The 69,877-nt window shown below is 51.1% G+C and overlaps 2 protein-coding genes across 5 annotated transcripts in view; both read left to right on the plus strand.

Annotated features, from left to right (window-relative positions):
* Window positions 1-11,559: 11,559 nt before the first annotated feature.
* On the plus strand, window positions 11,560-52,236 carry CRY2 (cryptochrome circadian regulator 2). Its single transcript, XM_049779645.1, has 12 exons — window positions 11,560-11,795; window positions 25,100-25,208; window positions 27,425-27,567; window positions 29,459-29,643; window positions 33,092-33,180; window positions 36,262-36,402; window positions 37,307-37,618; window positions 37,757-37,908; window positions 38,014-38,216; window positions 38,391-38,477; window positions 39,442-39,589; window positions 51,922-52,236. Exons 1-11 carry the CDS (start codon window positions 11,569-11,571, stop codon window positions 39,585-39,587), a joined length of 1,794 nt encoding a protein of 597 aa, XP_049635602.1. The 5' UTR covers window positions 11,560-11,568; the 3' UTR covers window positions 39,588-39,589; window positions 51,922-52,236.
* A 4,693-nt stretch (window positions 52,237-56,929) lies between these two features.
* Window positions 56,930-69,877, plus strand: part of MAPK8IP1 (mitogen-activated protein kinase 8 interacting protein 1) — a 15,414-nt gene continuing 2,466 nt past the window's right edge. Inside the window, exons 1-7 of one of the 4 annotated variants that reach the window (XM_049779621.1) lie at window positions 56,964-57,092; window positions 65,267-65,372; window positions 66,569-66,720; window positions 66,997-67,314; window positions 68,466-68,547; window positions 68,838-69,650; window positions 69,804-69,877. The exon at window positions 69,804-69,877 is cut by the window's right edge and continues 2 nt beyond it. In XM_049779621.1, coding sequence (XP_049635578.1) covers window positions 65,330-65,372; window positions 66,569-66,720; window positions 66,997-67,314; window positions 68,466-68,547; window positions 68,838-69,650; window positions 69,804-69,877 — 1,482 coding nt within the window. In that variant the 5' untranslated portion in view covers window positions 56,964-57,092; window positions 65,267-65,329. Of the gene's footprint in view, window positions 57,093-63,923; window positions 64,418-65,266; window positions 65,373-66,568; window positions 66,721-66,996; window positions 67,315-68,465; window positions 68,548-68,837; window positions 69,651-69,803 lie in introns of those variants that run through there. The other 3 variants (XM_049779619.1, XM_049779618.1, XM_049779622.1) reach the window with 3 other exon arrangements.

The following is a 69,877-nucleotide window of genomic DNA, read 5'->3' on the forward strand; positions in this document are numbered from 1 at the left end:
CCAATGTTCACATTAGTGTTTGTGACTTTGTCAGTCATTGTCAGGATGTCATTTTCTCTACATTGTAAGGCAAATTTTTATGGAATTTAATGTTATCGATAATTAATATCGTTCTAAAGTTTTTGTTTTATTAGTTGTGTTATTTGTATCCTCCTAACCTATGCGGATACTTGCATGCAGAATATTCTCAATAAAAACTTATTGAAACTAAAAACAGTGTACCATCCTATGTATTTTCAGTTTTAAAAATGTGGCTTTAAAAATAAATTTCAATCGTGATTTTGGCGAGATTTGGCTCAGTTGAAAGAAAGGTTGTTCACCACTGCTCTAGACTGCTCATTCTCTGCTTCTGGAAGCGTCTCATCAGCCTTTGTTTCTTTCTATCTCCAAGTCTCCTCACAAGCATCCTGGCTCTCTGGCTTCTCTGCTTTTTGCCACCTTTTCAGATTTTCCTCCAAAGCATGACCAGGTTGTTTCTTGGGGCCACCCTGCTCCAGGAGGACTCTGAACACTATGCTGTCTTCATGTCTAGGTCTAGGGAGGGACCTTGCCCTTGCAAGGTGGGTGTGTCCAGATGACAGGTGTCCTAAGTGAAGGAGTGATGGGGGTGTGTCAGGGGAGAAGTTTACAGCCAGTTGCAAATAGCTTCCATTTATAAGGCTTGTTGGAGGGTCAGACATGCCTGCTGAAGCCAGAGGAAGGCAGGGCTTCCTCTGGTTCCTCAGGACTCTCCTCTGGTTCTACTTTTTCATCCAGCTTTGACAGAGCTGTGTTTGTCATGCACAGCTGGAGTCAGGATCAGGCAGGGGTGGATCCTAGTATTTTAGCGATTTCCCAGGCTTTCCCCTGGCTCAGTCAGTCTGGTCCAGATGACCTGGCAGTGCCCAATGCCTTGCAGATCTCTGGGTAATAGGGCTCATCCATTCCAGTTCCAGTTCCAGAGCTGTGCGTAGAAAGAAGGGCGACATGGTCAATGGATGGACAGGCAGGGGGCTCATAGCTTCTTTTTCTTTTCTTTCTCCTTGTGCATAGCTGTGAAAATCAAACCATCAAAACTTCATGCAAGGGCCGGGCGGTGGCGCTGGAGGTAAGGTGCCTGCCTTGCCTGCGCTAGCCTAGGACGGACCGCGGTTCGATCCCCCGGTGTCCCATATGGTCCCCCAAGAAGCCAGGAGCAACTTCTGAGCGCATAGCCAGGAGTAACTCCTGAGCGGCACAGGGTGTGGCCCAAAAACCAAAAAAAAAAAAAAAAAAAAAAAAACTTCATGCAATCCCATGAAGACAGAATGTGGTAATGTAACAAGCCCAGAACTCGGTAAGGCACTGCCCTGCACCACAGGTCAACGGTCAACGGTCACTGTGGGGGGTCAGGCATAGTGGGTCTAACTCAGGGTGTCATTCCTGCAAGTCTTCTCTTGTCCCACCAAGCAGGAGCCATGGACAGTGATGGCCACGACCGTGGGACCAGGAAACCTGTGTACATGACAGTTTAGCACAGTGAGGCCACACAGACCTCGTCACCACCACCAGCTAGAGCCACAGGCAGCTTTGGCCAGGACCCTGGCAGCAGGACACCTCACCCTGAGAACATAACAGGCCACCACAGTGAGGCCACAGTGACCCATCTTCTGGGATCAGCTGGTGACCCCAGCCTGACTCCCCAAGGTGAATCCCGCCTGTTGGACATCACCTCCTGCTCCAACCAGGTCCCCCCTGGCTCTGCTTCCTCTGCCTTCCGGGCCCCTTGTATCACTGAAATTCAATCATGAACAAGTTTGAATCTGTGAAAAAATAACTATTATGAACATCTTTGTAGCCATAGAGTTTAAATAAAGTAATTTTTTTTGGTCTTTTGGGCCACACCCGGCAGTGCTCAGGGGTCACTCCTGGCTGTCTGCTCAGAAATAGCTCCTGGCAGGCACGGGGGACCATATGGGACACCGGGATTCGAACCAACCACCTTTGGTCCTAGATCGGCTGCTTGCAAGACAAACGCCGCTGTGCTATCTCTCCAGGCCCAAATAAAGTAATTTTTAATTGAGGTACTAGTTTGATCTATTTCCACTCTAGAAACCACCTTTACCCCCACTTCCTTTCAAATTAATCTTTGTCACAAATATACAAATAAGTGAGCCTGCAGGAAAGCTTGGAGCCCCTAGTGGTAGGCTTGGCTGAAAATAGTGGTGCTCTAGTCTCACCACGAGAGGGAGCAGGTGACTCGCCAGGAATGTCACGCCACCTGCCCTGGTTATCCTTGCAACCAATCATCAAATATTTACCCAAAGCTTCCTTCAATCTGAATGTAAAAAGTTACTTAATCCACTTTCTTTTCTTTTCTTTTTCCTTGCAGGATTCTAGCCAAAAGAGACAGATGTCTTCTCAAATATCTTCAGCATATAAAGAAATTGACTGATTTATCTTATTCCTAAACCCCTTTAGACTTCTTCTTTAAAGCTCTATGCTTCCTCCAGTCACCTGAATTCTTTTGTTCTACTCAGTGAAAACTGGAAGCGTTCTCATGGTCAAAAATCTGCAGAGGTGCTTTTAAACTATGACGTCTATAGCTATGGGATCAAACTTCACTTCGTATTTCCCTCAACGATATTATTGGACCTTTCACTTCCATAGCAAATTTACAGGTTTCTTTTGACCTCTCCAGTTTCTCTACATCCTTTTTGAAATGTAAAAATCCAAAAGTGAACTTCGCACTCTGGTTTTCTATTAAGTGCTGAATTTACTTCCTGATTCTTGAATATTACCCTGTTAATATACCCAAGCAATATGCAATACTTCAATAAAATAATTCACATTTATTATCTCAAGGAAAGATTATGAAGTTGTCAAAATAAAAACCAGAAAAACTATGACCAAAGTATGTAACCATGCTTAATAGTTTATTCAAAAATACAACCACGCCCACACCTTGGCTTTGATCAAAGCTGCAAAAAAGCTGCTTATGGATAATGTCTAGAAAACAACATGAAGATAAATATAATTCATTTGAGGAGTTGAATAGACACCTTGATGGCAGATGTGGGTCAGAGAGATGGTACAGTGGGTAGGTGTTTGCCTTGCATGAGGCTTACCTGGGTTTGATCCCCAGCACCCTATATAGGCCACCAAGACCTACCAGGAGTGATTCCAGAGTACAGGGCCAGGAGTAAGCCCTAAGAACTGCTGAGTATAGACCCTAAACAAATAAAAACATATTTGGACAGTGGACAGCCCAGTAGGTATGAAGAAGTATTCACTGTCTCTTATTATTAGGGAAATATAAATAAAAACAATGACATATTATGTTATACCAGTGAGAATGGCATATAGCAATAAGACAGGAAATAAGACAGTGAAAATGTGGGGGAAAGGAACCCACATCACTATTGGTGGAATATCATCTGCTTCAGTCTCTATGGACTATACAAAGATTTCTCAAAAAACTAAGAATGGAGCTTTTGGGACCAGAGAGACAGCACAAAGGCACTTGCTTTGCACACAGCTGACCTCAGTTCTATCCCCAGCACTGCATATGATCCCCCGAACCACACCAAGACTGAGCCCTAGAGCCAGAAGAAGACATTGAGTACTGTCAACTGTGATCCAAAATTGGAAAAAAAAAAAAGTAGTTTTCATATGACCCTGCAATTTCATTTGGCATCTATCCCAAGGACATAAAATCATTAGTTTAAAAAGACATGCACACATCTATATTCATTACAGTGCTAAGTACAACAAAGATATGGAAACCAAAATGTAATGTCCAATGACAGGTGAATGGACAAAGAAGCTGGTTATAATGAATGTGATAGGATCGAAGAGATAACATGGAGGTAGGGCGTTTGCCTTTCATGCAGAAGGTCATTGGTTTGAATCCCGGCATCCCATATGGTCCCCCAAGCCTGCCAGGAGTAAAACCTGAGTGCTGCCAGGTGTGTCCCAAAAACAAAACAAAACAAACACACGCAAAAAAAGAATGTGATAAAGAAGAAAGATAGTATAGTAGGCAAGGCACTTGTCTTGCAAGGAGTCAACCAGGATTCAATCCGTGACACTGTATATGGTTCTCCAGTCCCATAAAAATGTGTTCCTTGGGGGGCCAGAGAGATAGCGTGGAGGTAGCGCATTTGTCTTGCATGCAGAAGGACTGTGGTTCGAATCCCGGGATCCCATTTGGTCCCCCGAGCCTGCCAGGAGCAATTTCTGAGCATAGAACCTGGAGTAACTCCTGAGTGCTGCCAGGTGTGACCCTCCCCCCACAAAAAATGTGTTCCTTGTGGCCAGAGAGATGGCATGGAGGTAGAGCATTTGCCTTGCATGCAGGAGGACGGTAGTTCAAATCCTGGCATTCCATATAGTCCCCCGAGCCTCCCAGGAGCGATTTCTGAGCGTAGAGCCAGGAGTAATCCCTGAGCGCTGCCGGGTGTGACCCCGAAAACAAAACAAGACAAAACAAAAAAGTGATTCTTGAGTACAGCCAAATAGTGGCCCTCACACAATCAAAAGTCCTTGCATATAAACACAATGGATTATTACACAGCCATAAGGAAAAATTAAATCTTGCTATTTGCAACAACTTGGATGGAACTGAAGGGCATCATGTTAAGAGGAATAAATCGGATGAGGAATAGAGAGATAGTACAAAAAAAAAAATCTAATCCCATCAAAAAATGGGGAGAAGAATTGAACAGACACTTTGACAAAGAAGAAATACAAATGGCCAAAAGACACATGAAAAAATGCTTCACATCACTAATCATCAGGGAGATGCAAATCAAAACAACGATGAGATACCGCCTCACACCACAGAGAATGGCACACATCACAAAGAATGAGAATAAAGAGTGTTGGCGGGGATGTGGAGAGAAAGGAACTCTTATCCACTGCTGGTGGGAATGCCGTCTAGTTCAACCTTTATGGAAAGCGATATGGAGATTCCTCCAAAAACTGGAAATCGAGCTCCCATACGATCCAGCTATACCACTCCTAGGAATATACCCTAGGAACACAAAAATACAATACAAAAACCCCTTCCTTACACCTATATTCATTGCAGCACTATTTACCATAGCAAGACTCTGGAAACAACCAAGATGCCCTTCAACAGACGAATGGCTAAAGAAACTGTGGTACATATACACAATGGAATATTATGCAGCTGTCAGGAGAGATGAAGTCATGAAATTTTCCTATACATGGATGTACACGGAATCTATTATGCTGAGTGAAATAAGTCAGAGAGAGAAAAATGCAGAATGGTCTCACTCATCTATGGGTTTTAAGAAAAATGAAAGACATTCTTGCAATAATGATTTTCAGACACAAAAGAGAAAAGAGCTGGAAGTTCCAGCTCACCTCAGGAAGCTCACCACAAAGAGTGATGAGTTTAGTTGGAGAAATAACTACATTTTGAACTGTCCTAATAATGAGAATATATGAGGGAAATGGAGAGCCTGTTTAGAGTGCAGGCGGGGGTCGGGTGGGGAGGAGGGAGACTTGGGACATTGATGATGGGAATGTTGCACTGGTGATGGGTGGTGTTCTTTACATAACTGAAACCCAAACACAATCATGTATGTAATCAAGGTGTTTAAATAAAAAAAGAAAGGTTTGTCTGAAAATAGACTGCTGTATTTGAACATTATTTTCAAAAAAAAAAAAAAGAAAGAAAGAAACCTTTTCCAAGTTACTATTATCACCCCCCTATTGCATAGGCTAGAAAAAGAGGGACTAGAGGCCAAAATAAATACCCATAGAACAGAGGATAATACATTTGCCTTGCATATGGTCAATTTAGGTTTAATCCCCAGAATCCCATTTCGACCACCGAACCTGACAGGAATAATTTCTGAGCACAGAGCCAGGAATAACCCCTGAGCACCACTGGGTATGGCCTAAAAAACTAAAGCAATAACCAAAAAGAAAAAAATAAAAGGGAGGTTGACTACTTAACCCAAGGTCACACTGAGAAAAGGCAGATCCAGAATTCTGAACAGCCCTGAGCCTAATCACTATCTCAAATTGCTGCTCCCAAGAGTCAGATAAGAAGGGGAAAATGACATGCAGTCATTTCATAAATCTCAATTGTGCTTTTACTACTTAAATCTGCACTGATGCGCAAAATAGGGTGGTGCCACGAAGCATCACAGGAGACCAGAGAGAGGCAGAGTTTCATGTCCAGGGCTGAAGGGAAGATTAATTTCCTTACTTGGGTCATATTTTGAAAAGAACATCAACCTTGTGGAGAAATGGCAGGAGAGGCAAAGGGAGAACATCGCTTTCACCTCCCTCAAGTAATGAGAGGAAGTCTCTAGCCACCCATAAAGCACTGGGTGAGGGGATTTTAAATTAAAGACAGGAGCTTTATTAGAGAAAGGAGAGATAGCACAGTGGTAGGGCATGCAGTCAATCAGGATGAATGGTGGTTTGAATTCCAGCATCCTATATGGTCCCCTGAGCCTGCCAGGAGCGATTTCTGAGCACAGAACCAGGAGTAACCCCTGAGCAATGCTGGGTGTGACCCAACCCCCCCAAAATAAAATAAAATAAATAAAGACAAAACTGGGCAGGACTGGGCTTGTCCATCAAGGTTATTGTCCACCTGAGACTGGATCCTTAGCCAACATTCATTCACATGTTTCTCCAATATTATGCACCAAGCACTGAACTAGATCCTAGAAATGTATCTGTACATAAACCACAGGTGTTGTCCTTTAGGTGCTTCTAGTCAAATTCGACAGAGAGGTGATTGAGAAATTTCACTGCTCTGTGCAAAGGCCAGCAATAAGAAGCAGCGTGAAATGAGAAGGAGGAGACTGGAGGGTGGGGGAAGCAGAGGGCAAGAACATGACCAGGATGCTGAGCAGCAGCACAAGACCAACTGTAGGTAGAAAGGAGGTGGGGTAGGGAGTGGGACAAGCAGGAGGCTGGAGGGAAGAGCAAGCACAGAGCCTCTGGGAAGGAGAGATATCTGGAGGTGAGGTGAGTCCCCAAGATTCCGCTTCACAGATGAACAGGAACAAACATTTTCACTTTGTTCTCTTCTTATCATCATTCTCTCCCCTTTGGGCTTTCTTCTGTCGTCAGAAATTACGTTCACAATATTGCAAATCATAATGTCTAAAAGAAAAAGGGGAGAGAGACAGAAGAAAAATGTCTGCCATAGAGGAGGTGGGAGGAGAGGACAGGAAGGAGTAGGGAGGGAAACTGGGAACATTGGTGATGAGAAATAAGCACTAGTGAAGAGTGTTTACATTGTATGACTGAAACTCCATCATGAGCAACTGGGTATCTCATGGTAATTCAATTAAAGAATGTATTTATTTATAAAAGAAGGAGAAGAAGAAGAAGAAGAAGAAGAAGAAGAAGAAGAAGAAGAAGAAGAAGAAGAAGAAGAAGAAGAAGAAGAAGAAGAAGAAGAAGATACCCAGAGTACAGTGGGTAGGGTATTTGCCTTGCATGCGGCTAACCTGAATATGATCTCCAGCATCCCATATGGTCCCTCAAGCCAGTCCAGAGTAATTTCTGAATGCAGAGCCAGGAGTAACCCCTGAGCGTCACTAGATATGGCCCCAAACTCAACACACTCCCCCCCAGAAAGAAGAAATTCCTTTCAGAATATTCAACCAGGAGGAGAATGTGGTGCTAAAAGATTAGTAAAGTGTTATGTATGAAATCCTATCAGCAATAGTACTGAAAACCACAGTGCAAAAATTTATAATTAAAAAAAAAAAAGTGATTCTTGTAGATGCAACTTGATAGGAAGCAAAAGGGGTGCATTGGGGGGGGTGAAGTGGACACTGATAAAGAGATTAGTGTTGCAACATTGTATGCCTGAAATCCAGTCATAAATAACTTTGTTGTTTCATGATAACTATATAAATTTTTTTAAAATATAATGAAAGTGTTTCAAAAGAGAGAAAAGAAGTTGCTTTCAGGCTTCAGGTACTCGAGGTAGAACCAGATAAAGGGGAATTAAAGAAAAATAATAGAGTCCCTAAGAGCCCTCATTGAAACATAAATATTAGACATTCTGGAAGGACTCTTTAAGATTATAGTACAAATGCTGGAAAAGACCCATATGGTGGCATCAGGAACACCATCTTCCAAGGATCTTGTTCACCCTGGATGCCGGCCCCCACAGCCCCAGAACAGACTTTCCTCCTGCTCTAAAATCTTTTATCCTATTTCTTCAAACCAACCTATAAAATTCGTAACCCCAACTCAAAAGAAAAAATGTATATTTGGTGTGGGGCAAAATGAGATCCCCAAATCCCATGTCAACTCTGGGCAGTGAGCACTGGAACTTGGGTTTGATGACGTTAGAGCAGTACTAATGGATGCTGCTACATTGCCTAAGTTCCTCACTATTCTTTTTCCATGTGGGATGGGTTCCAGGCATGGCACAATCTTGGGTTCATTTGGAACAGATTCTTCTCCACCAAGTAATCCCACAGGTCCAACCTGACCAGACTCAACTCAATGCCAAAGCTTCCTGGCCAGACTAGGGATGCTTTGTTTCCTCTACTCAGTCTTGCCATTTACAAGTGCCCAATTAGAGGGAGGGTCAGGACAGGAATCTCCCACTTCTAACCTAAGAAGGCATCAGAATGTAGTAGTGATTTGTGAACAGAGGTATCACTCGGACTACTAAACAAAATGCTAAAAGAAAAGCATACTTGGGGTCGGAGAGATAGCATGGAGGTAAGGTGTTTGCCTTTCATGCAGAAGGTCAGTGGTTCGAATCCTGCCATCCCATATGGTCCCCTGTGCCTGACACGGGCGATTTCTGAGCATAAAGCCAGAAGTAACCCCTGAGTGCTGCCAGGTGTGAGCCAAAAACAAAACAAAACAAAACAAACAAGAAAAAAAAAACAAGGAAAAAAAAAAAGAAAAGCATACTTTCTCTCTCACTTCCTTTCCCCAACTCCATGCCCCACCCCTGTCCTGCTTCTCAGGTTCTGCCACTTGCAAATGCCTATGAACGCAACAGAGTTGGAAGTATCACTTTGTGGGTAATAGTAGACAGCCAGGGGAGAATGGTAAATTTAGCATGTGTAAAATGTCCTAAATCTCCAGCACTGCATGTTCCCCTTAAACCCCAACCAGCACCACCCAATATAGCTAGTCCACAGGATTGCTGAGAATGGAACCCAAGCACCCAAACCCCAGCTCTGTTGAATGTGGCATATATATATTAAAATAGAAGCTTCAGATTCAAGAATAATCTGGAGTCTGGAGCGATAACACAGAGGTAGGGCATTTTCCTTGCATGCAGAAGATCCAGGATGGACCTGGGTTCAATCCCTGGCATCCCATATAGTCCCCCAAGCCTACTAGGGGCAATTTCTGAGCACATAGCCAGGAGTAGCCCCTGAGTGCTGTGGGTGTGGCCCAAACCCTCCCCCTAAAAAAAAAGAATAATCTGGTTGGAATCATTTTGGTTTCAAGCTACTGAACCTGTGACAATTTATTTCTTCATTGCAGTGAGAATAAAAGCCACACTTTCACTAGGACATTTGAAGAAATGAGCTGAGCTGGAAGCAGTAAAGACACTGTCTAGATAGAAGACGTGTCTAGACTCATGTAGGCTGGCCTGCAGCCTGTTCTTAAGAAACTGGCATCCGTCGTAATAAAACCATGTACATGATGTCAGAGCGTGTGGTAAGATGATAAGGTGATTGCTGTAGAACAAGCAGGCCTGTTCTCCAAGTCACTGGCTCAGAGGAGTCAGTCCTAGCAGCCAGGGCCCAGCCAAGCAGTGTCTCTAGGGGCTTGGCTTCAGATCAGGGATGCAAGCTAAGAAAAAAAAATAAGTCAAAAGGAGAGATATTGGGGCCAGAGAGATAGCACAGCGGTGTTTGCCTTGCAAGCAGCCAATCCAGGACCAGGACCTAAGGTGGTTAGTTCGAATCCCGGTGTGTGTCCCATATGGTCCCCCATGCCTGCCAGGAGCTATTTCTGAGCAGATAGCAAGGAGTAATCCCTGAGCACCGCCAGGTGTGGCACAAAAATCAAAAAAAAAAAAAAAAAGGAGAGAGATAGGCACAGAATAGTCTCACTCATCTATGGGTTTTAAGAAAAATAAAAGACATTTTTGCAATAATTCTCAGAGACAAAAGAGAGAAGGGCTGGAAGGTCCAACTCACGACATGAAGCTCATCACAGAGTGGTGAGTGCAGTTAGAGAAATAACTACACTGAGAACTATCCTAACAATGTGAATGAATGAATGAATGAATGAATGAATGAGGGAAGTAGAAAGCCTGTCTAGAGTACAGGTGGAGGTGGGGCAGGGAGGAGGGAGATTTGGGACATTAGTGATGGGAATGTGGCACTGGGGAAGGGAGGTGTTCTTTACATGACTGAAACCCAACCACAATCATGTTTGTAATCAAAGTGTTTAAATAGGGCCCGGAGAGATAGCACAGCGGTGTTTGCCTTGCAAGCAGCCAATCCAGGACCAAAGTTGATTGGTTCGTATCCCGGTGTCCCATATGGTCCCCTGTGCCTGCCAGGAGCTATTTCTGAGCAGACAGCCAGGAGTAACCCCTGAGCAACGCCGGGTGTGGCCCAAACCCCCCCAAAAAAGTGTTTAAATAAAGATATTAATAAAAAATAAAAGAAGTAAGTCAGGAATATATAAAAGGAAAGAGAAAGAAAGAAAGAAAGAAAGAAAGAAAGAAAGAAAGAAAGAAAGAAAGAAAGAAAGAAAGAAAGAAAGAAAGAAAGAAAGAAAGAAAGAAAGAAAGAAAGGAAGGAAGAAAGGAAGGAAGGAAGGAAGAAAGGAAGGAAGGAAGGAAGGAAGAAAGAAAGAAAGAAAGAGAGAGAGAAAGAAGAAAGAAAGAGAGAGAAAGAAGAAAGAAAGAGACAGAAAGAAAGAAAGAAAGAAAGAAAGAAAGAAAGAAAGAAAGAAAGAAAGAAAGAAAGAAAGAAAGAAAGAAAGAAAGAAGGAAGGAAGGAAGGAAGGAAGGAAGGAAGGAAGGAAGGAAGGAAGGAAGGAAGGAAGGAAGGAAGGAAGGAAGGAAGGAAGGAAAGGAAGGAAGGAAGGAAGGAAGGAAGGAAGGAAGGAAGGAAGGAAGGAAGGAAGGAAGGAAGGAAAGAAAGAAAGAAAGAAAGAAAGAAAGAAAGAAAGAAAGAAAGAAAGAAAGAAAGAAAGAAAGAAAGAAAGAAAGAAAGAAAGAAAGAAAGAAAGAAAGAAAGAAAGAAAAAGAAAGAAGAAAGAAAGAGCCTGCTGTCTGTCCCTTGAGTCAACCAACCCACGCCCTGGCATGCAAGTAGTACCAGCAGCCTGCGTCACAGGTCCAGGCCCAGCCTAGGGAACCAGAGCTGACACATGGTGGGAACGTGAGAGGGCGGGGCCACACACCTCATCCCTGGGCCAATCGGCCAATTGGCGAGGATCCCAGCCAATCACAACAGAGCTCCCTAGCCATGGAGGCGTGGCCTTAGGGCGGAACGGCGACGTCATAGGTCACTGGGCGGGTTGGGGCGTGTCCAGGGGCGTGTCCCGAGACGCCGCTGCCGCCAGGAGTTGCCGGGCGGGGCGGCGGCCCAAGGAGTCGACGACGCAGAGATGGCGGCGACACCGGCGGCGGCTGCAGCTGCGGGAGCGGCCCCGACGACGACGGCCTCGGCGCGATCGGAAGGCGCCTCCTCGGTGCACTGGTTCCGCAAGGGACTGCGGCTCCACGACAACCCGGCGCTGCTGGCTGCCGTGCGCGGGGCGCGCTGTGTGCGCTGCGTTTACATCCTCGACCCCTGGTTCGCGGCTTCTTCTTCCGTGGGGATCAATCGGTGGAGGTGAGGACGCCGCCAGGCTTGGGGGGGGCGCAGCCTGGCTCTGGGGGTAACCGCTGATGCATGACACAGATGTCTCCTGGCCCCCCACAAGACGCCCCTGAAGATGCGGGTCTTAGGGAGATGGGTATGGGGAAACAAATGGAGCTCCAGCCTGGAATCTAGACGGGATTCGATCCTACATAGCTATGAATCGGGGAACCCTCCTCTCCCCTCTTGCTTTGGGGCCTGTAACCCAAATGCAACAGAGAAATTGGTTCCCCCATTGCGCTGATGCCAACGCAGGAGCTCTAAGCATGCAAAATTGACCTGCATTAGGACTTGCAGCCACTGAGTGGCAAGACAGGGACACCGTGTTCTTGGCAATGTGCAAGGAAGGGGGTATAGGAGGGCAGGGTTGGGGCCTAGCTGCAGCATTGCAACCCCAGCATTCCGGAGCTGGGTTCTTTCTGGGCCTCTCAGGCTTAATTTGGTTGGTCTGGCCTTTCCCTCCAGCCTGGCTTCTCCCCACTAAGATCTTTGGCCTTCGGGGTTCTAGACATCCTGACTTAGCAGTAGATATGGCCTGACGTTCTTCTGTCTCTCCTTTGTTCTAGAAAAAGGACCACAGGGCCGCTTGGTTAGTGTCCTATGAACTTTCTAGGGAAGGGGAGGAGGAAGCAGAACCAATATCTCTTCCTCCTCATGAGATCAAAATTTTTTGGGGGGGTAGGGAACTAGGGAATGTTATTGCACCCAGAACCAGCGGGTCTGGTTCTGCAATAATGAAAGTTCAGCAATGAATGAAGTTCAGCAATAATCAGAGAGTGCCTGGCACTGTCTGATTGCTTAGTTTGTTGCCACTATCTTTGTTGTTGTTGTTGTTGTTGTTATTATTATTTTGGTTTGTGGGTCACACCCAGCTGTGTGTGTTACTCCTGGCTCTGCACTCAGAAATCGCTCCTGGCAGGCTCGAGGGACCATGTGGAGTGCTGGGATTTGAACCACCGTACTTGTGCTTGCAAGGCCAGCACCCTCCTCCATGCTATCTCTCCGGCCACACCACTATTTTTTTTTTAATTTTTTTTTTTTTTGGTTTTTGGGTCACACGTGACAGTGCTCAGGGGTTACTCCTGGCTCCACACTCAGAAATCGCTCCTTACAGGCTCGGGGGACCATATGGGATGCCAGAATTCGAACCAATGACCTTCTGCATGAAAGGCAAACGCCTTACCTCCATGCGATCTCTCCGCTCCCGCCACCATTTTTTTAATGTTTATTTTTATTTATTTGGGGACTTGAGGACCACTACTAGAGATGCTCAGTGATTGTTTCTGACTCTGTACTCACTTCTTGTGGGCATGGGAAACCATATGGGAGATTGAGTTTCGAACCTGGGTCAGCCACGTGCAAGCTGTCCATGGCCCTATTGTCATTATTGATGGTGGTGTTTGGTTTTTTTTTTTTTTTTTTGGTGGGGGGGAACACCAACAGTAGCCCTGGATCATCTGGGGTGGTCCAGGGCTACTCCTGGTAGTGCTGGAGGGGACCATGAAGTGCTAACGACTTCACCCAGGTTCCCATCATGCAAACCATGTGCTCACTCATCTATCTGTCACTGATCCTTCTCAGATTACTTGGCTTGCTTTGCATTTTCTTCTTTATTTCTGTTTCTCTTTTTTACCAATTCGTCATCACAAGGTGAATTGTTATGGGTGCCTTGAGCTGCTGTAGAGTAACCCTGTGTCCCCTGAGGTGCTCAAGTGAATAGCCACTGAGCTGTGATGGGGAGCCCCCCCCCCACTCCTCCTGCTGACTCCCAGGAGCTATAGTGGCTAGGAGCGAGGGGGAAGGATTAACAAGTAGGTCATCGATGTTCTCATACTCAATGTTTCAAACCTCGGAGTGGAGACATGGTGTCCCCACCGGCTGTCAAGCACCCACAGCTGTCACAGACGTCGGGTTCTGTTTGTATTGTTCCGGAGGGTGTTTGTTTATGACCTTGTGGCAAGGATTATCAGGGCTGCTGCTAGGGTCAGTGAAGCTTGCACGCCTGATTCTTTCTTCTCCAGTGTGTAAGCCCTGCTGGAAAGGTGCCTGGGTACAGGGGCCTATTAAATGCAACCCCCCTCCTTTGCTCGTTGTATACAGAGCGAAGAGCTGAAGAGAGTCTTGCAGCGAGCATGCCCGCACGGTGTCCAGGCTGCTCCAGTTTCTATAGATAGAAGGTTGGGTTGGACATTCACAGTTTTACTGTTTTACCACCATGACAGTAAACAAAATCCCAGACCTGGCCCCTCTCCTGAGGGCACTGTGCAAGTCAAAGCACATAGAGTCCCACTGCTTGTATGTGGAAAGGAGATTCTTCCCTTTTGGGGGGCTTGGGGGTCTGGGACATAGGTGGGAAAAAGGATGTTGCCTGGCACCACCTCCTCTTTGGTGCTTGCAGAGATTAAGCAGTAGCAAAGAAAACGGTGTTGCTCATTAAAGACAGATTTGCTATGTGGCTTTTTGTGGGTCATCCTTTTGTGCTTGTGCTTCTGAGCAAGTAACAGAGAAAAGGAATTTGGGGGCTCCGTACCTCAAATGTTCCACCCTATGAACATTTAACGGGTTAGTATTCTGGGATCCCCTTCTGCCTGCCTGGCGCTAGACACTGTAAGGGATAAGCTGTGAGCAAGCAGGTAGTGTTCAAAGGTCCCAAATCTACATTGTCAGTGGCATATCTATGATACAGAAGAATTGGGTTCTATAAAAATAAAAATAGGACAGATTAGAGTGATGGTTCTTGATCTTGCTGAATAATCAAGTCACTTGAGGACTCTTAATAGAAGCCTAAAAACTAATTAACTCACAGTGGGTGGAATGAAGATGGGACCAGAGTGACGTAAGGATAGTGGTGAAAGGTCATGGGCACTTTGGTGGGTAGGGGTGCATTCTGTACAGCAGTACTACAAGCTTTTACAGTAGTATCACCATGTTCCCTAAGCTATAATGAAATGCATTTTCGGGGCCAGAGAGTCAGCTTGGAGGTATAGCATTTGCTTTGCATGTAAAAGAATGGTGGTTCGAATCCCGGCATCCCATATAGTCCCCCGAGCCTGCCAGGAGTGATTTCTGAGCATAGAGCCAGGAGGTAACCCCTGAGCACTGCTGGGTGTGACCCAAAAACAAAAACAAAAACAAAAAAAATGCATTTTCATCAAATAGAAAGAAGTAAGCAAATGCCTAGGCCTTTTCCTCCTCTGAAGCTGGTTCTATGGTTCTGGGTTCTGGTCCTAGGCAACACGGTGCTTCAAGTTCATGTGTACAGCCAAGCCCAGGACAGACCCAAACCCAGCCATGTGGGGATTCATGCAGGGCATTCATGGAGAAGAAAGATACAGAATGACACCACACTCCAAGGTCAGTCATGCCTCCAAATACTGGCCCTATGGAGAGCTGAGCTGTTGGGTGTAAATGAGACCGCCTAACTCCAGTCCGTGTTATATCCCATGGCTCTTTCTATTTGGTGATTGGCTTTTGGACCACACCCAATGGTGCTTGGGACTTACTCCTAACTCTGTGCTCAGGGATCACTTCTGATGAGGCTCAGGGGCTCTGTGAGGTGCCAGAAATGGAACCTGGGTCAGCTTTGTACAAAGCAAGCACCTTCCCACTTCCCACTGTCCTATTGTTCCAGCCTCATTTTTTCTTTCTTTCTTTTTTTTCTTTTTCTTCCCCCCCCCCCCTTTTTTTTTTTTTCAATGCTTCCTTTTTTTTTTTTTTTTTTTCTGGCGCAAGGAAAAGATGCTGCAGCAGCACATTCTGGCTCTGCAAATTCTTCTTTCACTGTCACCGAGAAGCTTCCACAGCAGGGTGGGCCCTGCGCCATCTGTGCCAGGTGGGGAAGAGACAGAAGCCCATGGCGATGATCCTCCAGCACTTCCTACACTGCCTCCCACGCAGGGATTTTTTGGCAGAGGAATCCGAAAATAACCCCTGCGAGGCGCTTTTCAGAGCTAATGAGGGCAGAGAGAGGCAGCCAGGGAACCTGCACCTTTGTTAGTGTCGCCAAAAAGGCTCCCCCCCCCTTGGTGGTCGTGGGAAGTGCCCCGGCTAATTGAGGTTCCAGGTCCTATGTGCCTTTTTTTGGTCAGGCACCGGTTAACTAAGCCCCTTGGCATTTTTCCCAGTCTGTTATCACTTTCCCCAAATTTGATGCATTCAGGAGGAGGTAATGCAGTAGGTAATAGAAGAAGAAAAGGGCAGGAGCAGCTCTTAGAATTTTGGTTTGAGATATTTTTGGTGGCGGTGTGTGTGTGTGTGTGTGTGTCAGTGTGTCAGGGCTGAAATCTGAAGCCTCCCACGCATGAAACAGGCCCCGCATCACTGAGTCACACCCGCAGCCCTGGTTTTTAGATTTCAAAGAAGGTACTAAGAATGGGCCTTTGCAGTTATCCATTACCAGATAAGTGGTGGCAACAATTTTAGGCCATTTTTGTCCTTTTATTTTTTATTTTTTTATTTTTTTTGGTTTTTCGGGTCACACCCAGCGGTGCTCAGGAGTTACTCCTGGCTGTCTGCTCAGAAATAGCTCCTGGCAGGCACAGGGGACCATATGGGACACCGGGATTCGAACCAATCACCTTTGGTCCTGAATCGGCTGCTTGCAAGGCAAACGCCGCTGTGCTATCTCTCCGGGCCCTTTTGTCCTTTTATTTATTTATTTATTTATTTATTTATTTATTTATTTATTTATTTATTTATTTATTGGTTTTTGGGCCACACCCGGCGGTGCTCAGGGGTTACTCCTGGCTGTCTGCTCAGAAGTAGCTCCTGGCAGGCACGGGGGACCATATGGGACACCGGGATTCGAACCAACCACCTTTGGTCCTGGATCGGCTGCTTGCAAGGCAAATGCCGATGTGCTATCTCTCCGGGCCCCCTTTTGTCCTTTTATTTAAGCCATTTTGTTCTCCCATGTTCAGGAGCTTCTGGGACCAATGGAGTTGGCAGAATAAGATATGGGCTCTCAGGCCCGGAGAGATAGCACAGTGGCGTTTGCCTTGCAAGCAGCCGATTCAGGACCTAAGGTGGTTGGTTCGAATCCCGGTGTCCCATATGGTCCCCCGTGCCTGCCAGGAGCTATTTCTGAGCAGACAGCCAGGAGTAACCCCTGAGCACCGCCGGGTGTGGCCCAAAAACAAAAACCAAAAAAAAAAAAAAAAAAAAAAGGGGCCGGAGAGATAGCATGGAGGTAAGGCGTTTGCCTTTCATGCAGGAGGTCATCGGTTCGAATCCTGGCGCCCCATATGGTCCCCTGTGCCTGCCAGGAGCAATTTCTGAGCCTGGAGCCAGGAATAACCCCTGAGCACTGCCAGGTGTGACCCAAAAACCAAAAAAAAAAAAAAAAAAAGATATGGGCTCTCTCCGTCCCCATTGCTCTGAATTAGCAGAGAAGGTGAACTGGGAACCCCCTGAGGTTCCTGGTGAGAACAAATGTACCTATCATCTCAAATGCCAAGAACTGAACACTCTTGGACTGGCAAGATGGGTGGTCATTCCTGAGGAATTAGTCAGTAATAAGGGGACTGAGGACTAGGGAATGCCAATTCAGGACTCCAAGTTTATCCCTGGCACTATATGGAATTTTCAAACACTGCCAAATGTAACCAAGGAAGCTCCTAAGTACTGCTGGGTGGCCCTGGCAGTCCCCAGTACCTACTAGACCTAGAATGTCCAGGCTAGAGAATTGAACCATTGGGTCTTACCAGTACCAATTGAACAATGGGTAAGACAAGAGTGACCTCTGAGTACAGATCCAGTAGTAAGCCTTAAGCACTATCAGCATGCGCCGCACCAAATCTTCGTTGTTGGATGTGTCCCCTAATGCACTGCTTGGGAGACTTCCTACTACTACCCCCAAGAAAGAGAAGGGAATTAGGCTGAGAAGTAGTACTGGGTGAAGATGTTTGCCTTGCATGCATCCAACACTAGTTTGATCTCCAGCACCACTTATGGTTCCCCGAGGACCACTGGGGTCCCTGAGCACAGAGCTCACTCCCAATCCTGAGCACTCCTGCCTTTGTCCAAGACAAAAATGAAGTGAATTGGGGCCAGAGTATAGTACAGTACAATGAGGAAGGCGCTTGCCTTGTATGTAGCTGACCCTGGTTCAATGCCTGATTTTTCCATATGATCTTCTGGGCATCACCAAGAGTAACTCCGGAGTGCAGAGACAGGAAAAATCCCTGAGCACTGCTGGGTGTGCCCCTCTCCCTCCTTCAAAAAAAAAAAAAAAAAGAAACTGAGAACTCTAATCTACATTAAAAAAAACTAGAATGCTTCTATTTTTGTTTGTTTTGGGGCCACACCTGGCAGTGCACAGGGGTTATCCTGGCTCTACGCTCAGAAATAGCTCTTGATAGGCTCAGGGTACCATATGGGATGCAGGGGATCAGACCTGGCTCCATCCTAGGTCATCTGCATGTGAGGCAAATGCTCTACCACTGTGCTATCATTCTGGCTCTCAAACTGGGATGCTTCTAATTGCTTACTCTGATACCCAAGTACATCCCTTTCCGCTGCTGCTGCTGCTGCTGCTGCTGCTGCTGCTGCTGCTGCTGAGAAATTGCTCCCACTTGCCTGAAAAGACAAAAGTCCTCTTCATCTTTCTCTTAGAAAGGAAAAATTAGGGGCTGGTGAGGTGGTGCTAGAGGTAAGGTGTCTGCCTTGCAAGCGCTAGCCAAGGAAGGACCGAGGTTCAATCCCCTGGCATCCCATATGGTTCCCCCAAGCCAGGGGCAATTTCTGAGCACTTAGCCAGGAGTAACCCCCGAGCATCAAATGGGTGTGGCCCAAAAAAACAAACAAAAAATAGAAAGGAAAGATTAAGAGGCCAGAGCGACACAGCTGACCCAGGAAGAACTGCAGTTTGATCCCCAAGCCTCCAATATGGTCCCCCAAGCCAGGAGTGATTTCTGAGCGCATAGCCAGGAGTAACCCCTTAACGTCACTGGGTGTGGCCCAAAATCCCCCCCAAAAGCAAAGATTAAATATATTCTTATTTAAGTAATGCTTAGATATTGAGTCCTGCCACACATTAAGCATTTGGGCTATCCTTTTCCATGAAGCTTAAGCTCTCTTCATTTACTAAGAAGAAATTAATATCTATTTATAGTTGCTGCAGCCAGTCCAGGCCAGCTTGACATCACGATTAGATAATCTTGGCTTTAAGCAGGGAAACTTGATCAAGGGCCATCTGCACCCAGAAAAGACTTTCCACTCTTCCACCTTCCTCTGGTTATCAGCACACAGGAGACCCTTTGCACAGAATCTGCCTCCTCCAGAGAAGGCCTTCCGACATAAAGGATTTTTTCATGGCAGGATCTGACCTTCTTATACTACAGAGCGACCCCTCTCAGAATCCCCCAAATAAAGAATTTGTTTTTCTGAAAACCCCAGTGTCCCAGCTGCCTGCCTTTGGCTCCAGAGCACGCTGCCGGATAATTGGGTTGTGCCTATGAGCACTCTCTGCTCTGAATTTGGGTCATGTTGCTAAGCTTAGCTGCTGGGGGTGACCTGCCATCCCCGATGCTCAGGCCCACTCTTCTCCAGAGTACTCCTTGCTGGGGTCAAGAGAAGCCGGTGGACAAAGAGAACTGGGTTCTCAGGGACCCTTGAAAGGCCTGGGCCTGTCCACATCAGAGTGTGCACATCAGAGTGATACCACCTGGGTATCATTTATTCAGGAGCACCGATGTTCTGTGTTCCTTTGGGGTTCTTTTATTTTGGTAAGGGGGATACACTTAACAGTACACAGGCATCACTTCTGGTGAGCTCAGAGAATCATTTAGGGTGCTAAGGATCAAACCTGACTTGATCCCTTGCAAAGTAAATGCCTTCCCCACTATACTATCTCTCTGCCCCCTTTGGGGAGGGGGGGGGTGGTCCTTGACACTGTTATGTAGCAGATCCGAGGCAGGTACCCTGGTCTGCTCTTCTATTTCTGGGGGTGGGTGGAGGCTGGGCTCGATATCTTCAGGCACCCCAGCTGAGTTTGACTGTAAGGGAAGTTGGAAGTACCAGGAGCATTTCTAGAGACCAAAGAGGGAACTAGTGCTGGATCAGAAAGAGAAAAGTTCAGTTCGAAGCAAACGAGAAATGAGAGGCCACTTGGAGACAGATGCTGGGCATGCGTCTCTGTAACTGGGGTGTGTAGTGGAGCCCTCAGCTGAATGACTGTGCAAACAGGCCAAATCAAACTCTGATCTCATCAGGGCCTGATGCTCCACCTTCTTCCCACAGGCTTCTGGGTCACTCACAGGCTCCCTGACTTCCTCTGAGGAGTGGGGACCTGGCAGCAGAGGGGATGATTTTTTTTTTTTTGGTTTCGTTTTTTGGGCACATCCGGTGACGCTCAGGGGTTACTCCTGGCTATGCACTCAGAAATCGCTACTGGCTTGGGGGATCATATAGGACACCTAGGTTAGTCATGTCCAAGGCAAACGCCCTACCACTTGCACCATTTGCACCACCACTCTGGCCCCATAGAAGGGATGATATTTTGAGGGGACTTTTTTTTTTTTTTGCTTTGGGGCCATACCCTGTGATGCTAGGAAGTGCAACTCAGCTCAGGGATTGCTCCTAGCATGTGGGAGGGTAAGGAAAGCTGGTTATGCGGTATCAGAGAAAAATCCTACATGTAAATCATGTGCTCTGACCCACTGAGCTCTTTCCCCAGACTGGAGAATATCCTTTGGAGGATTCTTTTTGGGGGGTGGGGTGGAGGTTGACCATATTCGGTGGTACTTAAGGATGATCTTGGCTGGCTCTGCACTCAAAAATTACTCCTGGAAGCCTTGGAGAATCATATGAGGTATTGAGATTGAACCTAAGCTGGCTGTGTGCAAGGCAAGCACCCTCCCCACTGTGCTATGGCTCCAGCCCCAGCAGGGGATGTCCTGTGAATTGGTCTGTTGAGCCCTAGTTCATTTGAGCCTCAGTGCTAAGCCCTGTTGAGAGGCAGTGTGTCAATGTTAGGAAAATACAGGTGAGCTGCACATCCCTACTTGGGTTCCATGCCTGCATCATATGGCCTCTCAAGTATAGGCATATAGTATAATCCTTGGAGGCTCCTGAGCACTGTAGGTCCCTTGGTGCTTTTGACATGTAAAAAATCTACCTAGACTAGATTAGCTTTATATGGATACTTTTGTCTTACTGACTCTCCCTGTCCTGGTTGAATTTGAACTAGTAAATAGAGGTTTTATTTTTGTTTTTAAACTTTGATTGATTGGTTGGTCTTTGGGTCACACGCAGTAGTGCTCAGGGGCCACTCCTGACTCTGCATTCAGAAATCGCTCCTGGCAGGCTCGGGGACCATATGGGATGCCAGGAATAAAACCGGGTCCCTCCCAGGTTGGCCACATGCAAGGCAAAATGCCCTACTGCTGTGCTATCCCTCTAGCCTCATAAAGAGAGATTTTGGTTTGACGGGCCCAGAGAGACCACAGGTGGAAAGCCACCCAATTCCACGATTTTCTCCCCTATGCCTGGTTTGGTTTATTAATTCATGCAGTGACCCTGTCAGACGAGCTCACCTGGGGTTAGAAATACAGCATGTAGATTTATTTTACATGGGGCAATGATTTACAGTGTAAACATTTTTTTCACTTTAATTTTAAACCATGTTAACAGTTTTCTGTGACTAAGGTATGCATTTTGTTGCATTTTGGAAATGAAACACTGAAAGCATTCTGCAATGTTTATTTTTTTTTCTTGGTCTTTTTATTTTGGGAGGTGGCATACTTGGCGGTACACAGGTGCTACTCCTGGCTCTGTGCCGGAGACCAACCAGGGTTGGCCGCACTGCAAGGCTAGCAGCATAACCCTTGTTCTATCTCTCTGTTCCTTTCAGTAGAGATCTGACTTTCTGGCTGGTTCTTGACTATCCCCCTTGAATAGTCAGTCCCCTTCCACTTTACACAGTACCTGTGTCTCTTGTCTCAATTTGTTTTTTGGAGGGGACACACCCTGCAGTGCTCAGTGGTTACTCCTGGCTCTGCATTCAGAAATTGCTCCTGGCAGGCTCTGGGGACTGTTAGTTTTAGTAGGAGCAGTAGGAGACAGACATAGCAAAAGGCAGCAGGGGCTGGGAGTCCAAGAAACAGTTTCTCCAGCATTTTGGCAGCGACCTTCAAGCTGAATCAGGAAGAGGCAGTAGTAACAGAGTCTCCTGAACTCCCCCTCACCCAACACACACACAGCACTCCAGCCAGGGGCTTAGTATACCCTTTAGCCAACTGTTAACTGATTTCTTCACCCCTAAAGGTACAGTATCTGCTTATGGCTGACAGGGACCCTAGAGTCTATTTCCTCATATCTCCTCCCTTTTCCACAGGAAAAAAAAATTGGGGACTAGGTATAAATTAACAGTATCCAAGTATTGTACCGCCAATCAAGTTTCCTGTAGGTCAAATTGGAAGGATTTCAGGTGCTAATGTAAAGTATTGGCACAGGGCAGTCAGGAAGTCAATAGTCCCCTGCAAGAGCCAAGTCCTCAAACCAGGACTCCATTTTGATGAAGCAAATTCAAGTGAAGAAGCAGATTCAGGTCGATGGTGGTTGGTGGTGGTGGACTGGTTACAAGCTGCAGTTCTTTTACTCCTAGTAGGCGGATTTGGTGCTCCATTACCAAGGGCCCAGAAAAAATAAAAGAAAAATGTTTAGGAATAGTAAAAATAGCAACATGTTGTAAGAGGCATAGAACAAAAAGGAAAAAAAAATTTTTTTTGGTTTTTGGGCCACACCCAGCGGTGCTCAGGGGTTGCTCCTGGCAGGCACAGGGGACCATATGGGACACTGGGATTCGAACCAACCACCTTAGGTCCTGGGTCAGCTGCTTGCAAGGCAAACGCCATTGTGCTATCTCTCTGGCCCCTAAACTAATATTTTTTTTTGTGTGTGTGTGGTTTTTGAGTCACACCCGGCAGTGCTCAGGGGTTATTCCTGGCTCCATGCTCAGAAATTGCTCCTGGCAGGCACGGGGGACACCGGGATTCGAACTGATGACCTCCTGCATGAAAGGCAAACGCCTTACCTCCATGCTATCTCTCTGGCCCCATAACTGTTATCTTTTAAAACTGGAGCTCCATGGGACTGGAGCAATAGCACAGTGGCAGGATGTTTGCCTTGCACGCAGCTGACCCGGGATGGACCTGGGTTTGGTTCCCTGCATTTCATATGGTCCCCTGAGCTTGCCAGGAGTGATTTTGAGCATAGAGTGTGGAGTAAGCCCTGAGCGCCACCAAGTATGGCCCAAAAAGCAAAATAAAATAAAATAAATCGCTCCTGGCTTGGGGGAGCATATGGGATGCCAGGGGATCAAACCGCAGTCCATCCTAGGTTAGCAGCATGCAAGACCAATGCCCTACCACTTGCGGCACTGCTCTAGCCCCAGTAATATTTTTTTTATCATTATTTGAAGATAATATATTCCAGCATGTCATCACCCCTAATAACATGAATCACAGTTGATCTTTGAAAGACAAGGAATCAGGTAAAAGACTTTTATTAAATATCCAGGAGGGCAACATAGATTTCATCCACTACGAGATTAGGACCTTGATCCACGAAGGGATCGTAGCTTTGATCGATCCACAGGATCACAATTCTTATTCCCCAGAGAATTCATACTCACCCTGTTCCAAGTACCAACTATTAGTGTTAAACCTAGAGCAGTAGAAAAGAGAAGTAGCCAAAGGTAGCAGGAGTTGGGAGTCTTGTAATCAGCTTCTCCAGCAATCAGGCAGGGACCCTTCAGCAGGAACAATCTGACTGAGACAACTCCTCACCCCCCAGCACTCCAGCTTTATATACCCCCAGGCCAACTGTCATCCTGGCAGCAGTTACTGGGAGCAGGCTTCTGGTAACTGACTTCTTGTCTTCATCCTTAAAGGGACAATACCTACTTATGGTTTACATAAGTTTCCTCATAGGGGACCATTTGGGATGCCGGGATCAAACCTGGGTCAGTTAAATGCAAGACATGCTCTCACTCCAGCCCCCCCCCCCCCAAATCTTTTTGTTTTATTTTTGAGTCACACCCAGTGGTGCTCAGGGCTTACTTCTGGCTTTGAACTCATGAATTATGCTTGGGGGCCATAGGGCATGCCAGAAGTCAAACCGTAGTCAGCCACATGCCAGGCAAATGCCCTCCTCCCTACAGTACCTGCCTTTGAAAGCATGTAAAGTACATTCTAGCTACCTCCCATTGGGGATGAGTACCTGATGAACAGAACTTGGTGTTGTCAGGAGAAGGTGTACCCACCCTCTAAAGAGATCTGAAGCCTTGGTACTTAGCCCTGGCCATGGGGGTATGGCTGAGGACCTGTGCACGGCCCTCAGCATGGATGCAGAAATGCAAGGCATTGGGGGCCCCCAGGGAGGGTGATGTCCCTGACCAGGGCTGCACTTGGTATGCTTCGGCCTGGAATCTCTTCTCCCATCTCACTCCTATCTGACTTTGTGATGCAGGAGATTGACCCTTTGGCCTGAGGTCCCCAACAACCCAATTTCATTCCAGTTTCTCTGCCTGCCAGGCACTACCTGTTCTAATTGTTTTCATTTATCACTTAATTTCCCTTTTTCTTAGCAACTCAGCTAGGTAGGTTTAATGCCACTTATATATTGCAGATTCAGAAAGCAAAAAAGGGCCAGAGTGATAGCACAGCAGTAGGGCGTCTGCCTCACATGCAGCTAACCCAAGATGGACCTGGGCTTGATTCCTGGCATCCCATATGGTCCTCCAAGCCTGCCAGAGCGATTTCTGAGCACAGAGCCAGAAGTAACCCCTGAGTGTTGCCGGGTGTGACCCCCCCCCCCAAATAAGGGCCAGAGCAATAGCACAGCAGTAGTGTGCGTTTGCCTTGCACGCAGCCAACCATGGACGGATCTCAGTTTGATTCCCCGCATCTGATATGGTCCCCCAAGCCTGCCAGGAGTGATTTTAGGAATAACCCAAGTGCAGCTGAATGTGACCTAAAAATGAAAAATAAATAAACATAAAATAAAATAAAAAAAACCCACACAGCTAATGGGGCTCAGTAATGTGCCTAAAGTCCTGGTGCCAGTAAGAGGAAAATGAGGGTTTCCTCTGTGGGGTACTGACTAAATGGTACCTGCACTGCTGAGAGGGAAGCACCAAGTCCTAGAACCCTTCCACCATGCTGTGACTGCCACTGCTACCAAAGCAAGTACTAGGCCACCTGCTCCCACTGTGCTGGGGGAAAGGGAGCCTTTGCTCTATCCTGACTCACCTCCCACCCCCTGTGTCTGTTCTGCAGGTTCCTGCTCCAGTCGCTGGAAGATTTGGACACGAGCTTAAGGAAACTCAACTCTCGCCTGTTTGTGGTCCGGGGCCAGCCGGCTGATGTGTTCCCCAGGCTATTCAAGGTCAGTGTGCAGAGAAGATGTCAAGGCCTCCACACAGCGGTCTTCTTGCAGCTCACAGGAGTTGAAATTAGGGCCAGGGAAGCTGCAGGCCAAATCTGACCCTCTTCTCCAAGAAGCTGGAGGCAACTAGAACAGCCAGATAGGGCCAAACAACAGGAGCCAGAGCAAACCTGCCTCTCCTTGCCAATTTGGTTCAACTTAGACCGAGTGTGGCCGGTCATTTCACCCTGAAGCGACTGGTTTCCTGAGGTGTTTTCTTGGCTCAAGTTAGCCCTAATTATTAGGTTGGTTGGTTGGTTGGTTTTTCTTTCTGCCAGGAATTTGAGGGTGAGGTTTTCTGTCTTGCTTCATGGGGGCCCACACCCAGCAGTGCTCAGAGTTTACTGCCAGCTCTGTGTTCAGAGGTCACTCACTCCTACTGCTCAGAGGACTGTATATGGTGCCAGGAATCAAATCCAGGTCAGAGACACATCCAAGAAGGGACCTGAGCAACAACCTTGCACATAGCTGACCCAGATTCAATCCCTGGTACTACATATGGTTCTCAGATCCCCACCAGGTGTGCTCCCTGAATGCAGAACCAGGATTAATCCCTAAACACTGCTGGGCATGGCCCTCAAATAAATAAACTAACAAAAGCACACTTGCATGGTGACTGCTTGCATTCCTACACTGTCTCTTCAGCCCTGCCTTATAATTTTGGGGATCAGGGGACCAAAGCCAGCAGTGCTCAGGGCTAAACTCTTAGCAGTGTCTGGGGGGCCACGTTGGATGCCAGGAATAGAACCTGGGTTGCTGCTTGCAAGGCAAACACCCTACCCTTCTGTACTATTACTCTGCCTCCCTGCACATTCACCTACTTGATTTATTGAGGAAAAAAACCCCACTGAGGGAGCTTCCTGTTTCCCCTGGGACATGATTCTAAAACCTTCATTTGGATGCTGGGTGCCTCCATTTGTGCTGCTTCTTCCTCCTCCATCCCAGCTTCACATGTTTTCAAAAAGAAACAAAAGCTGTTATGGGAAAAAAAAAAAAGCCGTATGGACACAGGGCTCTGGCCAGTCTCCCCTCCTCTTCTGAGGTCCAGGATTGCTGTTAGTCTCCCGCCTCCATTGCTTCCTTCCTGACACAAGAACAGTGACTTTGGTTGGAATGTGCTTTTCCTCTTGTTAATTTGCATGTCCTAGAACTTTCTGTGCTTTCCAAGCTCTGTAGCCTATCCCGAAGCCCGCTTTCTCCCAAACTTCTCTAGGAAATCTCTTAATTTCTGTCAGAAAATACTAGATCGGAAGAGGATTCTCTCCCCTTTTAACCACTTAGTCCCTCCTCTTTGATATCTCCAACCTCTGGAATAACCATTTCTCCTCCTTCCCCAACTCTTGAGAGCTGTGGCCGCCCCTTTAGCTCCATTTGTTGCTGGTCTCACGGTTGCCGTAGAAACCACCAAGACACTTCACTTAGCAAAATGCTGCCAAGAAAAGTAGGGCAAAGATTGCAGGGCCCCAGGCGCTCCAGGAAAAGCTTGCTGTGAAGCAGGAGGCTGTGATCCTGTCTCCTGCATGCTCAGCTAGTGGGTGCCTCTGTGGGTATCGGACCCTCCTGAAGGCTCTGTGTATCACAGCAAACTGCTGCCTGCTTCTGGCTCAGGGCCACAGCAATTCACCTGAGGCTTACTCACAGGGAGCCCCCTGCCTTGCCCATCACTGCAGGTTGCCGGCGTCCTCACCTCCCTTTCCCACCCTCCAATCTCCCAAACTTCAGGCCAGTTAGTTCCTCAGACCTTCCCTTACCTCACTGGGCTATGCAGCCTCTTCTGACCCATCTTTGACCCTCTGTTCCTTCACAACACCCCCCACGCCCCATATTGAGCATAACAGCTCTCTCCTTGGCCTTACTGGGAAGGACCTACGTTCAATCTTCGGCATCCCGTATGGTCCTCCCAGCTTGGCAGGAGCGATTTTTTTTTTTCTTTTGGTTTTTGGGTCACACCCAGCAGCGCTCAGGGGTTACTTCTGGCTCCACACTCAGAAATCGCTCTTGGCAGGCTCGAGGGACCATATGGGATGCTGGGATTTGAACCAATGACCTTCTGCATGAAAGGCAAACGCCTTACCTCCATGCTATCTCTCCAGCCCTTGGGAGCGATTTTTGAGCGCTAATGGGTATGACCTAAAAATACAAACAAACAAAACCAACAACTCTCTCTCTCCTCACAGGAATGGGGAGTGACCCGCTTGACCTTTGAGTATGACTCTGAGCCCTTTGGGAAAGAACGGGATGCGGCCATCATGAAGATGGCCAAGGAGGCTGGTGTGGAGGTGGTGACCGAGAACTCTCATACGCTCTACGACCTGGACAGGTGTGACTGGGGACCCCAGGGATACCCAGCATTGGTGGGAGAGGGTGGGCTGGGGCCACCAACAGAGCAGAACTTGAGAGGTTCAGTGGGCATTTTCTCGAAACTGAAAGAATCAGGACTTGAGAGCAAAGAGGCTTTTTTTTGTTTGTTTACTCTGGGGCCCCATCTGATGATGTGCAGGGTTTCTCCTGGCTCTGTGATCAGGGCTCACAACTGGCAGTGCTCAGAGTGCTAGGGGATTAATCGAACCTTGATCAGCCATATACAAAGCAAGCACTCTCCCTGATGGACTATCTCTCTGTCCCCAGAGAGATTTTTTTGGGCCAAAGGAATGGATGGAGGATCCACCCCTGGGTCCTTAAGGGTCTGCTCCTAATCTGCTGCTGCTTACCCTGTTCTCACATCCTCTAGCTTTCACTCTGTTGCTTCCAGATGCCTCTACCTCCATGGGCCTGTTTGTTTTTTTCTGGAGGTTGAACTCCCTGGTTCTGTGTTTTTAGTCTGTGTGTGTTTGTTAGATGCTGCCCCGGAGGTTCAGGAAATTCCCAGAAGTAGCTGATGATCATGGAGCAGCTGCCCCCACTCCCAAGCTTTGCCTCTCCTCTGTGCTTCCATAGTCTAAAGAAACCTTCCCTCCCTTTTCCTGTCAGGGCTGACTCCCTCCTGCTGCTACTACTGCTGCCAACCTCAGCAGTCTTCTCGGCCCTTTGCTATGGTGGCTGCCAGGAGGAGACTTCCCAGACAGAGCCTCTGTCCTGCCACATACCAGCCTTAGGGCTCTGTGCCCAGAGAGGGAGGAGTGGGACAAGGGGACCACTGAGAAATGTACTTGCCCCCACCTCCACGGTGGCTGAAGCTGTTTAGCTAGGATCTTGGGAATCCGACTCCAAACCATTCCAGTTCATTCATAGAAGAAGCTTCAGGGCCAGAGAGATAGAACAGTGGGTAGGACACTTGTTTGGCTGTGATCCCTGAGCATGGAGCCAGGAGTAAGCAGAGTGTGACTCCAGATAGGACAGGACAGGGCAGGCAAGGAAAAAGGAAAGGAAAAGATAGGGAAAAAAAAATGAAAGAATCGGTAGAAGAAAGAAAGATCTAAAGAAAGAAAAGCAAAAAAAGGAAGGAAAGGAAAGGAAAGAAACTTCTCCCAGCCAGGCTCCTTCCCAGAATGAAATACACCTTTGTAAACTGTAGCACCTCCATTTTAGTTGCTGCTCTTGGCCCCACTCCCAACCTCTGGCTTGGGCCTGGGAGACTGACTCTTCCCCCACTTCTGGTTCTCTCTGTAAATAGGAATCGGAAAATTATACGTGTCCAAGAGAGGAGCTTGTACCCTTATCAGAGCACTTTCTCAAGGCTTGCCCTGGGATAGAGCAGGATCCACAAGGCTTTCTGAGGCTGGGCAGACAAGCCCAGGTACCTAGCAGGGGTAGATCCATGACTATGAGACAGGTTGGTCTTCAGGCCACTTCAGGAGGTACCAAGGAAGCTGGGATCAGGTTTTCTTGGGTGGGGGACATTTGTTTTGTTTGAGGACAACACCCAGCAGTACTCAGGGCTTACTCCTGGCTCTGCACTCAGGGATCATTCATGATGGGACTCAGGGGACCATATGGGATGCTGGGGATTGAACCCGAGTTGGCCACATGCAAGGCAAGTGCCCTACCCACTGCACTATCTCCGTAGCGCCTGGGATTATGTCCTGCTGTGGCCCTGGTCCCTGCCACTTCTAGAGAAAATAGAGGGGTGCCTTATTCCCTCTCCCACTCCTTTGTGTGGGGAGTCCCGAGAAGCTGGGTAAGCCTGGGTTGTCTTTGGGCAGGGCAGGTCCTGAGCCAGACCACAGGGCCTGGGAAAGTGAGGGACACTGGCTGTGCTTTTGGTTCCCCAGGATCATTGAGCTGAATGGGCAGAAGCCACCGCTCACCTACAAGCGCTTTCAGGCCATCATCGGCCGCATGGAGCTGCCCAGGAAGCCCGTGGGCTCCGTGAGCCGCCAGCAGATGGAGAACTGCCGTGCTGAGATCCAGGAGAACCATGATGAGACCTACGGTGTGCCCTCCCTCGAGGAGCTGGGTATGTGGCATATTTAGGCTCCCCTCTGACAGGAACAAGGCAGGGAAATGGAGACAGAAATGAGTCAGAGATGGCCTTAGGCTCTGTCCTCCAACTTGTCATCTGTGCAAGATGTCCGAGAGATTTCTCCCCCCTCACCACCACCACCATTTCATGCTTCTTTCCATTCTTTCCCTTTCTGCATGTGGGCACTGTCTGGTGCTGGCACCTCTCTCTTAGCAGGAGAACCAGCATTTCTGCTTTAGTCAACCACACTGATCATGGACTGCCCACCCCCCATTCTGTTTCCCCTCGCCCAACCGTTACCCCAGGGGTCTCAAACTCGCGGCCTGCGGGCCATTTGCAGCCCTCCATACAACATTTTGTGGCCCACGGCCGGCCTTCAAATATCGCAGTATTCCCGATTATTCACTTACCGAATAATCGCAATAAAAATCGCATTAGTGGGCCCGGAGAGATAGCACAGCGGTGTTTGCCTTGCAAGCAGCTGATCCAGGACCAAAGGTGGTTGGTTCAAATCCCGGTGTCCCTTATCGTCCCTTGTGCCTGCCAGGAGCTATTTCTGAGCAGACAGCCAGGAGTAACCCCTGAGCACCGCCGGGTGTGGTCCAAAAACCAAAAAAAAAAAAAAAAAAAAATAGCATTAATAAAAAAAAAACTTGCATTAAACATTCGCATACCCCGAGCAGTTCTATTCAGGGTATGCAAATGTTTAATGCGATTTTTTTTTACTAATGTGATCTTTTTATTGCAAATATTCGGTATGCGAATAATTGCAAGTACTTTGCGCCTAGTGCAGACGTCATTTCCGCTGCTCCTGCCCTCTGTCCCTTGCATTATCAGAGGCCTAAGGGAGAGAAGTTTATTACAGAATTAGATTTTGTCATACCCTCATCATGACTTCATCAAAGCCTGCAATGAACACGAGAAAGATTGATGACGAGCACAGACAATTTCAGGAAAAGTGGGAGCAGCAGTATTTGTTGAGCACAGGGCATCCCCACATGTCTTATTTGTTCAGAGAAAGTTGCAGTGCACAAGGAATACAACTTGAAACGCCATTATTCAACTAAACATGCTGAGGAATGTGCAAAATATCAAGGAAATGAGAGAGCCAAGCGGGTTGCCAGTCTTAAAACATGTCTAATGAGGCAACAAGATTTCTTCAAGAAAGCAACCCAAAAGAATGTTGCAGCAGTCGAAGCTAGTGACATGGTTAGTGAGATGATTGCTAAGGCAGGGAAACCATTCACAGAAGGAGAGTTTGTTAAAAAAAAAAATGCATGTTACAGGCTGCAAGTATTATCTGTCTGGAAGAGAAAGGTCAGTTTAGCAAAATCAGCCTTTTTGCCAATACTGTGGCAGAGCGCATTTCTGACATGTCAAGTGACATTTATCATCAACTGTGTGAGAAAGTATGTTTTGATGCATACTCAGTTGCTCTTGACGAGGGCACAGATATAACAGACACTGCGCAGCTCACAATTTATGTCTGTGGTGTTGATTGCAATTTTGAATTGACAGAGGAGCTGCTCACAATAATTCCAATGCATGGCCAGACCACCACTAAATGAGCTATTTCGGCAACTGTGTGATGCCATTGAGAATGCTGGTTTGCCATGCAAGAGGTTTGTTGGAATAATAACCAATGGAGCACCATCGATGACAGGGAGGAAAAATGGACTGCTGGCACTTGTTCAAAAAAAAAAAAAACATGAAGAGGAGGGTGTAGAGGGCATTGCTCTTCACTGCATTATCCATCAGCAGGCCCTTTGTAGTAAATGCCTGTTGTGTGACAATGTGATGTCTGTTGTTGTGAAATGCATCAACCAAATTAGATCCAGGGGCTTAAAGCACAGGAGGTTCCGTGTTATTTTTATAGGAAATGGAGTCAGAATATGGAGATGTGCTCTATTTCACCGAGGTACGTTGGCTCAGCAGGGGAAATGTCCTGAAAAGATTTTTTGAGTTGCGAGAAGAAGTGAAAGCCTTCATGGAGAAGGATGGGAATGCTGTTTCTGCAGAGATTGTGATAAAAAATGGCTCATGGACTTAGCTTTTCTTGTTGACATCACACATAAGTTGAATGTACTAAACAAGATGTTACAAGGCCCAGGGCAGCTTATCAGTGCTGCCTATTACAACGTGAGAGCATTCTCCACAAAACTTGTGTTATGGTGGGCCCGGAGATAGCACAGCGGCGTTTGCCTTGCAAGCAGCCAACCCAGGACCAAAGGTGGTTGGTTCGAATCCCGGTGTCCCATATGGTCCCCCGTGCCTGCCAGGAGCTATTTCTGAGCAGACAGCCAGGAGTAACCCCTGAGCAACGCCAGGTGTGTCCCAAAAACCAAAAAAACAAACAAACAGACAAAAAAAAAAAACACTTGTGTTATGGAAATCCCAGCTCTCTCAGACAAACCTTTGCCATTTCCCAGCATGCAAGGAGCTTGTGGATGCAGGCATGCCTTTCAGTGGTGAGAAATATTTTTAAGCTAGAGAAGGAATTTGATCACAGATTTGCAGACTTCAAAAAGCACAGAGCCACTTTCCAAATTTTTGTGGACCCCTTTTCCTTTGATGTGCAAGATGTCCCTCCTGTGCTTCAAATGGAGCTCATTGACCTGCAATGCAACTCTGATCTCAAAGCCAAGTTCAGGGAGATTAGTGGAAAAGCAGACATGCATGGGCAATTTTTGAGAGAATTGCCCCACAGCTTCCCTGAGCTTTCCCAAATGTTCAAGCACACCATGTGCCTTTTTGGGAGCACATATTTGTGTGAAAAGTTATTCTCTACATTGAACTTCAATAAGTCAAAGTACAGGTCTAGACTGAATGATGATCATCATCAAGCCATACTGAGGGTCTCAACTGCTTCCTCTCTAAAGCCAAATGTGGTTCAGATTTGTGAGAAGTGGTGCTATCAAGTTTCTGGCAGCAAGGAATAGGCAAAAGATGCCATGTTCTGAAGAACTGTTCATGATCTTCACTCAATGTTCTATTCATGTTCAGAAAAAATAATTAAAACTGTTAATAATGACATTTGAGGACTTTTTTTTGTGAAATCCCTTATGCGGCCCTGCCTCACCCCAACTTTGCCTCCTGCGGCCCCTAGATAAATTGAGTTTGAGACCCCTGCTTTACCCCATCATGATCCCACACTGGGGGACCTTTTTGTTTCTGAACAAAGAGTGGGCCTTTCTCACCTAAAAAACAGTCACCAGGTGTCCAGGCCAGCCTTCCCCTGCCTGGAAGTCAAGAGAAAAGATAGGAGGAAAGTCACAGTTGGGAGAGCAAGCTCAGCTCACCCAGACATTCACAGACCCCAGGCTCTAGTCCTGCCCCAGCTGCTCCACGCAAAGTGCCCAGAGGGACAGCAGTGAGGGGTGTTTGTCCACCTGGCTGTGGCCCACTTTCCAGGCCTGTCTGTGACTCACTCCATCTTTTGCAGGCTTCCCCACCGAAGGGCTCGGCCCCGCTGTCTGGCAAGGAGGGGAAACAGAGGCACTGGCCCGCCTGGACAAGCACTTGGAACGGAAGGTAGGTACCAAGTCTCTCTGAGTTACTGACCCTCAGGCCAAGGGTACAGGGCTGGGGACTGGCCACAGTCACACTATGTCGATTTAGTGCCTCTTTCCTCATGCCTGTTGGAGAATGAAAACTGCCTGGTGGCAGCGACAGGCCAGTCACTGCAGCCACCCTGCAGGATGAGTTTGTTGCACTGGTCATTGTAGTATGAGTCAGACCACCATTGACTTTGTGGCCTGCAGACTCGGGGCAGAGCAATAGTACATCGGGGAGGGCACGACTTGCAAATGGCCCATCTGGTTTCCATTCCTGGCTCTCCCTATGGTTCCCAGAGTCCTCTCAGAGTGAACCCTGAGAGCAGAGCCAGGGCTAAGCCTAGAGCACCATCAGGTGTGACTCCAAAGCAAAGCCAACAGTAACAACAGCAACAACCAAACCAGCCTCCCTACCCAATAGACACTAATCTCTCCCCATGGGGCAGGTAGGGGCCACATCTGATTGTGTTCAGGGGCTTACTCCTGGTTCTGCACTCAGGGATCACTCCTGGAGAAACTCGGGGGACCCTCCCGGGGATTACACTGTGACTCTGAACCCAACCAGCCCCCTCAGTCATCTGCCTGAGGTCACACAGTGAGTGAGTCAGAGAAAGCTCTGGTGTTGAATGGTGGGTTGTACATTCCACAATACTCCAAGAGGGAAAGGGATTTCCATGTTCCCTGTCTGGGTAGAACAAGAGACGCAGGTCCGGCAGCAATTCTGACACTGGAAATAATCTACACATAGTTGGGAAGGAATAACAGGCCAGAAACTCACATTGCCAGCTGTTCACCCTCAAGCAGTTGTTCCACCACATGGAACCACCAGCCTAGATGACAGCTTCCCCTCTAGGCCTCCCGAATAGCCTTTATTGAGAAAAACAAAGCCCACACCAAGAGAGGGGAAAAGCCAGATGAGGAGGCAATAGGGAAACATATATATTTTTTTCTTTTTTTGGTTTTTGGGTCACACCCAGCAATGCTCAAGGGTTACTCCTGGCTCTACACTCAGAAATCGCTCCTGGCAGGCCCTGGGGACCATATGGGATGCCAGGATTTGAACTACCGACCTTCTGCATGCAAGGCGAATGAATGCCTTACCTCCATGCTATCTCTCCGGCCCCAGGAAACATCTTTTAACAAGAAAACCAAAGGAACCAATTGAGAGACATCTAAATAGAAGGCAATATGAGAACCAATCCAAAGGCCTCTACCAACTCTCTGGTTCTGTGGTTATCAAACTTATGCTTCCTAAGAGGTCATCAGGTTATTGGATTAGTAGAGTCGGTTGGTGTCCTGTGTGCCTGCAGCACACCCAGCTGGCCTCCTTTCAGGCACTGGTTGCTGCCGTGGCTTCAACCAAGAGAACAAATGGCCCATGTGGGTAAAGTAGGAGTTGATGGGGAAGACCGGAAGCCGCATTCCATAGTGCCACAGGGACCCAATACCCTGGCAGGGCTGGGCAGAGGGAGATGGGTCCCAGAGATCCGAGATTACAATTTTTGTTTTGTTTGTTCTTAAAAAAGGTACTTCATTAGAGAGCCTTGGTTGACAAAGTTATTGATGGTCGAGCTTTAGGCAAATAGTATTTCAACACCAATCCCCCCTATCATATCAACTTTCATCACTAGTGCTCCCATACTTTATCATCCCCCACCCCACATTCCCTTTGTCCAACTCCTTTACCCCGCCAGCCAGCTTGGCAGGCACTTGACAAAGTTCAGTGGTTGCAGCTTAGATGAGGTCACATTTTCTCTGTTCCTGCCGGATGCTGTGGCATTTGGCTCAAAGCCCAAGCCAGGTGATAACAGAATGAGGAAGGGAGGGGAGACCTGCAGGGAAGCACAGCTTTCCAGCCCCAAGGGGTTCCTGCAGCAGTGGGGGAGGCCCCAGCCTGGGCTCCATATCCAGGTGCATTCCCAGCCAGACCTCACTCATGACCTCTCAACCCCTCGAGGGAAGGCTGGGTCACCACCAGAAAAATGAGTGTTGTTTGCAAAAGGGGCATGTGTGGGGTGGGCTGGGATGTGAGGAAAAGTTCACCTGGCTGAGTGTTAGAGTAACGTGTTTTTACCGTATTCAGCAGCATTGGGCAACTCTGGTCTGGAAGCAAATGCCAACACAACAAAATAATCCATATAAGGTTGTAGAAGTAGAATAGGTTCAGGAAAACGTCCACCACGAGCTTTGCTTGCTGGCAAATGATACCAGTAGGCAGACAGGCTAGCTGTAGAACCAAAAGCTGCAGTTTCTCTAACCCGAGGTCTTTTTTGGGAAGAAGAGAAGGACCCATCCCCAAGGTTGGAAAATGGGTAGGGCTAAAAAAAAAAAAAAAAAGAGGAAAACAAGTAGGGCTAAGGGACCAATCCAGAGGTACTTTTGAGTCCAAGAATGAGCAGCAGAAGCAAAGAAGAATTATCCTGAATAGGGGCCAGAGCGATTAGCACAGCAGTAGGGCATTTGCCTTGCACACAGCCAACCTGGAACGGACCTGGGTTCTATTCCCGGCATCCCATATGATCTTCCAATCTTGCCAGAGACGATTTCTGAGCACAGAGCCAGAAGCAACTTCTGAACCACTGCTGGGTCTGCCCAAGAAAAAAAATTATGCTGAAAAGGGTAAAAACTGGTTATTCCAACAGCTGAGCATGCATTTGGCATGCAGGCCAGGTTGGAACCCCAGAACTGCTGAGTGTGGCTGAAAGAAAAAGAAGCATTGGTGTGAATGGAACACAAACTGTGACCCCCAACCTTCTGCCATTGAACATTTGCTCCAGGAGGTGGGAAGTTGTTTAGTTCTCCTTTAACAGAGAAGGAGCTCAGGGGAGCAAAGACCTTGCTAGCAGGTGAAATAACAGCCTTGGGATGAGCACAGTGACCTGGTAGTTTGGTTGGGAAGGGGTTCCCTGGGACATCCTGTGACCCGGGTTGCTGGTGCAGCCTTGAGCCTGTCTCCCAAGCTGGTACCATGTGTGGTCCTGACCAGACCCCTGCCTGCCTCAGCTTCTTGTCCCTGACAGCCAGGCTTCTCTTCTCTTCCCCACTCCTGCCCCTGCAGGCCTGGGTTGCCAACTATGAGAAGCCCCGCATGAATGCCAACTCCTTGTTGGCCAGCCCCACGGGCCTCAGCCCCTACCTGCGCTTCGGCTGCCTCTCCTGCCGCCTCTTCTACTACCGCCTGTGGGAACTGTATGAGAAGGTGAGGACGGCGGAGGAAGGCCAGGGAAGGGGCCGCCAACATCCCCATCCCAAGTCACTGCTAGTGAACGGCACAGTGAGCCACTGTGAGAAGACTTTTTCTCTGAGCTGGATAGTGGGGGCCAAGGCTGTGGAGCCCGGCAGTGTCTGTCTGGGAGTGAGTCTGGACCCAGAATGGGTGCTGGGGAGTGCCCATCTCTCATGGCAAGAGATGAGAGCACCACTCATGCTCCCAGGCTGTGAATATGAATCCAGTGCAGGTTATCTGGGAGAGCCAAACGGGCTGAAAAGCAACCCAAGTGATGGCAGAGTTGCTGAGAGCTAGTTGATAGGCCTGTCCTAGGTGGGAGGAAGAGGGTGATGGCCAGGCCTGAAGTGGAGACACAGCAGCTCTGGCTGGGTGGGGGTAGATGTACAAAGGGGAAGCTGGGAAGAAGAAAGGCCCCTGCCACAGCCACATTCAGGGGAAGGAGCCACTCTGCACACGGCCACATGCATTCACTGACGCCTGGTGTTTTCATGCTGTCTTCACAGCCAGCTCATGGCATGAGGCTCTGGATGCTGCTTCTGGGGAAAATGCCCTTTGCCTTTCTAGATCAGTGTTCTTTAGCCTTGCACATCAGCCCACAGTCCACCAGCTTGGGCCTTTCTCCCACTGTGGCCTGTCACATGCCATTGGCCAGAGAGCGCTGCCGTAAGAAGCAGAGCCAGTCAGGGCTGCATTACCGGCCTCACACTGACCCCCTGTGGCCTGCCAGGTCCTGAGCTTCTAAACTGCACATATGGTGCCCTCTATTTCTAGGGACTACTGTGCCACAGGCCCAGGGCCACTGGGGAGGGACATATTCCAGGTAGTGATCACAGCCAGCCTCTCCCAGAAGTCCCTGAAACCATCCCACCCACAGGTGAAGCAGAGCACCAGCCCACCACTGTCCCTGTTCGGCCAACTCCTGTGGCGCGAGTTCTTCTACACGGCGGCTACCAACAACCCTCGTTTCGACCGCATGGAGGGGAACCCCATCTGCATCCAGATCCCCTGGGATTGCAACCCTGAGGCCCTGGCCAAGTGGGCCGAGGGCAAGACGGGCTTCCCTTGGATCGATGCCATCATGACGCAGCTGAGGCAGGAGGGCTGGATCCACCACCTGGCCCGACACGCCGTGGCCTGCTTCCTCACGCGTGGTGACCTCTGGGTCAGCTGGGAGAGCGGAGTCCGAGTGAGTGCAGCCCCTTCTGGGCGGGGTGCAAGGGGAGCCAGGCTTGGGTTGTCTCCTCCACCGGGCACAGCAGCAGGAGGCAGGTACCATGTGCCCCCCAGGTGTTCAGGGCCCACATACGTCCCTCTTTCCTCAAAGGTGTTTGATGAGCTGCTTCTGGATGCCGACTTCAGCGTGAACGCGGGCAGCTGGATGTGGCTGTCCTGCAGCGCTTTCTTCCAGCAGTTTTTCCACTGCTACTGCCCTGTGGGCTTCGGCCGTCGCACGGACCCCAGCGGGGACTACATCAGGTGATGACTACCCCCAGGGTCACCTCCTATCTCCCGGCACCCCTGACCCCCTGAAGAAGGGTCCTCACAGGCACTGATGGCCAGTTTCCCCTGTGCATCTTGCAGGCGGTACCTGCCCAAGTTGAAAGGTTTCCCCTCACGCTACATCTATGAGCCCTGGAACGCACCCGAGTCAGTGCAGAAAGCGGCCAAGTGCGTGGTGGGCATAGATTATCCGCGGCCCATCGTTAACCATGCAGAAACCAGCCGACTCAACATTGAGCGCATGAAGCAGATCTACCAGCAACTTTCCCGCTACCGAGGACTCTGTAAGCAGCCGGGGAGGTGGAGAGGCCGCACAGCATTGCTCTTGGCTGGCTTCTGGGCCACAGTGTGGTTCCAGCTTACCAGGGTTCTGGGATGAATGAGGTGGCTGCTCTGGGTGCTTTGTGCCCCGTGGTCCAGAATCAGCCCAGTCCCACCAGAGTCTCTCTGTCTCCCAGGTCTGCTGGCCTCGGTTCCATCCTGCATTGAAGAACTCAGCAATCCCGTGGCAGAACCCAGCTCCAGCCAGGCGGGAGGCAGTTCAGGTGAGGAGTTCTCAGGCAGTGAGAACCCCGGGTACCACCACCTCCTGCTCTGAGTAGCTTGGGTCCCTATGGGAATGGGCGTGCAAAGAGACCATAGAGCATTACAACAGGGCATTACAGACAGCAGGCTGCACTAGGGACATGGGGAAGAATCTGGAAGAGAGACATAGGGAGCATTTATTGGGGTTCCTTGGAATGGGGTAGGCGTGAGTGTCTCTCAAGCAGGGTCCACCTTTTCCATAACTGGAGGATGAGCATGTAGGCTGAAGGAAGAGCCAGAAAAGGCCCAGAGGGGGAGAGCAGAGCCCAGGTGGGGACCACACAACCCTAGGGAATTGTAAGGAGAGAGAGGGCCTGACCTGGATATTTTTGTTTGTTTTTGTTTTGGGGCCACATCCGGCATTGCTCAGAGTTTACTCCTGGCTCTGTGATCAGAAGTTGCTCCTGCCAGGCTCAGGAGGCCATATGAGATGCCAGGATTCGTACCGGGGTTCATCCTGTAGTGGCCTTGTGCAAGGCAAATGCCTTGCCACTGTGCTATCACTCCGGCCTCAGTCCTGGATTTTTTTTGGCTCACCTTGTATGCTCTGGGGGCCACTAGAAGGGTAGACAAGTATGCAGATAGGGTTCTCTGGGTAAGGACAACTGCAACTCAGGGAATCCCATTTACCCTCCTGGACTGCATGCTGGGGCCTGTCTCTGGCCCTCAGAGGGAATGGCCTCTCCCTCGGGCAGGGACTTCGGCCAGGCCAGAGCTCCCTGGGGTTGACTCCCCTGGTCCTTTGGGGAAGGGGGGCCTTGAGCGGATTGGATCTGACCCTGCTCTCTGGGCCACTACAAATAATGGGGTCCCTGCTGAGGGTCAGATCAAGGGAGTGCCTCAGCGGCAGCACACTGGGTAGCTGCAAGGTGCGGTTTCAGGTCATCTTGGCACCCACATGACCTGTGACCTGCTTCTCTGTAGGCCCAAGAGCACTCCCTGCGGCACCCACATCCCCCAAACGTAAGCTGGAAGCAGCCGAGGAGCTCCCTGGAGAAGAGTTGAGCAAACGGGCCAGGGTGGCCGAGTTGCCAGTCCTGGAGCTACCGAGCTCAAGCTCGGCCGTTTGAGAGTGAGTAAGGGAGGCTGGGAACTTGCTGGAAGGTGGGGGCCTGGTGGGGGCCAGGTGGGATTCACACCTCACCTCTCTGCCGCCGGAGTTTGAGAGCAGACACCCCGAGTAAATGCCTATAGGGGCCGCGTGCTTATTGCAAGGTTTTAGCTCAGAGACACTGTCCTCTGCTCTTCCTCTTCTTCCCAGATTTAATTCATTCTATTTTATTCATTTTATTCTATTTTATTCATGTGAAGCGCTGTGCTTTTAAGACTAAAAGAAAAATTTTTAAGTCAAGCCCTCCTCTTTCTTTGCCAGCTACAGGGATGGTGTGGAGCTAGCTCAAGTAGTAGAGTGCCCACCTAGCACTCGAGAAGTCAGGGTCCGATCCCCAGCATGGCACATACCTCCATGCCACGTACAGCCACCCCACCCCTGAACTCCACCAAGCTCAAACACTGGGCCATGAATTATTAAACAGTATTTATTACTAATTAAACTGTAATTAAATAGTATTAATGTTTGGCCCCTTTAAAAAATAAATCATTTTTATTTCAGTTACCGTAACTTAGAATAGTCAGTAATGGTTCCATGCATACAGTGTCCTGGCTCCATAGCCCCCGACAGGAGGACCCCTTCCCTGCACTGTTATTTCAGGGTCCCCCCACCCACATCAGAGTCCTGCCCCCGCCTTCTCCTGTCACAGTAAATTGAGTTTTGTAGGCCAGTTCTGGCACCCTTTGAACATTTGTCACTCCCTTCTCCCTTCTTGTGCCACTTCACATCCCACCTATGAGCAAGACTGTTCTCGATGTGTCCTACTTTACTCAGCACGAGCACAGCAGACTGCAGGATTTATTTTTGTTTGTTTGTTTTTAATGTATTTTTGGGTCACACTTGGTGGTGCTGAGGGGTTACTCTTGCTCTACGCTCAGAAATCACTCCTGGCAGGCTCAGGGAACCATATGGGATGCCGGGAATCGAACCACCATCTGTCCTGGGTAGATCATGTACAAGGTAAATGCCCGACCACTGTGCTATCGTTCCGGCCCCAGACTGCAGGATTTCATCTTGCCTTAGAGCCTGGGAATATTCCCTTGTCTTTATACACTGTGCCTGGCTTTTCCACCTTTCTTTTTTTTTTTTTTTTTTGGTTTTTGGGCCACACCCGGTGACGCTCAGGGGTTACTCCTGGCTATGTGCTCAGAAATCGCCCCTGGCTTGGGGGGACCATATGGGACGCCGGGGGATCGAACCGCGGTCCTTCCTTGGCTAGCGCTTGCAAGGCAGACACCTTACCTCCAGCGCCACCTACCCGGCCCCTTTTCCACCTTTCAAAGAGAATCACAGAGAAAGCAGTGGGCCTGGTTGTGCCACTGTGGGAGAAATGGCTCTGGACCAAGATGGTGCCTGAGGGGGTGGTCGTGCTCTGTGGTAGCCAGTGGAGGGCAGCACTACCTTTCCAAAGCCCAGCCCAGCCCAGCCTAGTCTAGTCTAGCCCTGCCAAGTGCAGCCCAGTTCAGCCTAGTTCAGTCCAACTATCCCAGCACATCCTAGTGTAGCACAGCTCAGCTGAGCTCAGCCTAGTCCAGCCCAATTCAGCCTAGTTCAGCCTACCTCAGCCCAGCTCAGCCTAGTCCACCACTGCTCAGTCTAGTTCACTGCAGCTGAGCCCAACTCAGCCTAATCCAGTCCGGCTCAGCCCAGCACAACCAAGTCCAGCCAGGCTTAGCTCAGTTCAGCCTAGTCAGGTTCAGCCCAGCTCAGTCAGCCTAGTCAACCCATATCAGCCCAGCTTAGCCTCGTCCAGTCCAGCTAAGCCTGGCTCCACCCAGTTCAGCCTATTTCAGCCCAGCTAAGCCTAGTCCTGCCCAACTCAGCCCAGCTCAACCTAGTCCCACCCAGCTCAGCCCAGCTCAGCCTAGTCCACCCTAGCTCAGCTCTGCCTTGTCCAGCCCAGCTCAACCCAGCTCAGTCTAGTTCAGCCCAGCTCAGCCTAGTCCAGCCCAGCTCAGCCCTGTCTAACCCAGCTCAGCCCAGCTAGCCCAGTTCAGCCCAACTCAGCAAGGCACAGCTCTGCACAGAACAGCCTAGTCCAGCCCAGGCAAGCACAGCTCAGCTTTGTCAGCCCAGCACAGCCCAACCTCGCGTACTATACACCTCAGGCACCCAGACCCTGGCTGCCTTCTTCCTCTTTCCCTGTTATAGCTTCTCTTGCCTGACTCTACCCCTTACTGTCTACTTGCTTCTCTCCAACCATAATTGCCCTTTGGGGACAGATGCAGAGGACTGTCTGCATAACCCCTTGAGACCTTATTCCAGGCTGTCCCGTCTGAGCCCTGTCTGTGCCATAATTGTCATCAAAGAGCCAACAGATTCTTTTCCACTTCAGGGGCCAGTGGGGTCGCCTTGTTTTAGTGTTTGGGCTTGATGGCTTGGAGGTAGCAAGTCTTGGATGCCCTTCCGCTAGCCCCTTGGGTTTTCTGTCGTCGACACCCTGACCTAGCTTGGTTTGATCCATTCTGGGAGTCCCGGTAACCTGATCTCTTAGGTTGTGCCTGTGCCAAGTTCTTTCTGTCTTACAAATCCAGAACTGGTCAGGTTAATCCTCTGACTCTTAGCTGAGAAGGCCAAAGAATGGAGAAACTAAGAGTCAGGGCTGTGCAGTAAGTTTTTTATTTATTTTATATATTTAGTCATCAGGATCTTCATGGTGGTTTCCAGTGGATTTTCAAGCATCCATTATTTCTACCTCTACTCCCACCACTCATGTTCCCTTCCTTCTACCCATGACCTGGATAGACCTTTGACTGTTTTTAAGTTTTAGTTCTTATAGTGTGGGCCCAAGGCTTACCATCCAGTAAGCCAGTAGCCAACTCAGCATGAAGTTGTTATCTACACACACACACAAAAAAAGAAGAAATTATTGTCCATGAGGGAGACATATAGGGACAGAGAGATAGCATAGAGGGTAGGGCCAATTCCAGTCCAATCCCTATTACTGTGTATGATCCCCAGCACTACTGGATGTAATCCTATAAAACAAACTTTCTTCCCTACCCTACTCTCTCCATCATTCCTGCTATTTATCTCCACCTCCACTCTCCCCATGGCTGCCCAGATAAGCAATGTGATCTGGTGCCCTGCCATTGGGGATTTAACAGCCAGTTCAGAAAGCAGAGGACAAATAGCCTCTAATCCCCAGGCATTCTGCAGGCTGTTCTCAGACAGCTGCTGGTGAGCTAGAGTGATCCGGAAACACAATACAGAAGATTACACTTGGGGCCTGAAAGATGAGTTGGACTCAAGCGCCAAGGTCTTCTGGTCTGTTGTGGACCATAAAACCAGCTCGACAGTGATGCAATCTGGCACAAATGAGTGAGCTGCTCCCGGCTTCCTCCCCTGCAATGATGGAGGTTGTGAGTCAGGAACACATGTGACCACCAGGGCCATCTCTATGTCTTCCCGCTCCACAGACACAGACTTTCTCCCCTAGGAAACCCGTAACTGAGAGTCTTTGGCTTCCTGGCCTCACACTGGCTGCTACAGATCCAGCCATTCTTTCTTTATTCAAAGCAGCAGGGAGAGGGACTGAGAAGTCACCTCACTCACTCGATCCTCAATGTGGATTGAACAATTTGCCAGGTACTATTTATATACCAAGCTCTGTGGGCCTGGCGATTGGGCGGGAACTGTGCCACGTAGCAAGAGAGAGAGAGATGGTACCCAGGGAGACCACTGATATAGCTAGGCCCTCTGCAAGGACAGCCATTATGGGTGGGCCTGGTGAGGTTGAATATCATAATCTGAGGTTGTCAGGGCTACGCCTCTTTGCCTGTGTCAGGAAAGCAGGCTGCCCCAGAGCACCCCCACAGCAGCTCACCCCTTTCGCATGAGCCAGAACTGGGACACAAAGCAATCCCATGGGGCACATGGAAGAGTAAGAATCCGATTGTCTGCTGGGGTGTAGGTGATTCCTGGCTCGTGTGCGCGGTGGAATTCTGTCGATTTGCTGAGCTGCAGCTCTCTCAGCCCCATCCCTGGGGGAGGGTGTGTGTGTGTGCTAAGATCCTGCATTTCTAACAAGCTCATCTTCCCAGCTCATGCACAGTGCAAGGTCTGTCCTTTGAGAATCACTAATTTCATCATTGTCTGAGTCAGGGACCCGTCCACCCCCACCCCCACCCCTCTCTGGTTCCTAGAGCCAGAGCAGTGGTTCAATAGATAAGGCACTTGCTTTGGATTCTATCCCCAGCACCCCAGATGGTCCCCTGAGTCCTTCAGGAATGAATCCTGAGTGCAAAGCCAGGAGGGAGCCCTGAACAGCTGTACCCCTCCCCCCCCCAGGAAATGTGGGCTAACAAAGCACCTAGTAACTAGGAGTGATTAGTATTGTTATTAGTAGTAATATTTTTAAATTCATGATCTTTTTTTTTTTCTAATTTTTGGGTTTTGGGTCGGAGTAATAACACAGCAGTAGGATATTTACCTTGCACATGGCTGGCCCGGATTCAATTACTGACATCCCACATGGTCCCCTAACTTGCCAAGAGCACAGAGCCAGGAATAACCCCTGAGTGCTGCCGGGTGTGGCTCAGAAACCTAAATAAATAAATGTTTTTAAAAATTAAAAAATAAATAAAATTTTGGGGTTGGGGGGAGGTCATACCCACAGTGCTCGTGGGATCATATTCCTGTCTCAGTGCTCAGGAACCACATGGTGCCAGGGATTGCACCTGGGCCTGTGCTCAGCTATTTCCCCAAGGCCTTAAAGAACTTCTGCTTCTAGGTGAGTCCTTTGGTGCCTTTGTGGGGCATTAGGAGGTGGAAGAGTGGGATGATTGAGCAGGCTTAGAAACCCCCACTCATTTCCTCAAATCAGGGAGGATGGGGTTCAGTGTCCCCATGTGCTGTCTCTAGCACCCTCATCCTCTGTGTTTGGAGGATGAGGTGTGGAGAACGAGCCCAGGAGGCTACAGCAGAGGATCCAGGGCCAGCGGCTGCCTCTTGCCTTGTTCTGGAGTTCTGTCCTCTAGCACATGTGCTCCGAAGGCCTGGGCCTCCATCAGAGTGCTGGACAGATGCAGACCCCTTCATGGCAGACACAGGGGGCACTGTGTTCTCTGGAGGCTGGCTGGTTAGGAAGGCGCCTGCCTTTCACTCTGAGCTGACTAGAGCTCCTGGGCCTACGGGTGCTCAGAGCCTCATCTGAGCTCTAGCTGTGCCTCTCCTGCCTTCATCTTAGCGTTCTGTCAAGGAAAGAAGATGAAACCCACTCTGAACTGGCTCTGTTAAAAATGCAGGGGCTTATGGAGAGATGGCATGGAGGTAAGGCATTTGCCTTTCATGCAGAAGGTCATCGGTTCAAATCCCGGCGTCCCATATGGTCCCCTGTGCCTGCCAGGAGCAATTTCTGAGCATGGAGCCAGGAATAACCCCTGAGCACTGCCGGGTGGACCCAAAAACCAAAAAAAAAAAATGCAGGGGCTGGAGCGATAAAACAGCAATAAGGCATTTGCCTTGCACGCGGCCAACACAGAACAGACCCCATTTGGAATCCCGACATCCCATATGGTCCCCATGGCTGCCAGGAGTGACTTCTGAGTGCAGAGCCACGAGTAATTCCTGAACGCTGCCGGGTGTGACCCAAAAACAAAAAAAAACAAAAAACAAAAAAAAAAACACAACACTGCACATGAGCCACAGTGACAGCACTGTTTGCCTTGTACAAGGCCAACCCCCGTACAGACCCGGGTTTGATCCCTAGCGTCACATATGGTTCCCCAAGTCTGCAGATGAGGTCACATGACCTCTTACCCCTGCTGCTCAGGGCCTGTGGGAATGACTGATGCCAGAGCCGACACACTGGGCTGGATGGGAGGCCTCAGCCCAGATAGTATCTGATGAGAGGCCGGACAGGCTCCTTTCCCTCCCTCTGCCAGCTCACTGTAGTGGTTTGATCTGGGCCAGCACAAACAACTTGCCTGGGGTGCGCCAGCCTTATGGATATACATGAGACACTCATTCCTCTTTGTTTTGTTTTGTTTTGTTTTGTCGTGGTTTGGGATCACACCCAGTGATGCTCAGGAGTTAGCCCTGGCTCTGCAGTCAGCAGTTACTCTTGGCAGGACTCGGGGAACCACATGGCGTAGCTGGGATCCAACCTAGGTCGGTTATGTGCAAAGCAAGTGCCCTCTCCTCCTCACTGTTGCTCCAGCCTTACATGTGACACTCGCTCTTTAATGGTCAATGCTCCAGTGTTGGACTTTGGTGCCTCAGCCAGCACTGAGCTCTGTGGCTCTTTCTACTGGTAGGTCAAGGGGCAGATGCTGACCACCCAGGTTAAGGAGATCCAGTGGGTTGACACTCCCTGGTCTCTATCCCTTCTTATCTCCTCCTGTCCTCTGACATTTGCTGGTTTTTACTGGCCAGTCCCCAAACTGCTCTTGTCCCATCCACTCCCCACAATCCCCAGAGTTGCTGACAGCTCAGGATTCCCTTAGCTGGATTGTGTACGTATGGAGTTTTTTCCTCTTTGGTCCAATTGTTTTGCCCTAGGGGGTGGGGTGGAGGCTTATGTTCCACTTGCCCTTCTGTCAGTACATAGTGCTCTGTGGAGAAAGCCAGAGGTCACCTTCCAGTTCAGAGTGGGGGGTGGTGACTGGGGGCCTTCCCTGAGATTCCTGACTTCTGGAATCTCTTCTCCTTGCCCTGTGATACCATGACACCAACTGTAAATGCACCTGCAGGCCAGTCTGGGAATAGCCGGACGGAGAAGATCCTGCGACTCACTCATGAAATCTGGACTTCCACAGAGAGTCTAGTGTTGCTTTAGAGGCAACCAAGTCAGGTTTGATCCCTGAACATGACTAGGTGCAGTTCTGGGGGCCCCTAGCACCCCAGGGTGGCCCAGGTGATCCCTGGCACCACAGGGCCTGAGCAGTACCATGTCCTCAGCCCTGCAAATGAACTTCCTGCCCAGATGGCCAGGAATCAGCAGGAGAGCCTTCTGAACACCGCTTAGAAATCCCCCACTCATCCTCCCCAAATCTGGGAGGATGGGATTCGGTGTCCCCATGTGCTGTCTGTCTCTGGTACTTGCTAAACAGCTCTTAGCTAGCCGGTGTCCCCACTTTTTTCTGTGCAATTGTTGGATGAGACGACAAGGGTGGCACTGTCCAGGAAGGTGGCTCCAAGCCCAGAGATTTGCCCGTTTGCCTCCCCACCACACTCCACCTCCCTACATACTCAATAGACTGCACCTTCGTGCTTGCCTGCTGCTAACTGAGGAGCTTCCGGTGAAGCCTCTGCCCCTCTGCAGACACTCTGTGGTGGGGAAGGGTGACAGCTGAGACTTGTCACAGGACTCAGGTTTGCTCCAGACCTACGGCCCTGATGTCCCACATGTCCCCCGACCTGGCACCCCTGCAAGGGTGACATCTAGAGCTGGGCTACTATTACAGCTAAGGGATGGGGTGTGAGGGCATAGGGACCTCGGCACGTGGAGAGTCAGTCATCACCTGCTAGACAGCTGACATTCCAGCTGCTTCTCTGTCTGTCGGATTAACTACAGGCCCAGAGAGTGGGACACCCGAGATTGATTTCCAGTGCATGTTTGATGAGATTATTTCCCCCTTGGAACCTCGCCCCGGTCGCTGTTCCTTTTCCTTCCCTGCTGCTGTCATCACTTTCCTGCAAGGCCTCATTTGATTTCCCCAGGCCCCTCTTCCTGCAGACTGATGCCCTAGCTGGAGAATAAGCCCCGCTCCTTATCTGCTGATCGAGCAGCTTGAACTGCTCGTGGAACAGTCCTTTGATTCACCTTGTAGACAAGGACAAACAGATTCTTCAAAGCCATGGTTGCTTGTGGTCGCCACCCTGATTCCTAGAGACTCGGATCATGGGGCTTCATGGAGACCAGATAATGCCACTTCCGTCACTAGCCTACTACTTGGCACTGCCTGGCGAGTTCACCTCACCTTGGGCTGACATGTTGGCAGTAGACATTGACACCATTGTGTGTGTGTGTGTGTGTGTGTGTGTGTGTGTGTGTGTGTGCCCCTTACTTTCTAGAATCAGGCTTGGATTTCAGTTTTCATATGCCCTTACCCCATACATGCCAGGCATTTACCACTGAGCTAACAGGCATTGGTTTTTCTCTCTGTTGTTTGGTTTTAGGTCACACTTGCTGTGCTCAGGGCTTAATCCAGGCTTAATCTCTGCTCAGGGATCATTTCTGGGATCAAAAGGGGTGCTGGTGGTTGACCCTGGATTGACCATGTGCAAGGCCAGCACCTTTCCCAATATGCTTTCTTTGACATCGGTTCTTTTTTTTTTTTTTTTGGTTTTTGGTTTTTGGGCCACACCCGGCAGTGCTCAGGGGTTACTCCTGACTGTCTGCTTAGAAATAGCTCCTGGCAGGCACGGGGGACCATATGGGACACCGGGATTCGAACCAACCACCTTTGGTCCTGGATGGGCTGCTTGAAAGGCAAACGCCGCTGTGCTATCTCTCCGGGCCCTGACATAGGTTCTTAAACCCTTTTGCAGTTACCTGCATTATGGAGAGTCTGATCTCTCCCTTGAAAATGACACCTATTTATACACATGGAAAAAGGCATAGAAACTCAGCATATCTGCAGTGTCTCTCCTTGGACCCTCTTAAAGTTAAGAACCCTTATGGGTTTTTTTCTTTAAAATATTTTCCGTTTCCAGGGCCAGAGTGATAGCATGGAGGTAAGGTATTTGCCTTACATGCAGAAGAATGGTGGTTTGAATCCTGGCATCTCATATGGTCCCCTGAGCTTGCCAGGAGCGATTTCTGAGCATAGAGCCAGGAGTAACCCCTGAACGCTGCCGGGTCTGACCCCTCCTCCCCCAAAAATATATATTCCATTTCCCTCCTGCTCACCCCACCACCACTCCAATTTGCCATTGTGACAGATACTTTTCCTCTCTCTCTTTTCCCCACCACTCCTGGAATATACCCTAGGGGCCCAGAAACAGTGCAGAAAAGGCATTTGCGGCCCTATGCTCATTGTAGCACTATTCACAGAGCCATTGTTCTGAGAATTCCCATCTTCCCCCATCCCCGAGAGAGGGAGGGAAGGAAAAGGAGGTGTCTGGTGACCGGATTCTTCCCCACTTGCCAGTTTGTTGAGAAGAATAATCTCTTTGGCTTAATCCCAGGGTCCTGCTTCGAGATCCATGTACCAAATGTCTCTCAGTCAGCACGGGGCAATAAATACAGACTTTCAGACCAGGTTGATGAATGTGCAATGAATCTCACTTCTTAAACTTGCTCTTTGTTTTACTCTGCTTCTAGATAAAGGTTCATCTGAAACCTTTCGATTCCACAGAGTTGCAGGTGCTGAGATGATTTTGGATTTTGTTTTGTTTTGTTTTGTTTTTTTTGTTTTGGGGCCATACCTGGTGGTGCTCAGGAGTTACTCCTGGCTATCTGCTCAGAAATAGCTCCTGGCAGGCAGGGGAGACCATATGGGACGCCGGGATTCACACCTTAGGTCCTGGATTGACTGCTTGCAAAGCAAACGCCGCTGTGCTATCTCTTCGGTCCCGGATTTTTTTTTTTTTAATAACTTCTGGCTCTGCACTCAGGAATCACTCCTGGCATTGTTCATGGGACCATCTAGGATGCTGGGGATCAAACCTGGTTTGGCTTCGTACAAAACTAATGTCCCACCCTCTGTGCCTTCTCTTCGGCCCAAACTGTGAGAGGACTGATCCCCCTTCTCTGAACTCTTGGGCTTGAATATGTTCCTTTTCTGTTGGCGTCTGTATTCCCAAGGTTGTGGCTCCATGTCCCCACATCACCATGTTCACATCTTCTCTCTGGCTTTTGTGGAATCCTGCAGGAGCAGTGCTTTCCAGAGGACTAGTGTAGCTGGTAAGAAGGCAGGTTTGGGTTTCCTATTGGTCCCAGGCAGACCCACTTCTAACCTCAGCTCTCTGGGGCCACACCCAGCAGAGCTCAGGACCTATTTCTGGCTCTGTGCTTAGGGGTCACTTCTAGGACCATACGGAATGCCAGGGATCAAGCCCAAGTGCCCTGCCTGCTGTACTATCTCTTCGAATCCAATCCCCCCTCCTCCTTTTTTTTTTTCCACACCTGGAGATATTCAGGCATTACTCCTGGCTCTGTACTCAGATATCACTTTTGTTGGGCTTGGGAGACCATAGGGAGGGATGCCAAGAATTCAACCCAGAAAAAAAAAAAAAAAGAATTCAACCCAGGTTGGCTTCGTGCAAAGCAAACACCCTCTCCACTGTGCCTTGGTCCCATCTTTCTCCCTTTGTATAACTTCTTCTTTTGTTTGTGCCACTCCCAGCTGTATTCAGAGCTTACTTCTGGCTCTGTGCTCAGAATTACTCCTAGCAGGGATTGGGGGATCATATGGGGACATTGGGGATAAAAATGAGTCAGCCACATGTAAAGCAAATGCCCTCATTGCTGCACTGTTTCTCTGTTTCTCACCCCCCCACACACTTTAATTATCTCCTTAAAGTCTCCTTTTCCAGGGTTGGAGCTATTGTCCAGTGGGTAGGGCACTTGCCTTGCACATGGCCAACCCAGGTTTGATTTCTCAGCATCCCATATAGTCCTCTGAGCCTACCAAGAGTAATTCCTGAGTGTAGAACCAGGAGTAACCCCTGAGCACTGCCAGGAATAGTCCCTGAGTAGCCCAAACCACTCCCCGCAAAAGCCCCATTTTCAAAGGTAGTCATAGGGGCCAGAGAGATAGCATGGAGGTAGGGTGTTTGCCTTGCATGCAGAAGGATGGTGGTTCGAATCCTGGCGTCCCATATGGTCCCCCAAGCCTGCTAGAAGTGATTTCTGAGCATAGATCCAGGAGTAACCCCTGAGCACTGCCAGGAATGACCACCACCCCCCAAAGTCAAAAGCAGTCATATTATTCTGAGGTACTACTAAGTGTCAGAACTTCAACATGGGGCTTTTGGGAGTGGGGGAACCACATTCAGACCTAACACAAGTATCTGGCCTAAGTAAGTGAGTCAGCTGCACCTTATGTGTAGTGGAGGGAGGTTGATTGGTTTGTTTTTTGTTTTGGTTTTTTTTTTCTGGTGATGCTCAGGGGTTACTCCCAGCTATGCACTCAGAAATCCCTCCTAGCTTGGGGAACCATATGGGATGCCAGGGGATAGAACCAAGGTCCGTCCTAGGTCAACATATGAAAGGCAAACGCCCTACTGCTTATGCCACCCTTCTGACTCTGGGGTGATTGGTTTTTTGAGGTTTTTTTGTTTTGCCACACTCAGTAGTATTGGGGGTTACTCACATCTCTGCACTCAGGAATCACTCCCAGAGGTATGCAGGGGACCACATGTGGTGCCAGAAATTGAACCAGGGTCTGCCACTTGCAAGGCCAGTGCCATACCCCTTGTTGTAGCTCTCCGGTTTTCTACTATGGCGTCTGTCTCCCCAACACTGACTCTGCAAATGGGTCACAGACCTCACATCTCTTTTTTCTCTCAGACATGCCGGACCCCTATCGACAGACTCGGTGTGAGGATGGGCTTCCCCATCCTCCGCAGAAACGAGGCCATTTCTTTCCTCTGACCCAGATTCAGGATCGTGAATCCTTTGAGCTACGTCATCCTTGTGTGTCGTCCCCCGTCTCCCAAAGTTCTGCTCTCAGCATGTGAACCTGTGCTATCTCTAAACATCACCTCTGTCTTCCGAATCACGCCACCCACTGGCAGCTTCTCCTGTGACTATTTCTGTCGTGTCTGCCTCACGGGCAGCAGCCACTGAGCACTGACTGGGACAGCATCAACCTCCTGCAGCCCCAGCCCAACTCTTAGAGGGGTTCACACACTGCAGAGTTTGTCCGAAGCCAGCGCCTGTGAAGAGTTTAGGCACCTAGGCCATCCCAGCCCTCAGCAGCCCCAAGTCCTTCTTAGACTAGTCAATCCCCAGGCTCAGCCTCCCCCGGGAAAGCCTCTCAAAGTGGGCCTCTCAGGGGCTGGAGAGATAGCATGGAGGTAAGGCATTTGCCTTGCATGCAGAAGGACAATGGTTCGAATCCCGGCATCCCATATGGTCCCCCAAGTCTGCCAGGAGCGATTTCTGAGCATGGGGCCAGGAGTAACCCCTGAACGCCATTGGGTGTGACCCAAAAAACAAAACAAAACAAAAAAATCAAAGTGGGTCTCTCTGAAGAAAGGAGTGACCCACCTCAAAAAAAAATTTTTTTTTGGTTTTTGGGCCTCACCCGATGATGCTCAGGGGTTACTCCTGGCTCTGCACTGTCTGTGGGTAGCTGGGTGCCTCCTAAATGTTCCTTTTTGCTGTTTTTTTTCTCTTCCAGCTGCAGAGCTGAGACTCTATGAGCCCAGCCGAGGTGCCTGCCTGCCTGCCTAAGAGGCTGTCACCACCTGGCACAATCTGCCGCTGCTCCAGGCAATGATGGATGGATGGAGCGAACATGTGTGTGTGTGTGTGTGTGTGTGTGTGTGTGTGTGTGTGTGTGTGTGTATGTGTGTGACATGTGCGGAGGAGGGGTGTGCCTGGGTGTGTGCCTTTCTATCCTGCTGTGCCAAGCAAAGACTGATGGAGTGAGTCTGCAAGTGTGTGTGTTTGTGTGTATGGTAGCATTCGGGGGAGAAGTGTGGCCATGTGTGTGTGGTGTGTGTGTGTTTGTGTGTGTTCTCTTTTCACCCCAGGGTTCAGAACACTGCCAGAACCTTGGTTGTACCTGCCTTTGCTGATCTCCACCCCGAGATGTCAGGCTAGAGGTTCTGCCAGTGACCCTGGGTCAAGTCCTCTCTGTGCTGACCCCCGCAGACTTGGGATAGGGCTCAGGCCTCACAGTGTTGTCTCATGGATAACTTGAGGTCCCAGAGACTTCCTGGGCATCCTTGGGGTTGGACACATGTGGTCCTGGTATTACCACTTGGGCTCAGCTCTTCTCTTAGTTGAAAATTCCCCTGGCTCGGCGCCTCCCCGCATCTGGGCATGAGCACAGGATGTGCGATATAGTCCTTGCCCTGCCCCCAAAGTGACTGCTCTGTCTGCAGGTACAACAGATACCTGAAATGTACCCCACTTTTCTGGGTGAAGACCTAAGATCAGGACCAGAACCCCAGTTCTCTCGATATGTGGGCACAGGTTCTCTGGGATCAGAAACCCCCATCTCTAGCCACACTCCAGGACCCCACAGTGCAGCAAGTGAGGGCAGCCTCTGGTGTGTGTGTGTGTGTGCTGAGGGCTGCCAGGGTTCTTCTGGTCTGGTCAGCATGCAGGGGATCAGGGCATGAGGGGACAGTCTGTAAAACTGGTATGCTGGACTGGACAAGTCTTCCACCCTGTGGCCTGTACTTGAGCCACAAAGAATGAATGTGTGTGTTTGTGTGTGTGTGTGTCTGTGTGTGTGTCTTTGTCTGTCCATCTGTCCACTGGGGCAAGTGTAAGCAAGTGGCTGACTTCTCTCTGGACAGTCTCCTCCCATCTACAGGGAGCTGGCCTCAGGCCACTGCCTCTCTACCTCCCCTGTGACCTGTCCTGGCCACAGAGCCATGATCCCTTCCACCCCGGTCTGCTCTTTCATGGTCCTCAATCTTCGGGCCGAATCCTGCAGACCACATTTTCAGAGCATCCTACCCCTGGCCAGCTGCGACCTCAGAAAACTTTGGGATTTCTCTACCTGAGAGTCCAATACTGTTCTCCATCTTGTTGGGGTGCTGGCTAGGCATGTGGGTCTGGATCATCCTGGTTCTTTAATCCCCCAACCAGGAGGGACAGGAATGGGGGAAAGGGGGTTCTGCAGGAGGGACATAGAGCGAGCCTGGCCAGGTAGACATGAGAGACCTGAGATAAGTCTGAGGCTGGGCTGTTAGAGCTGATGTAGCAGCAACTTCCGATACCAGAATGATTCCTCCTACCTTCCCCACAGGCTCTTCCCCGGGTACAGGGGATGGGACCACCTCTTTCGCCACCCTCCTGGCCCCCCTCTCATTGGAGCAAATTGGAGGGTGAGTGGGGAGAGGACACAGACAATGGCCTCTTCATGCTGTCCTCTGCCCCCCAGAGCACTGCTCCAGCTTCAGGGGCCAGCAAGGGGATGTGGGGTTATCAGCAAAATGCACTTTATCCGGAGAGTTTCTCCCCACTGTGTGCGCATTTACTATGACATAAATGTCTGAATCTCTAGCAATGCTGTGTGCTGTCCTCATTTTATGGGCTGGTTGGGGATTGGGAATGTGCATGGTGGAACAAAGCCAAGTCTGGGGTGGGACTCCTTGAGATTATGTGGGAGCCAGCAGCCTCGCACCCCTCAATGGAGCAGCCAGGGAGCAAACTCAACTGCATCTGAGCTGGGTGGGAGTTGGAGGCAGTGGGCAGAAGATGAGGTTCCTGCATGCTGGCACCCGGTCCCTGCTGCCTCCTGAATGTCCACAGTAAGTGCTGTGTCCTCTCCAGGCCCTTGAGCCTGCCTGCATCCAGATCATCCCCTTAGGTCTGCAGCCCCTGGTGGCTGTGGCTCATGGGTGCTTGCTGAAATCCAGGACTTGCAGGCTGACCAGAGTTCATTCTCTGTGCAGGCTGTGTGGCTGCTGAGAGTTGGTTCTAATCTTAGCCCTCACCTCAGCTTCATGTGAGGCAAGCTTGGGCCAGGCCTTGGGTAATACGAGCTGCCATGCAGGCGAAAAGGGAGGAGGGAAGGAATGAATGTGAATCTTACTGGGTCCCACCAATACCTGGGCTTCCTGTCCTTTCTCCCTTTGACTTCTCTGAGCTATGCCTTTGGCGTGGCCTCAGGACACAAAAATGCCTTGAGGTCAAAGTGATAGCACAGTGGATAGGGCATTTGCCTGGCACAGGGCCAGTCCAGGTTTGATCCCCATCATCCCATATGGTCCCTGAGCCTGCCAGGAGTATCTTCTGAATGCAAAGCCGGAAATAACCTCTTTGCACTGCGAAGTGTGATCCAAAAACAAAAGCAAAATATGCCTTTGTTCTTGAGCAAAAGGTTTGGGAAGCTGAAGTTGTTACACACACACACACACACACACACACACACACACACACACACACCTTTCTAAGTCATATGCCAGAACCCACATTCAGCAAGTTTCTGGATGGTGCCTCACAGATGGGAAGGTGGTGGTGTGGCCAGTTGGTTGCCCAGGTCTCCACCACTGGAGAACCCATTTCCTCTGGCCCTTCAGCAGGAAGAAATCATGGAGCCTCTGCAGTCTCAGATGGAGTGAGAAAGACATTGAGGTTTGTCCAGAGGCTCACTGACCTACCAAATCAGTGGGTCAAGGACCTGACGACCCAGGTCTAAGAACCTGACCTTGGCCAGCAGTCTGATTGGTCATCCTGATCATCTCAGAGGAGTAAGTGGGGAATATAAAGCTTCAAAGACCAAAGACCTAGGTTCTGTCTTCCAAGGGGAAGACCAGCTGGAAACCCCACAGTCGAGATGCTAGAGGAAAGCAACAACAAAAACAAAATTAAATCTGAACACAGGAGGCAAGCAAGGCCTCTGGGGGCAGGGTGAGTACAAAACGGGTGCTGTGTAGGAAATGTAATTGAGGTGCTAGGTGAGAAAAAGTCACCTGGGAAAAGCCTGACACGAGGGAGAAGCTGAGAATTGAATGCCAGGAGGGAGGACTTGGGTCAGCCTGGGGAAGCCTCTCAAAGTGGGCCTCTCTGAAGAAAGGAGACCCTCTAAGGAATACTTGGGAGAATTCTCCCCTTAGGGACAGGGTTGGCCGAAGCCTGGATCGTCCCAGGAGATAGGATGGTCTTGCTGACAATATACTGGCTCATCCTCATCACCTGGAGAAGGACTCATTATTTTTTTAAAAATTGCAGGGGTGGGGATAAAAAATGTGTTTAGGGCTGGAGAGATAGCACAGCGGTAGAGCATTTGCCTTGCATGCGGCCAACACAGGACGTACTCTGGTTTGATTCTCGGCATCCCATATGGTCCACTAAGTCTGCCAGGAGCAATTTCTGAGTTAGAGCCAGGAGTAATCCCGGAGCGCCACTAGTGTGACCCAAAAACAAAATAAAAATGTTTGGGGTGGGGCTGGAGAGATAGCATGAAGGTAAGGCGTTTGCCTTTCATGCAGAAGGTTGGTGGTTTGAATCCCGTCATCCCATATGTCCTCCTGAGTCTGCCAGGAGCAATGTCTGAGTGTAGAGCAAGGAGTATCCCTGCAGTGCCACTGGTGTGACCCCAAAACAAAATAAAAATGTTTGGGTATCACACCTGGTGGTCCTCAGGGATTACTCCTGACTCTGCACTCAAAAATTATTCTTAGATGGGGTCGGAGCGGTGGTGCAAGCGGTAGGGCATTTGCCTTGCACGTGCTAAAATAGGACACACTTCGGTTCCAGCCCCCACCATCTCATATGGTCCCTCAAGCCAGGAGCGATTTCTGAACGCATAGCTAGGAGTAACCCCTGAGCATCACATGGTGTGGCCCTAAAAAAACAAAAACAAACAAAAAAAATTACTCCTTGTGTTGCTCCAGGGACCATATATCAGGGATCAAACCCAGGTAGGTCGCATCATGCAAGGCAAGGGCCTTACCACTGTGCTATCACTCCAGACACCAGAAGGGCTTGTTATTACCGCATTTCAGGGAATGCCCAACCCACAACACTCTGGGGCTACAGACAGATTCAAGGCCTAGGAGTGACCTCAGAAACCCCCACATCCACATAGCTGTGCCCCAGCACACATCCATACTCCCTGCCCGCCCTTTTTTATGGGGGTCATACCCTGCTATGCTCAGGGGTCACTACTGACTGGCTCTGCACTCAGAAATCACTCCTGGCAATGTTCAGGATGCCAGGGATCGATGCCAGGTTGATTGTGTGCAAGGCAATCACTTTACCAGCTCCCTTCTTTCTTGGACCCCCTACAACCTCCTTCCCTATCTGCTTTACCTTCCTGGTCTTTTGGGAAAGAGTGTTGGTTCAATTCATGTCCTGGGGTGGGGTGTTCCATTAGGGGTTAGGTAAAACCTGGGCACAACGCCCACCCTGAGGGGCAGTACCCACGCGTGCCAACTGAGCTGGGGCGCAGGAGAAAATTTGGAGGGAGAGTGGAGTGGCCAGAGTAGGGGGTAGGCAAGACTGGACCCCCCCAACACTAGCGGGGGGAACCCAAGACTTCAACACCGAGGACAGCGGCGGGTGGGGCGGGGTTGGAGGCGGGGCGGGGCGGGGCGCAGGGACCCCCACTAGGGTGCGGAGGCGCGCACGGGCGCGCGGTCGGGAAGCCGCGCCCTGCCCTGCGCAGGTGGTGCCCGCACGGGTGCCCGCCTGCCCGCCCGCAGCCCCGCCGCGCCCCGCGCCCGGCCCGCCGCCACCACCGCCTCCGCGCCGCGCTCCGCCCGGATGGCCAGGGCTGGGCCCGAGAATGGCGGAGCGAGAGAGCGGCGGCCTGGGCGGGGGTGCCGCGTCCCCGCACGCCGCCTCCCCGTTCCTGGGGCTGCACATCGCGTCGCCGCCCAATTTCAGGTGAGCAGCCCGGTCCTGCAAGCCTGGCCCATCCTTCCCGGGGACCCACCCCAGGGCGCCCCCAAAAGACGCATGCAGCACCCGGGGCCAGAGGTTGAGGTTCTCCAACTGCAGAGACCCCTCAGCTCTGACGGACAGCCCTTGCACGTTTCTGGTGCAGCGCCCGTCGTCGCCATTCTGGGTGCGGGGCTCCCAGGTACCGAGTGCAATTGGAGGAGAGGTGCTCTGGGCCATCGTCTCCCCCACGCGGGGTCAGGGACCCCGTGAAGATCCTTGGACGGGAGCGGAGGGCAGCCAGAGCTTGCCTTCCCGATGGGGTGTGGAACAGACTGGTGGGGACACCCTGGGTCCCAGTTTTTTTTGGGGACTGGACAGCCCTGGCGTTGGTGGTGTCCCTGGCCCCCCTCCCCAATTAATCCCATCCCCTCACATTGGCCTGGCTGCAGTTTACGTGTAGGACCCTCTGGGGACCAGAGCACCTGCTGGTCAGGTGAGAACAGGTGCAGAATCTAGCCTCCCCAATTCGAGGGGGGCATCTGGTTTGGGGGTGGGGAAATTTTTCAGCTAGGGAGATGGGAGGGGGCGTTGATCAGCCTTAAATACCAGGACTCAGACCTCAGCTCCCCCATCAACTCCACTTGGTGCCCCCATCTGGTGTTTGGCCTTTGGAGGTGGAGCTCGGGAGAAGTGGGCAGTGGAGGTGTGTGTGAGCGTGTGTGTGTGTGTGTGTGTGTGTGTGTGTGTGTGTGTGTGTGTGTGTGTGTGAGTGTGTGTGTGTGTGTGTGTGTGTGTGTGTGTGTGTAGAGGGGGGAATGGTCGCCCCTTCATACTTCTCTGCCTGCAATTGAGTAAAAGGGCGAATGATCGCCCCCTCCCCGATATTCCTGCCTGCAATTCAGTAAGAGACCTTGAGTCCCCACTCCCAGAAGACTCAGACACCCCATTGTTTGCCCGTCTTGGATCTGGCACTTCTCCCCCTCTTCTGGGGCCCCCACCAGCCAGACCCCAGCTGGGCCCCACGCCAGCCTCTCTTCTGACCAAGGAGCCCCCTAGGGAATCTCTAATGTATTATCAGGACCAGACACTGCCCCGGGCCTTGCTGCCTGGGGACCCTGGCAGGGGAGCAGATGGAGGAAGCCAAATCTAAGGCTGACAGGCCCCTCTCTGTGGCCAGTGCCACCTGCCTGTTACAGATGGTCCCCACACGCCTCCCTTTAGGGGAAGGGACCTCAGTTCAAATCCTGGCCGCAGCGCCTCCTTCCCCACCACAGGCCCCTCCGTTGTGAACTAATGAATCTGGGTCCCCCTGGAGGTGAAGGCTGTCCACAGCGAGGGTGTAAACTGCTCCTGCCTTCTTCCCTCCTCTCAGGGCGCTTAAAAGCCTGGAAAGGCAGGCTTGCTTGGAGGACTCTCTCCCTCTAGACTAGACGGAAATCCAGAACAGGGGATCAGTCCGGATTCTGCCCGCAGGCTCCTGGTGCATATTCCTCCTGTCCCTGTTCCTCTCTCTTGTCAGAGGCGCTGTTGGGGGCTGCCAACCGGACCTGAATGTCTTCCACTGGGGTGTGGATGAGTGTGGGGGCCTGCCTTCTCCAGCCACCCCCTCTCTGTTCTCTGATCCTGCTGGTTTAACTCTTTACTCACATCAAGGGCCCAGTGGGCCTGAGTTAGAACCACAGCTTGGCCTTAGTGGTGGACTCCAGACTGGGCACATAACACCCTGAATCTCTCTTCATGATGCCAGGTTTACGAGTGTTTTATGGTTGTTGTTTTTTATTGGGGGGGGGGAACTACACCTGTCAATGCACAATGCTCAAGGGTTACTCTGACTCTGCACTAAAGGATCACTCCTGGCAGTGCTCAGGGACCATATGGGATGCCGAGGATAGAACTCCAGCCAGCTGCCTGTCTCTCACTCTGTGACCACAGTAGCACTTTTGTTTTTATTGGTTTGGAATCAACCCTGACAGTGCTCAAAGCTGTTCCTGGCTCTGGACTCAGGTACCACTCCTGGTAGTGCTTTGGGGCCATATGGGGGTATAGGGGATTGAATCCAAGTACTTTATCTACTATACTAGCTCTCAAGTCCAGCAGTTTCCCCCAACACTTTTGACTATCATGGAAATGTATTTGTTTGTTTATTTATTTATTTTGGTTTTTGGGCCACACCTGGCATTGCTCAGGGGTTACTCCTGGCTGTCTGTTCAGAAATAGCTCCTGGTAGGCATGGGGGACCATATGGGACACCGGGATTCGAACCAACCACCTTTGGTTCTGGATCGGCTGCTTGCAAGGCAAACGCTGCTGTGCTATCTCTCTGGGCCCTATCATGGAAATCTAAATGCAGTCTACCCTTTTGCTCATCCTGTGAGTTACCGTTTTCCATGTGAATCTCCAGCCTCTAAAACTTATTCACAGGACTTTGGGGCTTTCCAGACCCTAGGGGTACTAGTGGTCTCCCATGTCCTGGGGAGGAACTTGTGTCCTTGTGGAGAGAGGTTTTCCCACACCCAAGTCTCTCCTCGGAAGACTTTCCCACACAGTGCTCCTCAGATCCTGAATTTTCAAAACACAAGGCATCCAGGTGCATACAGGACAGACACATTCAGCCCCCGAGCAGGGGCTATCTCCGGGGATAAACTTTTGGGGTTGGCTTCATTTCCTCTGGAGAAGACCCCAGCATGGATATGATTGGGAAGGGAATTGCAGAGCAGAAAGAAGGACAAGCCATACTTAGGTTGGGATAGAGCAAGCACTAGAGTGGACCAGGCTGGGCCTATCCCTTCATCACTTGTTGCCTTTAGAACTCCACTCAGCAAGGCCTCCGCATTCTACTCCAGACTGATATTTGTGAGTGACTCGAGATATCCAGGAAGTTGGGTCACAGGAGAACCTGATTTCCAAGGGAAAGGCTTAGGGGCTTCTTCCTTCCTTCCCTTCCTCCCTCCCTCCCTTCCTCCCTCCCTCCCTCCCTCCCTCCATTCCTACCTTACTCCTGGCTATACACTCAGAAATCACTCCTGGCTATGAGGAACATATGGGACGCTGAGGATCGAACCGAGATCCATCCTGGATCCGCCGCTTGCAAAGCAAACGCCCTACTGCTGCGCTATGGCTCCAGCCCCTCGTTGTCAATTTCTTAAGTTCTCTTTAGGCACTAACCATTTTGGACCAAGAGAGGTAGGATCCTTCTCTCACCACCACAGGAAGTCCATTTTGATTGTAGAACCCAGAGTAGGGATCCGTAACAAGAGTAGTTATCCAAGACAAGCCGAGGAGATCCAGTGGCCTGGGCATTTTGTCCCCCCTGTGGAAGGTCAGAATTGACTTCTCAAAGGTGGTTCCAGGGCCTGCTGAGGTGGGGTAATCTAGTGGGGGATGAGGGAACATTGACTGTGAGCCTACTGGACACACAGGGGAGTGGGTAGGAGCCACTGGACTAGGACCTGATTTCCCTTTCTTTGTTTTTGGGCCATACGATGTAGCTGTGCTCAGGGCCTACTCATGGCTCTGTACTCAGGAATCACTCCCTGCAGGAACCATAGTGGTGAAGGGCATTGAATACTAGTCAGCTGTGTGCAAAGCAAGTGCCCTGCCTGCTGGAATATTGCTCTCAGGCCCAGGTTTCCTGAGTGGCCTACTGGAGCATGGCCTGGAGGAAGCCTACTGTTTGCTCATCTAGGAGAAGGGGCACAGGCTACATTTGGGGACCATAGATGCTTTTTTAGGAAGGGCTCAGGGGTCGCATGACCAGAACCCCTGATTCCTCACTGGCAGCTGCTTTGCAGTGGCATAGTGAGGGCCTAGAGGCTCCCGTCACCTCTGATGGGCCTCAGTTGGCTCCGGTTTGTTCTCACTCAGCGAAAGCCTGCGCATCCCACCACTTAGCCATCCACAGCATAGCCTTGGCAAGCTTAGCCTGCCTCGAGTGGGCCTGAGTGCTGACGGGGAGGGCTGAGGCACCCCAGAAACACAAAGGCTGTCTTGTTCCTCCAGGAGAGCTAGAACGGGTGGGAGCACAGAGTCTGGTGAGGTCAGAATGTGGGGAAATGGCCAGGAGGATGGGTGCAGGCTTTCCAGTAGTGGCCCAAACCCCCTGTTCCTCCAATGATGGAAAGAATGCAGGGAGGGGCCAGCTTGGCTGGGATTAAAAATGAGGGGCACTGCTGTCCTCAAGCAGGACAAGGTCACCAGAGGTCAGGGACACCAGCTCTTGGACCAGGGATGCTGCTCAGGGGTGAGGCCCCAGAAATGACTCACCTGGACTCAGGTTGGTGCGGGGGAGGCAGGAAGGGGAACTGTTGGGAGTCTCCTAGTGGAATAAGGTCACGCCGCAGAGGTATGTGGCTCAGCTTGGGGGAGCCCCTGGGAGGAGGGGCTCCATTTCCCCATTCTTCCTCCTCTTCTGATCCGGGGATGGCAGAGCCTGAATGGGACTTTGCTGGTGAGAGGCACCCTAAAACCTGGCAGCACACAGCAAACCTGAACTCCTGACCACACCTGGCCCTGCCCAGTGCTCCTCCAGACCCGATAAGGACTCAGCAATTGAGACCTTAATCCAGGCCAAGGGTGCAGAGAGGAGGAAAGTCCTCAGGGAGAACCCTCCCATTTGGCAGACTGTATGGATGCTCAGGATATCCTGAGACATATGGGCGTCATACTAGCTTGTGACTCCTGCCGGAGAACCTGGCAGCTGGGCCTCCAGGAGGACCCCACTGGGAAGGGGGAGCCAGACCAGGTGGCCAGGTGACTGTCCTTCATCCACCTTGAGTTTTGATTTTTTGTTTGTTTGTTTTTTGGTTTTTGGGTCACACTCAGCTGCGCTCAGGGGTTACTCCTGGCTCTCTGTTTAGAAATTGTTCCTGGCCGGGCGGTGGCGCTGGAGGTAAGGTGCCTGCCTTACCTGCGCTAGCCTAGGAGACGGACCTCGGTTCGATCCCCCGGCGTCCCATATGGTCCCCCAAGCCAGGAGCGACTTCTGAGCGCATAGCCAGGAGTAACCCCTGAGCGTTACCGGGTGTGGCCCAAAAACCAAAAAAAAAAAAAAAAAAAAAAAAAGAAATTGTTCCTGGGGGCCAGGAAGGTGGTGCTAGAGGTAAGGTGTCTGCCTTGCAAGCGCTAGCATAGGATGGACAGCGGTTCAATCCCCCGGCGTCCCATATGGTCCCCCCAAGCCAGGGGCAATTTCTGAGCGAATAGCCAGAAGTAACCCCTGAGCGTCAAGTGGGTGTGGCCCAAAAACCAAAAAAAAAAAAAAAAAGAAATTGTTCCTGACAGGCACAGGGGACCATATGGAATGCCGGGGATTCGAACCACCGTTGGTCCTGGGTCTGTCGCTTGCAAGGCAAACGCCCTATCTCCAAGCTATCTCTCCGGCCCGAGCCTTGATTTTTAAAAATAATTTTTGGTTTGTTTCCCTTTTTATTATTATTTTTGGTTGGTTGGTTGAGGTTTTTTGGGGGGGTCACACCCTGCAGCGCTCCGGAGTTACTCCTGGCTCTGCGATCAGAAATCAGTCCTGACAGGCATGGGAAATCATATGGAATTCCAGGATTTGAACCATGTTCCGTCCTGGATCAGCTGCATGCAAGGCAAATGCCCTATTACTGTGCTATCTCTCTGGCCCCCTTTTATTATTTTTTTTCCTCTATGGGCCACACCCAGTGGCAGTCAGGGGTTAGTCCTGGCTCTGTGCTCAGAAATTATTCCTGGCAGGTTCAGGGAACCATGTGGGATGCTGAGGATTAAACCTGCTGTGCTACTGCTCCTCCCCTGAGCCTTGATGTTTTCTGAGGAACCCTGATTTCACCTTTCAGAGATAAAGCTCATGACCCCATCCCCAACCCTGAGATAGGACCAGTGAGTGAGTCCAGAGGGCTTCTTGGAGGAAGGGGTCTTTTAACTGAAAGTTCTCTCTACTGAGAGCTGGGTTCTTCTTCCAGTACTGGGCTAGCCCTGGGGGTTGAGGTTGGAGGGAGAAAGAAGGGCCTGGATGTGTGGCTAGAAATTCCAAGAGCTATGCAGGAAGGGTGGGTAAGGTGGAATGGCCCTAAGGGAAGACTGTGGGAAGATGGAGGCAAACAGGACTAAATCCACAGATCAGGGAGTGGCCAACATGCAAGTGTCACCTACAGAGCAGGGGTGCAGACACCACAGGTCTGCCCTACAAGTACCCCACTTTACCGAAGCCCAGGACACCCCAGTGAGATGGTGCATTTACATTTTAGCCTCTGCCCCTTGCAACCCAACCCTTTCACTACCATGCCCCCTGCCGGCCTGCCCACCTCTCCAGGACAGTAGCTATGATCTCCCAGGGTCACTGGTCTCTGTCCCTCCTCCTGAGTCCTGAAGTGGGGAGAGGCCCAGGTTAGCCTTAAAGGCTACCCCAAGCCCTATCAATGGTCCTCAAACTACAGCCCGCGGGCCACATATTGTATTTATTCCCATTTTGTTTCTTCACTTCTAAATAAGATATATGCAGTGTGCATAGAAATTTGTTCATAATTTTTGTTTTTACTATAATCTGGCCCTCCAACAGTCTGAAGGACAGTGAGCTGGCCCCCTGTTTAAAAAGTTTGAGGACCCCTGCGAGATGGTCTCTGCCCCAGCCTAGGTGCAGATGAATTCTCTATTATGGGGAGTTTGTGAATTCTCTATGGGGAGAATCCGTTATATGGGGAATTTCCTAACACCCCTCACCTCTCACCACAAGGCACCGAGTGCTGACGCTGGCCCTTTAAAGCCCATCAGGGGCTGGCTTTTAGAGGGGGGAACCATCTCAGATGTCTGCCATCTGCTTACTGGCCTGGACCTGGGAGAGGACCCCCGCCCCTCATCAGTGGCCCCCCCTGCCCCCGCCCCTGTCAGGGCATCGGAAGGGCAGGTGGAGCCGATGGCATCGATCGCAGTAACTTGATCCCGCGGGGGAGGCGGAACACAGCCTTCCACGCACTGCTCCATTCCGCTCCGCACCACCACCGCGGCCCTGGCCGGGGGAGGAAGCTGCCTGCAGCGGGGAGCTGGGCCGGGGAGAGCGGCCGGGCTGGGCCGCAGCGCTGCTGCTTCTCCCGGCCCATCTATTTTTAATGAGCCGGCCGGGCCTCTGCAGCAGGCAGGCCGCAAAGAGGCAGGCCCAGGCGGTGGAGACGAGGCGGGAGACCCCCAGGCCTGCCCCGAGGCCCTGGCCCCCCACCCTTCTGGGCATGAGAGGGCGACCCTGGGGCCCCGCAGCCCCCCAGCCGGGCTGGGCTCTCCATGCAGCTGGTGCTGAAGATGGATTCAAGCCCAGACAGTGACAGCTGGTTGGAGGATCAGTGGGAGCGCTGGTAGGGGAGTGTGGGGGCTGGTGGGGAAGAGGGGAGGTATTGGGGGGTTGCTCCAAAGAGTTGGGGCTGCCTTGGTCTGCTGAGGCCAGATGCATGGGAGGATGGGCTTTGGGCTCCCCTGGGGGCCACCCACCTTCTCTTCTCTCCTGCATGACCTTGGACTATAGTGGAGGCCCTGGGCTTTTGGGGGAAAAAAACTGGAATTCTCCCAAATTTGCAGGGCGGAGGGGTGGAAGGGCAGGGAAAGGCAGGCACTACAGAGGCGCATCATTGGAGCTGGGGGCCTCTTGCGTTTCTAGCCCCTCAAGCCCCAACTGAGGGACTTGGTGGAGAGACAAGACCCAGATCCAGAATGAGGGACCTGATCTCTCCTAGGAGAGGCTGATATTCCCGCAGGAACCCCAGGTTTTCCTCTGGTGCTCCCTCATCCCTGGAGGCCCAGGATGTCACTCTGGGAGGGAGGAGAGGTGTGAACCTGGACTGCAGGCTCTGCGCCTCTATTCAGGGTTCTCCAGGGCAGACCAGGCCATGGCACTCGCTGCCTGACCTGAGAAGGTATTTTCTCTTGGCAGAGCTGTGCCTCTGGCCAGCTGGGCCTTCTAGGCACGGCCTTGGCCTCTGGCTTGGCAGTAGCACTGCAAATCCTGGCCCAGAGAAGCTGGAGTACCTGGGCCTCCTTTCTTGCCAATTGCACTGGGCATGGGACCCCAACTCTTGCTCCATACTCTGGCTTGGCTGGCCCTTGAGTTCCACCCTCTGGGCCAGTGATTAGCCTTGTGTGTGTGGGGAAACCTGTCCCCACTCCCCCCCTCCTCCAGCAGGCTGTAACTTGGTTTTCTGTGTCCACAGGCTCACGCATGACATTAGCTTAGAGGAGTTTGAGGATGAAGACCTGTCGGAGATCACCGATGAATGTGGTATCAGCCTGCAATGCAAGGACGCACTGTCCTTACGGGTAAGGGGGACAGGTGGGAGGGTAGCCCAGTCTCCCAAGGGGCGTGGGGGGGATGCAGGAAGTGAAGGGCGTACCAGAAGCAGTGGGTACAATGCTCAACGCCCCTTGGTGCAACTTCAGGGTGTGTGTTGGGTCTGGGTGGCAGGCAATCTTCCCTTCCACCAGTCTGGCCCTACACAGGGAGAGTTTGGAATGGTTCTGAGATCCAGGATAGGCGCCGGTAGGAGCAGAGTTCAGGGAAGCACGGGCTGCCCTTCAGCCTTTGAGGAGTGGCCTTGGAAGGGGGCCAGGACATGGCTCCACCCTGCGGACTCCAAGGCACACTGCACCAGACCCCACCAAAACCACCTGGCTCCTCGAGGGCCCCTCTCCTCCAGGCTCCTGGTGGAGATTGAACCCTTACATTGCAGCTACCTTCAGCAGCATCTGCTTGATTGAGATCACAGGGCTCTCCCCTCTGTGGAGGGGCCCGGCTCCTAGGTAGCCTGAGTCAGGACAATCCCCCTCCTCTGAGAGAAGGGGTGTCCCGCTGGAAAAATGAAGGTCCAGCTTTAGCCTTTCAATGCAGAAAGGGAAAAGGGCAGGTACCCAAAGGAGACACGATGTCTGTGCCCACTGAGCCAGGGGACTCTGTGGCGTGGGGGACCCACCCGTGTCTGTCTCCGTCTTAACCTCCTATTCCCCCCCTGCCCCCCCAGAGATTCTATAAACTCTGCCAGGCGAGAGGAAACCAAAGGGTGAGGCTTAACCCTGTAGTGCCCCGGACCCCCACGCGCCATCCCTGGGGCCAGGCCAAGAAGGAAAGAGGAGATGCAGCTCCCCTCCAGTCCCCAAACCCATGCACACGCAGAACCTTGGAGAGGGGGGTCCCTGCCACCTCTAGGCGCGGGATGGTGGGATCTGGACCAGACTAGGGTGTTTGCAGGGACTCCTCCTCTGGGGGAGGGGAGGCAGGTAAGGGGCAGGAGGGACAGGGGGAGGGGGGGCCTTTGTGGCAGAGCTGGAACTGAAGCTGGGTTCCTAGCCTAAGGGGAGGGGGGGAAATATATAAATATAAATATAAATATATATCTTCTGGGGGGTGGGGGAAAATATATATCTTCTGTTGGGCAAGAGAAGTGAGGGTAGTCATTGCCACATATGGGGACCCCCGTCTGCTCCCTACGTAGCCCTCCCCATCCTCATTCCCTGTCCAGCGGGCCATGCCCAGGCGCACCTGTCCCCTTGCAGCGAGCGCCTCCCTGCAACTACGCCCCCATCTCCATCCCTGAGGGGCCCGGGTTCCCAGGCGACCTGCGTCCCCATGGCAACAGCGGTGACCTCACTCGGTGCTTGGCTTACACCCCGGGTGAGGTCACTGGCCGTTGCCAAGGGAACGGGAGGAGGGCAGGACCAGAAAAGGGGGGTGATCGGTGTGTGTGTGGGAGAGGTGTGGAGTGCCCTGCGGCAGCCGCTTCGCGGGGCTGGGACGGCGGGGAGGAGCGGGTGTCGTTATCCCCCCGCGCGCGGCCCCGGAATGGACTCGCCCGGCAGGGGCGGGGCGCGGGAAGCAGGCCACGCCCACTATAAAACCAAGCCCCTCGGCAAACCACGCCCCTGACGCCCCTCCTTCGGCGCCGCGCAGCCCCCGCGCGCAGGGCTGCTGTCTGGGGGCGTCGGCGGCAGCGCGGGCAGCCGGCTGCAGGCCGAGATGCTGCAGATGGACCTGATCGACGCGGCGGGGGACACCCCGGGCGCCGAGGACGAAGAGGAGGAGGATGAAGAGGAACGCCGCGCGGCGCTGCGGCCTGGAGCCCCGCAGCAGCCCGCGGCCGAACCCCGCCAGGAGCCAGCGCCCCGAGGCCAAGGCCAAGGCCAAGGCCAGGGCCCCGGAGGCGGGGACACCTACAGGCCCAAGCGGCCCACCACGCTCAACCTCTTCCCGCAGGTGCCACGGTCTCAGGTGAGGAGCTTGCGGTGGGGTGGCAGGACTGGGGTGTGTGGGTGGACTCTGGGGTGCTGAGGTTTTGGGGTCCAGGATGGTGCCAGGAACGGTTGCGAAGAGAGGGACTTGCAAGGCCTGAAGCTTTGCAAAAGGGAAGTGTCTGGAAGGACTGGGTTTTTTTTTTCCTCCAGGGCAGGGAGCCAGATCTGGAAGGGTATAGGGCTGGTTTTGGGGAGCAGGTGGAGGAAGAAGGGGTTTGGATGAGGATCTGGAACTGGGTATGAGGGTTTAGGGCTTCAGGCGCAGCTGCATTTCCCCCTGTGATAGGGGGTTCCTGGCAAAGGTAGGGCTAAGGCAGGCCTTGCAGCAATAGGTTGGAGTGGGGGCTGCGTTGGGGATGCTCAGGGGGGGGCATAGACTGTGGGCAAGGAAGGGTATGGGTTTGTAGGGGTCTATGCGGCTGAGTTGGAGGCGCAGGGCCCCAGGGCTGGGTGGCTGCATGCCAGGGAGGATTGAATTGCCAGGGGCATAGCCGGCTGTGGCTTTTTGTCTTCCAAGCAGGGCAGGAGAAGGCCTGGGTGGGGGGCAGCTCTGGGAAGGGGCCAGTGGGCAGTGTTGTTTGAGCTTCGGAGAAAAGTCTAGACCTTTCCCAGTATCCTCTGGGGTGGCTCTTGGCATGCGTAAGTGATCCCAAGAGAGGGGCCCCTCCGCATTGTGGGACAGAGTCCCCCAGCCTGACACTGCAGGAGGTGGGGACCAGGGCATCCCGGAAGAGCCACTGACAGCGACATCTGTCCTTCCTCAGCCTTGTGCCACTAGGGGAGGGAGCCCGTGTGACGGATTTGTCATCGGGATGATTCATGCTAGTCCTTCTTGCCCTCTTCTTGGGCCTTGTCAACATACCTCTGTCCTGTCCCTATGTGGACCCCAGTGCCCAGACTGGACTCTACCTCTGCCCGGATGGCATTTGCTCCTCTGCACATACCCTGTGCCATCTTTCATGGGAACATTTCCCCAGGGAGGGGCTCAGTGAGACCTTGGCCACAGGGGGGTGTGGGCTGTGTGTGCAGCACATGGCCTCAGAGTAGCCCTTCGGGGGGCAGGGCCGGGTTGTGCTGTGCCGGGCACTGTGTGATGCCCCAACACAAGAGCCCTTTGTTCCTGCCCAGGACACGCTGAACAACAATTCTCTGGGCAAGAAGCACAGCTGGCAGGACCGGGTGTCTCGCTCCTCGTCACCTCTGAAGACAGGTAAGTCAGGACCCTCTCCCGAGGTACCTGGTCCCAACCAGATGGCCGTCCCCACCACGTGAAATTCCTTTCATGGATCCTGCTGCACTGAGCAGGCCCCACGAGACTGGGCGACCTGTGGGAGAGGCCTAGTCCCAAGGGCTGTGACTGGGCTTCTGTCAGTGGGACCTCTGGGTGGAGGGTCACCCAGAGCCCAGTCTGCGGCCACCTAGCTTGCTCCCTTACTTCCCATGCCCTCACTTCTCATGCCCTCACTTCCCACACACCTTCACTTCCCGTCCATCTTCCAGGGGAGCAGACCCCTCCGCACGACCACATCTGCCTGAGCGATGAGCTACCCCCGCAGGACAGCCCGGTGCCCACCAAGGACCGTGGCACCTCCACCGACAGCCCCTGCCGCCGCAGTGCCGCCACCCAAATGGCGCCCCCGAGTGGCGCCCCTGCTGCCCCCTCATCGGGCCGGGGTCACGCACACCGAGACCGCATCCACTACCAGGCGGATGTGCGGCTCGAGGCCACCGAGGAGATCTACCTGACTCCAGTGCAGCGGCCCCCAGATCCCCCGGAGCCCACCTCCGCCTTCCTGCCACCCACCGAGAGCCGCATGTCCATCAGCTCTGATCCGGACCCTGCCGCCTACCCCACCACTGCTGGGCGGCCGCACCCCTCCATCAGCGAAGAGGATGAAGGCTTTGACTGCTTGTCGTCCCCTGAACGGCCCGAGCCGCCGGGTGGGGGCTGGCGGGGAAGCCTGGGTGAGCCGCCCCCACCACCCCGGGCCTCGCTGAGCTCGGACACCAGCGCCTTGTCCTATGACTCGGTCAAGTACACACTGGTGGTGGACGAGCATGCGCAGCTGGAGTTGGTGAGCCTGCGGCCATGCTTCGGAGACTACAGCGATGAGAGTGACTCGGCCACTGTCTATGACAACTGCGCCTCGGCCTCGTCGCCCTACGAGTCGGCCATCGGGGAAGAATATGAAGAGGCCCCTCGGCCGAGGCCCTCTGCCTGCCTGTCCGAGGACTCCACACCCGATGAGCCTGACGTGCACTTCTCCAAGAAGTTCCTCAATGTCTTTATGAGCGGCCGCTCACGCTCCTCCAGTGAGTCGGCCCTGGGGGGGCCAGTTGGGTGGGGACACCCCTGGGGAGAGGGACCATGGCCCATGTGGTTCCGGGTATCCGGGTACGGAGTTCATCCCCACACCACCACCAGAGCTGGACTCTCCGGCTCCAGTCTGTGCCCTCACCCTACAGGTGCCGAGTCTTTTGGGCTCTTCTCCTGTATCATCAATGGGCTGGAGCAGGAGCAGACCCACCGGGCCATCTTC

The sequence above is a fragment of the Suncus etruscus genome, chromosome 9 (assembly GCF_024139225.1).
Source record: "Suncus etruscus isolate mSunEtr1 chromosome 9, mSunEtr1.pri.cur, whole genome shotgun sequence".
NCBI lineage: Eukaryota > Metazoa > Chordata > Mammalia > Eulipotyphla > Soricidae > Suncus > Suncus etruscus.

Coding starts and splice junctions, on each gene's coding strand:
- CRY2 (XM_049779645.1), top strand. CDS start 11,569: ATGGCGGCGACACCGGCGGCGGCTGCAGCTGCGGGAGCGGCCCCGACG. Junction 11,796..25,099: donor GTGGGGATCAATCGGTGGAG/GTGAGGACGCCG, acceptor TCTGTTCTGCAG/GTTCCTGCTCCAGTCGCTGG. Junction 38,478..39,441: donor CCAGGCGGGAGGCAGTTCAG/GTGAGGAGTTCT, acceptor GCTTCTCTGTAG/GCCCAAGAGCACTCCCTGCG.